We start from the raw sequence: 72,089 nt of genomic DNA on the forward strand, positions 1-72,089 counted from the left end.
CAGACCTTCGGGTCCATAGTTATTAGCTAGATGGCTTCTTCTCTCTTTTTGGATCTCAATACAATGTTCTCCCCCTCTCTCGTGGAGATCTATTCGATGTAATCTTCTTTTGCGGTGTGTTTGTTGAGACCGATGAATTGTGGGTTTATGATCAAGTTTATCTATGAACAATATGTGAATCTTCTGAATTCTTTTATGTATGATTGGTTATCTTTGCAAGTCTCTTCAAATTATCAGTTTGGTTTGGCCTACTAGATTGATCTTTCTTGCAATGGGAGAAGTGCTTAGCTTTGGGTTCAATCTTGCGGTGTCCTTTCCCAGTGACAGTAGGGGCAGCAAGGCATGTATTGTATTGTTGCCATCAAGGATAACAGGATGGGGTTTTTTTTATCATATTGCATGAATTTATCCCTCTACATCATGTCATCTTGCTTAAAGCGTTACTCTATTCTTATGAACTTAATACTCTAGATGCATGCTGGATAGCGGTCGATGTGTGGAGTAATAGTAGTAGATGCAGGCAGGAGTCGGTCTACTTGTCTCGGACGTGATGCCTATACATGATCATACCTAGATATTCTCATAACTATGCTCAACTCTGTCAATTGCTCAACAGTAATTTGTTCACCCACCGTAAAATACTTATGCTCTTGAGAGAAGCCACTAGTGAAACCTATGGTCCCCGGGTCTATTTTCCATCATATTAATCTTCCAACACTTAGTTATTTCCGTTGCTTTTATTTTATTTTGCATCTTTATCATAAAAAATACCAAAAATATTATCTTATCGTATCTATCAGATCTCACTCTCGTAAGTGACCGTGTAGGGATTGACAACCCCTTATCGCGTTGGTTGCGAGGATTTATTCGTTTGTGTAGGTGCGAGGGACTCGCGCGTAGCCTCCTACTGGATTGATACCTTGGTTCTCAAAAACTGAGGGAAATACTTACGCTACTTTGCTGCATCACCCTTTCCTCTTCAAGGGAAAACCAACGCAGTGCTCAAGAGGTAGCAGTGACCGTCAAAGATGGGGCATGACACGGTCTTCATTCCCGTGGTCGACATAACTAAAACTCCAGGCGGTTAAACCAAAATCACACAAAACAAGGAAGTACCTCGCTCTGATACCAATTGAAAGTGCGTTATATCGACTAGAGGGGGGTGAATAGACGATTTTTATGAATTCTTCACTGAGGAATTTGCGGGTGAGGAAATTCCTTAGCGAAGAACTACTTGCAGCGGAATAAGTACTCAAAAGTAAGCATAGCAGAACACAAGCATGCTCATCATGATGAAATGAAGACATGCATAGAGTACAGAAAGCGTAAAATAGGATAGCACAGGATGAAGACAAACAGACTAAAGAAATTGAGCTGAGGAAATTGAGAAAGTCTTCAGTCAAAGTCTTCAAACACAGATATGTACAAGCACACAACACAGTTATGAGGAAATGAAAAAGTTGAGGAAATAGGACCAGTAAGCTCGGTGAAGACAATGATTTGGTAGACCAGTTCCAACTGCTGTCTCAGTTGTACATCTGGTTGGAGTGGCTAGGTATTTAAACTTGAGGACACATAGTCCCGGACACATAGTCCTCACCGTATTCTCCTTGAGCTAAGGTCACACAGACCTCACCCAATCACTCGTGGTAAGTCTTCAGGTGACTTCCGAACCTTCACAAACTCGGTCACTCGGCGATCCGCAATTCCTCTTGGATGCTCTAGACCATGACGCCTAACCTTCTGGAAGAAGCACAATCTTCAAAGGTAACAAGCGTCGGATCCACGCAGGATTAATGTCTTCAGTGATGCTCTATCACTTTGGGTTTGTAGGTGTTTGGGTTTGGGTTTTCCTCACTCGATGATTTTCGCTCAAAGTCCTCGGAGGATGGGATGCTCTCAAATGACAAGTGTCAGTTTCTCTCGGAGCAGCCAACCAGCTAGTGGTTGTAGGGGGAGGCTATTTATAGCCTAGGGAGCAGCCCGACATGATAAGACATAAATGCCCTTCAATAATATGACCGTTAGGTGGGTAGATATTTTGGGACAGCTGGCGCGTAGCACAGCAACGGTCGGAAATTTGAGTATCAAATTCCTCAGCGCTATCATGTTCCTCACTGTGTAGGCAATCCGCACTGGTGAATTCCTAACTCCTCGGTCAGAACAAATTCCTCACAGACCAGAAGAACTTCGTCTCTGTCATTGAAGAATATGACTGAACTGTATGAGATTTCCAATGGCTTCACTCGAAGGGATTGGTAGGTGTAGGATTTTGAGTTGAGCATCACATGGAAATTTTTCCTTAGTATTTCCTCGACCCCCTTTAACAGTACGGTGTTTCCTATGACTCAAGAAAGAGAAAATGAAACTATGAAAACAAAAGTCTTCACGCTTCATGTTCCTCAAATGAATACCAAGTCTTCAAGGTCACACCAATTTTTCACTTTCAAAGTCTTCAGAAAGTCTTCAGAAATCCAAAGTCTTCAGTCGAAGAACTTCATTTTTACGGGTCGACTTTCTCTGTAAATATCAAACTCTTCATAGACTTATAGACCTGTGTACACTCATAAACACATTAGTCCCTTAACCTATAAGTCATCAATACACCAAAATCACTAAGGGGCACTAGATGCACTTACAACTTTCGAACCAGAATCATCATCTTCTACACCATGCCTTATGGCAAAAGATGCAAAGGTAACTGAATGCTATCTATCCGAATCCAGTGATGATGAATCTGGTGATGATTTTGGATCCAGCTATGTCAAACTTGCTTCCCTTGCCACTAAACAACAAAGAGCTTTGGAAAAAGTTCAATACATGCTAAATAAGAGCGATGATATGTTGGGTGAAGAAATGGATCAGTCGAAAGCTTTGGCTGAGAGTCTTCAGAGACTTCAGACTAGGTTTGACACCCTTCAAGGTCATCATAACACTCTCTTATCTGATCATGAGAAGCTTTGTTATGAATTTCTTCAAAGGAAGCAAGATCTTGAAAAGCTAAGAGTGAGTTATGAAGATCTTCAGAAGGAGTGCGATTCATTACTTGCTCAACAAATCAGCGTTTCTCAGGAAGAATTTGTTCCTCCATGCTTGAAATGCATTGAACGTGAACCTGCTAATTCTTCACCTGAATGTTTAAATGCTTCTAATGCTACAAATTCTTCAACTGTCTCTGCTATCACTAATTCCTCATCTGAGGACATTGCTAGTATCACTGATGATGCATGGCTGAAGGAATTGTACATGACAGGCATGTACAAAAGCCTCAAAGGGCATCAGACTCTTTGTGATGTGCTTAAAAAGAAGATCCTCAACAGGAACCCTAGAAAAGAGGGTATTGCCTTTGAGAGGAAACTCAATGCTGATGGTACATATTGGAAGCCTGAGCAGTACCCCAAAACCTCATGGGTTGCTGCAAAGGGACCTCCAGTTGATCCATCCAATTTATCTGGCTTTACATGTGAATCTCCTCATTCTTCTGATGAGTCATTTGACTCCAACTATAAACTATTCAAAAATCAGAATGGTGAAGTATTTGCTAGATATGTTGGCACTAACTGCAGGAATGGTTCCCCTATGAAGAAAATCTGGGTTCCCAAAAGGTGCCTTGAAAGTATTCAGGTGAATGTCCTCATGACACCACCTGTGAAGAATAGGAACCCCAGATCAAATTCTTCACATGGATCCAAGTCCTCATACGGACCAAATTCCTCACATGGATCAAATTCCTCAAAAGGATCAAAGTCCTCATATGAATATCATCGTGCTAACAACTCTGTTTCGCAGGGAAGAGCTAAGGGCTATGAATATGAGCATTATTCTTCTAACCATTATGTTCATAAGTCCTCGAAGAATTTCCCTGCTTATCCTAACTCCTCTTATGTGAAACGAAATGGGCTGACTTCTATGCCACCTTTCAAGTATGGAGCTCGCAGAGTGATGAACTCTTTGCCACCCCTTCAGATGTGGGTGGTGAAGAAAAAGAACTAATCTCTTCTGCAGGGTCAGGTCTCCAGATGTGCGAAAACGTCTGAAGAATTTGCTGGAGACCTGAAAATTGCCTGATAGGACGCAGGCTAATCATGAAGAAATGAACTCTCATTTCTCACGTCCTCATATTGCTTTATCTGTTATATTACTTGATGAAATTGATCTGATGAATTGTGATGTCATATTCTTCACTGATGAAGTATATGAGTTCGTAAGCTGCACTAATTCATCTGCAGGATGATCAACCCAAAGCCAATGAGTGAGTCCTCGATAGTGGATGTACAAATCACATGACTGGTGACAAGAATCTATTGATGGATGTTCCCTTATCTCCATCACATCTGAAGCATATCATCTTCGCTGAAAAGGCAAAAGTTAGGTATTGGGTCTAGGTAAGGTTGCGATCTCAAAGGATCGACACATGGACAAAGTCATGCTTGTCGAGTCCTTAGGATACAACCTCATGTCTGTCTCAATGCTTTGTGATCTTGATATGGTTGTTGTTTTTGGCAAGTATCGTTGTGTTGTGATCATGGAAGCTGACAATTCCAAAGTCTTCGAAGGCTTTAGGAGAGGAGACTTGTATATTGTTGATTTCTCTACAGGACCACAACCAGCCGTATGCCTACTAGCAAAAGCTTCAGAAGGCTGGCTTTGGTATCGACGACTTGGTCATGCAGGCATGAGGAATTTGCACACGCTTGCAAAGAAGAAGCATGTCATTGGCATTGAGAATGTCAAATTCCTCAAGGATCACTTGTGCGGAGCCTGTGAAGCTGGAAAGATGACCAAGGCTAAGCATCTAGCGAAGACAATCATGAATACCGCTCGCCCATTTGAATTGCTTCACATGGATCTCTTTGGTCCTAACCATTATTCTGCATTTTCAAATGATGCATCTCAATAAGGCTTTGTTATTGTTGATGATTACTCTCTTTACACATGGGTACACATTGTTACTTACAAACATGAAGTGCAGGAAGTCTTCAAACGATTTTCCTCGAGGGCTTCAACCAACTTTGGTGTGAAGATCAAGCACATCAGAAGTGACAATGGAACTGAGTTCAAGAATTCTGGTCTTGATGACTATCTTGATGAACTTGGTATTACTCATGAGTTATATGCTCCTTATACTCCTCAGTAGAATGGCGTCGTGGAGCGCAAGAACAGGACTCTTGCTGAGATGGCTCGCACTATGCTTGATGAATACAGAATGCCTCGTCGTTTCTGGATTGATGCAATTGATACTGCGTGCCACATCATCAATAGAGTATATCTTCACAAATTCTTCAAGAAGACTGCCTATGAACTCCTCACTGACAAGAAACCCAATGTGAGTTATTTCAAAGTCTTCGGTGCTAAATGTTGGATTAGAGATCCTCATCACAACTCAAAATTTGCACCGAAAGGACATGAAGGTTTTATGCTTCGTTACGGAAAGGACTCGCACACCTACAGAGTCTAATGGCTCGCAAAGAGAGCACCTACCTTCTGTGATAGATGAACCAGCACCTGAGGAAACTATCAAGTTCAAGGCTACTGAGGATGTCATTCTGATACGTCTCCAACGTATCTATAATTTTTGATTGTTCCATGCTATTATATTATCCATCTTGGATGTTTTATGGGATTTACTATGCACTTTTATATTACTTTTGGGACTAACCTATTGACCCAGAGCCCAGTGTCAGTTTATGTTTTTTCCCTTGTTTCAGTGTTTCGCAGAAAAGGAATATCAAACGGAGTCCAAACGGAATGAAACCTTCGGAAAAGTTATTTTTGGAAAGAAAGCAATACGGGAGAGTTGGAGTGCACGTCAGGGAATCAACGAGGAAGGCACGAGGCAGGGGGTGCGCCCACCGCCCTGGGTGCGCCCTCCACCCACGTGGGCCCCTCGCGGCTCCCCTGACGTATTTCTTCCTCCTATATATATACCAATATACCCTAAACCATCGGGGAACAGAAGAGATCAGGAGTTCCGCCGCCGCAAGCCTCTGTAGCCACCAAAAACCAATTGGGACCCTGTTCCGGCACCCTGCCGGAGGGGGGATCCCTCACCGGTGGCCATTTTCATCATCCCGGCGCTCTCCATGACAAGGAAGGAGTAGTTCACCCTCGGAGCTGAGGGTATGTACCAGTAGCTATGTGTTTGATCTCTCTCCCTCGTGTTCTTGATTTGGCACGATCTTGATGTATCGCGAGCTTTGCTATTATAGTTGGATCTTATGATGTTTCTCCCCCTCTACTCTCTTGTAATGGATTGAGTTTTCCCTTTGAAGTTATCTTATCGGATTGAGTCTTTAATGATTTGAGAACACTTGATGTATGTCTTGCGTGGGATAACCGTGGCGACAATGGGTTATTCTATTGATTCACTTGATGTATGTTTTGGTGATCAACTTGCGGGTTCCGCCCATGAACCTATGCATAGGGGTTGGCACACGTTTTCATATTGACTCTCCGGTAGAAACTTTGGGGCGCTCTTTGAGGTTCTATGTGTTGGTTGAATAGATGAATATGAGATTGTGTGATGCATATCGTATAATCATACCCACGGATACTTGAGGTGACATTCGAGTATCTAGGTGACATTAGGGTTTTGGTTGATGTGTGTCTTAAGGTGTTATTTTACTACGAACTCTAGGGCTGTTTGTGACACTCATAGGAATAGCCCAATGGATTGATCGGAAAGAATAACTTTGAGGTGGTTTCGTACCCTACCATAATCTCTTCGTTTGTTCTCCGCTATTAGTGACTTTGGAGTGACTCTTTGTTGCATGTTGAGGGATAGTTATATGATCCAATTATGTTATTATTGTTGAGAGAACTTGCACTAGTGAAAGTATGAACCCTAGGCCTTGTTTCCTAGCATTGCAATACCATTTACGCTCACTTTTATCATTAGTTACCTTGCTGTTTTTATATTTTCAGATTACAAAAACCTATATCTACCATCCATATTGCACTTGTATCACCATCTCTTCGCCAAACTATTGCACCTATACAATTTACCATTGTATTGGGTGTGTTGGGGACACAGGAGACTCTTTGTTATTTGGTTGCAGGGTTGCTTGAGAGAGACCATCTTCATCCTACACCTCCCATAGATTGATAAACCTTAGGTCATCCACTTGAGGGAAATTTGCTACTGTCCTACAAACCTCTGCACTTGGAGGCCCAACAACGTCTACAAGAAGAAGGTTGTGTAGTAGACATCAAGCTCTTTTCTGGCGCCGTTGCCGGGGAGGTGAGTGCTTGAAGGTATATCTTTAGATCTTGCAATCGAATCTTTTAGTTTCTTGTTTTATCACTAGTTTAGTTTATAAAAGAAAACTACAAAAAAAGGAATTGAGTTTGTCGCATACGCTTCATCTTTTTAATATCTTTCGTGAGTATGACGGAAAGGAAAATTGTGCCAAAGTACTAGAAGAAGAATTACATAGAATGCTTGGCATAAAATATGTGAATGATGAGCATGATTGTAATGTTGTTAGTATGAACTCCTTGAATATCCATAGTACTAATGATGATTGCACTAGTCATGATGAAAATATCTCTTATAAGCATGTCGATTTTTGTGGAGTGTATTGGGTTTGCAAGTACACACCAAATAGGGAAGATAGATATTGCAAGAGGCATAAGCATTTAGAAACTAAATTGTTGCAAGAAAGGCTAGATGTTTGTGCTGAAAATTTATTTTTTCTTAGCCGTACTTGTGAACTTTGCAATTAACATGATCATTTCAGTACCCAATGCAAATTGTTTCATGATCGTATCGTGTCCAAAAATTGTGATGACTTGATTTCCCTTGCACATCATAATGAACTTAGTTTGCTCTTGGGTTATGAAGAAATGAAACGTATAACTAAGGTCATTCCAGAATTTGCCCTTGATAGAGTTCTTCATTTTGATCTAGAGGAAATTTATATGTATTGCACGGTGAATTGCATTGAAAATCCTTATATTGCCAACTACATAAAGAAAAGAAAAGAAATATAAGATGAAGAGAATACTAAAGAAAGGGAAGAGACTTCCCAATATCCTCCTATTATTTCTTATGATGAATCAGGTAACGAGGAGGAGCCTTCTATTCAACCAATCTCATTAATAAAGAGCTCCAAAAAGAGGATTGAACCCACACATGGTGTGGTGAAGAAGAAGAAAAGAAAAGGTAAGAGAGGTAAAAAGATATCTCTCCCAAATAATGTTGCTCCTATTATTATTGTGCCCCATGAAAATGAATCAAAAATAATTATGGAAGATGATGCACTTGATGATGATCTTGTTATGCCTATTGCTTGTTGTGATGATTATGATTGGGAAGATAATGATACTTCTTATGATCTTGAAAATCTTTTTGGGACTTGCTTGGAAGAATATGATAATTGCTATACTATTGGTGCTATCCATACTATTAATGATGAGAGTGATTATGCTTATGATATGAAAAGGCCCAAGCTTGGGGATGCTATGTTTGATGAAGATGGTGTTTTTGAGAATATATTTGCTGAAATTAATGTTTGTCCCAAGCTTGGGGATGCTACGTTTAATGAAGATGATATTTTTAGCCTCCCAAGTTTTGATATGCAAAGTTGTTATGATGATAGCATGCCTTCTCCCTGTGATGATTATATTAATGAAAGTGGGTTTGGAAGAGTGTCAACTTTAGGAAGTAATGATCCCACTATTTTGGAGGATGTTGAATCTTATAATATTTACGAAAGTGGATTTGGAGAGGTCATGACTTTATTTAGTGATGAATCCACTATTTCGGAAGAGGTTTCAATTGATTATGATGAGGACAAAGTTGCTACTTATGATGATTATTGTGATGAAACTTATGCTATAAAGAGTAGTGATGATTATATTTATAAAACTTGTCATGATTATGATTACCCTTTTTCTGAACATTACTGATTTAATGTGGAAACAATTTATAGTATTCAAGTCTCTTATGATACTCCCACTATTCCGAATGAGAAGAATTTTACTTATGTGGAGAGTAGTAAAATTTCTATGCAAGTAGATCATGAAAAGAATGTTTTAGGTGCTGGTTATATTGTTGAATTCATTCATGATGCTACTAAAAATTATTATGAGGGAGGAACATATACTTGTAGGAATTGCAATAATATCAAGTTTCCTCTCTATGTGCTTAAAATCTTGAAGTTATGCTTGTTTTACCTTCCTATGCAAGTTGATTCTTGTTCCCATAAGTTGTTTGCTCACAAAATCCCTATGCATAGGAAGTGGGTTAGACTTAAATGTGCCAGTCATATTCTTCATGATGCTCTCTTTATGTTTCAATTCTTATCTTTTATGTGAGCATCATTGAAATCATCATGCCTAGCTAGGGGCGTTAAACGTTAGTGCTTGTTGGGAGGCAATCCAATTTTATTTTAGTTTCTTGCTTTTTGGTTCTGTTTAGGAATAAATAATACATCTAGCTTCTGTTTAGATGTGGTTTTATGTTTTAGTTAGTGTTTGTGCCAAGTTAAACCTATAGGATCTTGTTGGATGATAGTTATTCGATCTTGCTGAAAATTCCAGAAACTTTCTGTTCACAAAAACAATTGTTTAAAATCACCAGAACGTGATAAAATACTGATTCCAATTGCAGCAGATCAATAATCAAATTATCTAGGTCTTCCTATTTTGGTAGATTTTTCTGAGTTCCATAAGTTTGCGTTAGTTACAGATTACTACAGACTGTTCTATTTTTGACAGATTCTGTTTTTCGTGTGTTGTTTGCTTATTTTGATGACTCTATGGCTAGTAAAATAGTTTATAAACCATAAAGAAGTTGGAATACAGTAGGTTTAACACTAATATAAATAAATAATGAGTTCATTACAGTACCTTGAAGTGGTGTTTTCTTTTCTTTCGCTAACGGAGCTTACGAGTTTTCTGTTGAGTTTTGTGTTGTGAAGTTTTCAAGTTTTGGGTAAGGATTCGATGGACTATGGAATAAGGAGTGGCAAGAACCTAAGCTTGGGGATGCCCAAGGCATCCCAAGGTAATATTCAAGGACAACCAAGAGCCTAAGCTTGGGGATGCCCCGGATGGCATCCCCTCTTTCGTCTCCATTCATCGGTAACTTTACTTGGAGCTATATTTTTATTCACCACATGATATGTGTTTTGCTTGGAGCGTCATTTTATTTTCTTTAGATTTGCTTGCTGTTTGAATAAAATACTAAGATCTGAAATTATTAAATGGGAGAGTCTTCACATAGCTAAATAATTATTCAACTACTCATTGATCTTCACTTATATCTTTCGGAGTAGTTTGTCATTTGCTCTAGTGTTTCACTTATATCGTTTTAGAGCACGGCGGTGGTTATATTTTTAAGAAATAGATGAACTCTCTTGCTTCACTTATATTATTTTGAGAGTCCTAAATAGCATGGTAATTTGCTTTGGCTATGAATTTAGTCCTAATATGATGGGCATCCAAGAGGGATATAATAAAAACTATCATATAAAGTGCATTGAATACTATGAGAAGTTTGATTCCTTATGATTGTTTTGAGATATGAGGATGGTAATATTAGAGTCATGCTAGTTGAGTAGTTGTGAATTTGAGAAATACTTGTTCTAATGTTTGTGATTCCTGTAGCATGCACGTATGGTGAACCGTTATGTGATGAAGTCAGAGCATGATTTATTTATTGATTGTCCTCCTTATGAGTGGCGGTCGGGGACGAGCGATGGTCTTTTCCTACCAATCTATCCCCCTAGGAGCATGCGCGTAGTACTTTGTTTCGATAACTAATAGATTTTTGCAATAAGTATGTGAGTTCTTTATGACTAATGTTGAGTCCATGGATTATACGCACTCTCACCCTTCCACCATTGCTAGCCTCTCTAAATACCGCGCACCTTTCGCCGGTATCATACACCCATCATATATCTTCCTCAAAACAACCACCATACCTACCTATTATGGCATTTCCATAGCCATTCCGAGATATATTGCCATGCAACTTTCCACCGTTCCGTTTATTATGACACGCTCCATCATTGTCATATTGCTTTGCATGATCATGTAGTTGACATCGTATTTGTGGCAAAGCCACCGTTCATAATTCTTTCATACATGTCACTCATGAGTCATTGCAAATCCCGGTACACCGCCGGAGGCATTCATATAGAGTCATATCTTGTTCTAAGTATTGAGTTGTAATTCTTGAGTTGTAAGTAAATAAAAGTGTGATGATCATCATTATTAGAGCATTGTCCCAGTGAGGAAAGGATGATGGAGACTATGATTCCCCCACAAGTCGGGATGAGACTCCGGATGAAAAATAAAAAGAAAAAGAAAAAAGAGGCCAAAAAAAAGAGAAGGCCCAAAAAAATGAGAGAAAAAGAGAGAAGGGGCAATGCTACTATCCTTTTACCACACTTGTGCTTCAAAGTAGCACCATGATCTTCATGATAGAGAATCTCCTATGTTGTCACTTTCATATACTAGTGGGAATCTTTCATTATAGAACTTGGCTTGTATATTCCAATGATGGGCTTCCTCAAAATGCCCTAGGTCTTCGTGAGCAAGCGAGTTGGATGCACACCCACTTAGTTTCTTTTTGAGATTTCATACACTTATAGCTCTAGTGCATCCGTTGCATGGCAATCCCTACTCACTCACATTGATATCTATTGATGGGCATCTCCATAGCCCGTTGATACACCTAGTTGATGTGAGACTATCTTCTCCTTTTTTTTCTTCTCCACAACCACCATTCTATTCCACCTATAGTGCTACGTCCATGGCTCACGCTCATGTATTGCGTGAAGATTGAAAAACTTTGAGAACATCAAAAGTATGAAACAATTGCTTGGCTTGTCATCGGGGTTGTGCATGATTTAAATATTTTGTGTGATGAAGATAGAGCATAGACAGACTATATGATTTTGTAGGGATAGCTTGCTTTGGCCATGTTATTTTGAGAAGACATGATTGCTTTGTTAGTATGCTTGAAGTATTATTGTTTTCATGTCAATATTAAACTTTTGTTTTGAATCTTATGGATCTGAATATTCTTGCCACAATAAAGAAGATTACATTGATAATTATGTTAGGTAGCATTCCACATCAAAATTTCTATTTTTATCATTTACCTACTCGAGGACGAGCAGGAATTAAGCTTGGGGATGCTGATACGTCTCCAACGTATCTATAATTTTTGATTGTTCCATGCTATTATATTATCCATCTTGGATGTTTTATGGGCTTTACTATGCACTTTTATATTACTTTTGGGACTAACCTATTGACCCAGAGCCCAGTGCCATTTTCAGTTTTTTCCCTTGTTTCAGTGTTTCGCAGAAAAGGAATATCAAACAGAGTCCAAACGGAATGAAACCTTCGGAAAAGTTATTTTTGGAAAGAACGCAATACGGGAGACTTGGAGTGCACGTCAGGGAATCAACGAGGAAGGCACGAGGCAGGGGGCGCGCCCACCCCCCTGGGCGCGCCCTCCACCCTCGTGGGCCCCTTGTGGCTCCCCTGACGTATTTCTTCCTCCTATATATACCAATATACCCTAAAACCATCGGGGAACAGAAGAGATCGGTAGTTCCGCCGCCGCAAGCCTCTGTAGCCACCAAAAACCAATCGGGACCCTGTTCCGGCACCCTGCCGGAGGGGGGATCCCTCACCGGTGGCCATTTTCATCATCCCGGCGCTCTCCATGACGAGGAGGGAGTAGTTCACCCTCGGGGCTAAGGGTATGTACCAGTAGCTATGTGTTTGATCTCTCTCTCTCGTGTTCTTGATTTGGCACGATCTTGATGTATCGCGAGCTTTGCTATTATAGTTGGATCTTATGATGTTTCTCCCCCTCTACTCTCTTGTAATGGATTGAGTTTTCCCTTTGAAGTTATCTTATCGGATTGAGTCTTTAATGATTTGAGAACACTTGTTGTATGTCTTGCGTGGGATAACCGTGGTGACAATGGGTTATTCTATTGATTCACTTGATGTATGTTTTGGTGATCAACTTGCAGGTTCCGCCCATGAACCTATGCATAGGGGTTGGCACACGTTTTCATATTGACTCTCCGGTAGAAACTTTGGGGCACTCTTTGAGGTTCTGTGTGTTGGTTGAATAGATGAATCTGAGATTGTGTGATGCATATCGTATAATCATACCCACGGATACTTGAGGTGACATTGGAGTATCTAGGTGACATTAGGGTTTTGGTCGATGTGTGTCTTAAGGTGTTATTTTACTACGAACTCTAGGGCTGTTTGTGACACTCATAGGAATAACCCAATGGATTGATCGGAAATAATAACTTTGAGGTGGTTTCGTACCCTACCATAATCTCTTCATTTGTTCTCCGCTATTAGTGACTTTGGAGTGACTCTTTGTTGCATGTTGAGGGATAGTTATATGATCCAATTATGTTATTATTGTTGAGAGAATTGCACTAGTGAAAGTATGAACCCTGGGCCTTGTTTCCTAGCATTGCAATACCGTTTACGCTCACTTTTATCATTAGTTACCTTGCTGTTTTTATATTTTGAGATTACAAAAACCTATATCTACCATCCATATTGCACTTGTACCACCATCTCTTCGCCAAACTATTGCACCTATACAATTTACCATTGTATTGGGTGTGTTGGGGACACAGGAGACTCTTTGTTATTTGGTTGCAGGGTTGCTTGAGAGAGACCATCTTCATCCTACACCTCCCATAGATTGATAAACCTTAGGTCATCCACTTGAGGGAAATTTGCTACTGTCCTACAAACCTCTGCACTTGGAGGCCCAACAACGTCTACAAGAAGAAGGTTGTGTAGTAGACATCACATTCCGATCGAAGAATCTGCTGAAGAATTCATTCCAGAACCGGAACAACGTCGAGCTAATGCACCTGAAGAAAATGCTGATCAAATTCCTCGACGACAACCAGCTCATCCTCGCATTGCAAAAGAAGTGCAAGTTGAAAAGATCATCGATGACATTGAAGCACCAGGTCCTCTCACACGCTCAAGAGCTTCACATTTATCTAACTTTTGTGGGCACTTTGCTTTCGTCTCTATCACAAAGCCCACTAAGGTAGATGAAGCATTTATGGAGCCTGAGTGGATTCAAGCTATGCAAGAAGAATTACATCAATTCGAGCTCAACAACGTCTAGGAACTGGTCAAACGCCCAGATCCTCGCAAGCACAATATCATTGGCACAAAGTGGATCTACTGCAACAAGCAAGATGAAAATGGCCTTGTGGTAAGGAATAAGGCACAGCTTGTAGCTCAAGGCTACACACAGGTTGAAGGAATTGATTTCGATGAAACTTTTGCACCTGTTGCTAGACTTGAGGCTATTCGCATATTACTTGCTTATGCTAACCATCATGATATCACTCTATATCAAATGGATGTGAAAAGTGCATTCCTCAATGGTAAGCTTGAGGAAGAAGTATATGTGGCTCAACCCCCAGGTTTTGAAGATCCAAAGAATCCTGACAAAGTCTTCAGACTCAATAAGGCCCTCTATGGCCTCAAGCAGGCCCCTCGGGCGTGGTATGATACTTTGAAGGAATTCCTCATGAAGAAAGGCTTCAAACCCGGTTCACTCGACCCTACTCTTTTCACTAAATCTTATGATGGTGAACTGTTTGTGTGCCAAATATATGTTGATGATATTATCTTTGGCTGTACTGACCAACGTTATAGTGATGAATTTGCCTATATGATGAGTGAAGTGAAGAATATCAAATGTCTATGATGGGAGAATTGAAATTCTTCTTAGGTCTTCAAATTCGTCAACAACGCAATGGCATATTCATATCTCAGGAGAAATACCTCAAGGATGTACTGAGAAAATTCGGCATGCAAGATTGCAAAGGCGTCAAAATTCCTATGTCCACAAATGGCCATCTGTGCATTGATGAAAATGGTATTGACTTCGATCATAAGGTATACCGCTCCATGATTGGTTCTTTATTGTACTTATGTGCATCTAGGCTAGATATAATGCTTAGTGTTTGCATGTGTGCCCGATTTCAAGCTACACCGAAGGAATCACACCATAAGGCTGTGAAGCATATTCTTCGATATCTAGCTCACACACCAACACTTGGATTATGGTACCCCAAGGGCTCGGCTTTTGATCTCATTGGATATTCAGACTCTGACTATGCTGGTGATCATGTGGACCGCAAGTCAACATCTGGTACATGTCATTTCCTCGGACGATCTTTGGTCTGTTGGTCCTCGAAGAAACAGAACTGCATATCACTGTCTACTGCTGAAGCTGAGTACATTGCTGCTGGTTCTTGCTGTGCTCAATTGCTGTGGATGAAGCAAACTCTCAAGGACTACGGCGTCAACGTGAAGAATGTGCCTCTCTTCTATGACAATGAGAGTGCCATCAAGATTGCTCACAACCCAGTTCAGCACTCGAAGACAAAGCACATTCAGATTCGTCATCATTTTCTTCGCGATCATGTGTTGAAGGGAGACATTTCTATTGAGCATGTGAAGACTGAAGAACAACTAGCCGATATCTTCACAAAGCCCTTGGATGAGAAGAGATTTAGCAAGTTGCAGTGTGAGCTAAATATCTTAGAATCTTCGAGTGTTCTTTGAATAGGACACTCATCCTAACACTTATGCATAAATTGATGACTTAGATGTGCAACACATGAAGAAAAGTTTTTCTTCAATCAATGAAGAATAACACTCTAAATGTGAAGAAATTAACGAAGAATTTGATTCTCAGAACCCTATGACAATTGTACGCGGTGTCTGAAATCATCATTCTTATACCGTGGGTCACGCCACCACCTAAAGCTGAAAATCTTCAATTTGAGTTTTTCCTCAGTTTTTGAAATTCCTCAGTTGTTCATTTTCTTCAACTTTGCATTGTCTTCACCTTTTCCGTCATTTTTTTATTGGCTATATATATATATATATATGAGTTTATGTCCTCTGCAGCATTCACTTATTGCTATTTCTTCAAGTTGCCTTTTCTGCTAAGTGAATGTGATCGGACCCTTCCCCCTCCCCTTCCTCACTTCTCTTTTACTCCGCTCGATCTCACTCCCGCTCGAGCTTCTCAAACCCTAGCGCCGCCGCTACTTTATAGTCGCCGGTGAGGAAGAGCTTCACTGCCACGACCTCGTCGCCGTCGTACTCGTGCCGGCCGCGGATTTCTTCACTCCGCCGCCGTCGTAGTTGTCTTCCTCCGCCAAGTTAGGGTGTGGAAGATCTGCAGACGAACTTCACATCTCCACTTCCTAGTTCATCGTGTTCTTCGTCCAGGGTAATTAAAAGTTACTTTGACTGCCCTCTTTGATTCAAATGATTTCTACAAAATCCTCAAAGGTGTTTTTCTTCAAATCTTCACACACTAAACACCTCACATGTCATCTGTTCTTGATTCATTTCTCTAAGTTATATTTTTCTTCAAGATTCCTCAATTGTGTGGATTTCTGATCTGTACAACTCTGGAACCTAAGACAAAGAACGCTTAGTGAAATTCTTCAAGAATCATCTGGTCAAATTCCTCAAACTTGTTCTTTTTACAAAACCTTCTGAGAGCGCATATGACCTCTCCAAATTCCTCGCAACTATACTTTGTTCACACGTACTCATGTCCGCTGTTGAATCACTAGGTTCTCATCAACTTAACTCATTTACAGCGTTCCTCGAAGAAAAGTTGCATACTTCTTCAGAGAATTCCATTGTTAAAATTCCTCATTTGAAGAAAATGGCTGATGGAAAGAAGCCACAAAAGGGAGGAAAGAGGCCTGAGATTAACACTGCTTTTGAAATCCCTGATGACATATATGTGAATTACTGCACTCCTGATGAGGCCAAGTTTGGAAAAGAGGACAAAAATCAGCTCAAGGTGCGCATACAGATGATAGAAAGGAGATGGGAAAGAGAGTGGAGGGAGTACATGTATGTAACTCCCAAGTACATGAAGAAATTCGCACTCAATCCTCCATGCCCAAGACCTCCATTGGCACCTGGCCAAGAAGCAGATCCCACTAGCCTCAAGCGCGGTGAGGATTATCCTGATGAATGGGCCAAGCGCCAGGCCAAGTTGGCCAGACAAGCAAGAGAAGCGGTTAGGAAATTCAACGAAGACTCAGCTGCTGCTACCACTGCTGAGGCCTCTGCTAGCAAGCCGAAGAAGGCCATGGCAAAGAAGCCTGCGCATAAGCCAGGTGCTTCACCTTCAATGCCCTCAAGGCCAAGTTCCTCAGCAATGCCCCCATGGCCAGATTCCTCAAAGCCCTCACGGCCAACTCCTCAAACTGCTCCTGCTCCTCCTAAGTCCTCAGCTCCTCCGCCAAAGTCTTCGGCTGCTCCGACCAAATCCTCTGCACCAGTGCATCTCGCCACGTGCCAAAGGACTACTAGCATATCTATTGCCTCAGGAGCCTCTGCAAGTTCCTCAGCTGCTCCAAGTTCCTCAGCTGGCCCTTCTCTGCTGAAGAAAAAGGCCGCTGCTGGACGAGGTCCTCGACCAAGTACTCACAAAAAGCAGGTCGCCTTTCACGTGCCCTCTGATGATGATGAGGCTGATGATGAAGAACTAGCCGAAATCATCAGAGACAGACAAGTCAAGGCCGCTAGAGCCAAAGGAAGCAATGTGCCACTGCTTTTGGATCCGAAGCTGATCCTAGACTTCATCGATCTCTGGCACAAGGATCCCAACACACCTTTGCCTGAGATGAACCTCACACCTGGTCAAAGTCATGTTTTGACTGCCTTCATTGAAGAAGAGAAATGGAAATTTGAGAAGGCCAGGCAGCTGAAGAAAGCTCAGTACAGGAAGGAGCGCTACCTGAAGAAAAACGTTGCCTCTATGACAACTGAAGAACTAGTGAAGATCCAGGCTGAAATCAAAGGCCTCAGCGATGACTTCAATGCTTACTATGCTGATTGGCAAGGAGCCAAGGTCAGGTTTGTAAAACTAACTGAGAAATTCACTTCAAAGGTTGTAGCTCCATCGCAACCAGAAATTCCTCAAGCCGAAGCATCTGCTCAACCAACAGAAGAGCACGCCAGCACCGCTGATGAAAATCAGGCTGCTGAAGAAAATGTGAGTTCCAGGGCTGATGACTGCATTCCAGCCGCTGAAGAAATTGCCAGGGCATCCACTAGTGGTGCGCATGAAGAAAATGAAGAAGTCAGGGCAACTGCATCAGTTGTGCCTGAAGAAACTCAACCAAATTCCTCTGCTCCTCCTGTGCCTACCCCAACTCCAATCCTTCCATCTGCATTAGATGTGAAGAAGACCAAGGCTGCAGAGCGTGCAACTGTGAAGAAAAGGAAGGCATCAACTTCATCAGATTCTTCAGCCCCGAAGAAGATGAAGCCATTGACTAGCTCATTTGACAACCCAATTGATGTTGTTCCTATCTCGACCATGCCATCAAAGGACCTTGTTCCTTTTGATGAAGATTATGTGATTCCTAGTGAATCCGATGAAGACATTCCCTCTGCTGCTTCCTCAGAGCAGATGGATGAAGAAATTGAAGCGGACGCAATCCCTTCAACTCCAATTGTCTCCTCGCCCATGCCTCAGTTTACTGCTGAAGAGGCCGGCGTTGAGGAATTGGATGAACAAAATTCTGACATGGACATTTGGAGTACTACTCCATTGATGAATGATGATTTTTGGGATAGTCAGCATCCCAACTCCCCTCTGTTCACGCCATTGCAACAAATCCCTCAGTCCCCAGCACATACTGTTCCATTGGGCTCTGAAGAAACTCACCCCACTCCGTCTGTACATGAAGAAATTCCAGCCACTAGTGCTGAAGAAACTGCTACTGCTGAATCTTTGAAGACACAAACTGCCACTGAAGAGGAACCAGAAATTCCTCAGCCTGAAGAACCTGAGATTGCGATTCCCGAGGTTGTGATGCAACTGACTGACACTCCTCAACCCAAGCCAAAGGATCCATTCTCAAGGAAGCAAAAATTCAAAACTGATGATTTCTTCGGCGAGCACGTATTCTTCACTGATTACAACCCCTATGACTCTGCTCGCATTAGGAAGAGGCGTTTCTGGACTGCCAGCCAGGCAAATTTCTATTCCTCAGTGTTGTTCAACAAAGACAAAGTCTTCGATCATGAGCACATTCCTCACGTGGATATGGAATCTCTGTCGTGCTTCGTGCCAGTCCTCAGTGTTCTTCACGACGCTGGACTGTTAAATTTCTGCACTGACATCTATGATTGGAATGAAGAACTCATTCTTCAATTCTATGCAACGCTGCACATCACCGGAGACTCTGAAGATGTGAATTCATGGGTGCTGGACTGGATGACTGAAAATACTCACTACAAGGCACCAGCTACTGAATTGCTTCGTGCTTTGCCTCTCAGTCCTCCCCTTGAAGCTGCTCGTTGCATGTACCAAGAGCTTGAGCTTACAGATCACTATATGCAAGTGCTGATGAAGCCATTGAAGCCAGGTCAGGCCCCAAGAACCAAATTCCTCGTGAAGGAATTGCTATATGTGCCTCGGACTGTCTATCGCATTCTGACGAAGACATGGAGTCCTATCAAGGGACACGACTCGAATGAAGAAGAAGTCGTTGGCATCATGAAGAATGTGCTATTCAATATCATTCATGGCGTCCCCGTCAACTTCCATGATTTCTTCATGAGGACTCTGGCCAATGTCGCAATGTCACCGTTTGAGTTGAAGCCTTATGCTCCGTGGATTATGAGTTTCATCAGAACAAGGTCTTCACTCAACTACAAAGCTGATACACTGAACCATTACAGCTACTTGCCCCCGGTTGAAGTCCTCAAACGGACATTTTCCTCAGCTGATGACAAGGGCAAGGCTTCTGCTGTTATTGATGAAGGCATTCGTCCATTGGATGGTCAATTTCGCAAAGTTGCATCCTACTCCACCAATGACGACTCTGCCACCCATGACTCTGCCGCCAACGCACCAAAGCAAAATCCTCAAGGCACAGCCCCCACGGTGATGACTGATCGTGAGCTTCTCCTTAGTCTTCACCAGAAGGTTGATCGAAATCACAAATGGGTCAAGCGTCAGTTTGGTTCAATTCTTCACAACATGACTGCTACCCACAATGCAGTGAAGAAAAACCGTTAGTACCTCCATGAAACCTTCAACCGTACCTGGGATGTTCTGTCTCACATTTATAGCGAAGAAGATCTGAAGAAAATGGGTCTCAAGGAAGATTTTGACTGGTCTGCACCTCCACCGACACCGACGAGCATGAAGACTTGGACGACACTGTGGCAGGCCCTACATCAACAATCGACCCCAACAACGCTGGCGCTCCTTCATCAACTTGATATTCTTCAGGGGCGTTAGTCCTCAGTTTCGATCCTTTTGGTCATTCGATGACAAAGGGGGAGAAATTTGAGTTAGTCTTCAAGCAGGTCTATTTTATATGGGCGTTTTTTTGCTAAGTTACAACTCTCGTTCTTCTGATGACTTTGCTGGATCGAGTTGTAAACTTAAACTCTATGGTGGCCTGATACTTTTGCTGTGGTTTTTCTGCATGCTTATTCCTCATTAATGTTTATGCACGCATGCTGAATTACATCAGTCACCATATTTCATCATGCATTTCAAATTCTTCATATTATATGTCAAATGCGTGTATGAATTACAAGATATAGGGGAGATCTCCATGATACTACTCTTCAAGTGTGCATTGCTTCAAAAGGAAATTCCTCACTATGCACATCTTCAGGGGGAGTTCTTCTATATCTTGCTATCAAACTTCTCAATATCAGTATTTACACTTCATATGTTTATCCCCGTTGAAAACTTAACCTATATTGTCATCAATCACCAAAAAGGGGAGATTGTAAGTGCATCTAATGCCCCTTAGTGATTTTGGTGTATTGAAGACTTATAGGTTAATGGACTAATGTGTTTATGAGTATACACAGGTCTATAAGTCTATGAGGAGTTTGATATTTACAGAGAAAGTCGACCCCTAAAAATGAAGTTCTTCGACTGAAGACTTTGGATTTCTGAAGACTTTCTGAAGACTTTGTAAGTGAAGAAATTGGTGTGACCTTGAAGACTTGGTATTCATTCGAGGAACATGAAGCGTGAAGACTTTTGTTTTCGTGGTTTCATTTTCTCTTTCTAGAGTCATAGGAAACACCATACTTTTAAAGGGGGTCAAGGAAATACTAAGGAAAAATTTCCATGTGATGCTCAACTCAAAATCCTACACCTACCAATCCCTTCGAGTGAAGCCATTGGAAATCTCATACAGTTCAGTCATATTCTTCAGTGACAGAGACGAAGTTCTTCTGGTCTCTGAGGAGTTTGTTCTGACTGAGGAGTTAGGAATTCGCTAGTGCGGATTGCCTACACAGCGAGGAACATGATAGCCCTAAGGAATTTGAGCCTCAAATTTCCGACCGTTGTTGTGCCTTGTGCCAGCTGTCCCAAAATATCTACCCACATAACGGTCATATCATTGAAGGGCATTTATATCTTATCATGTCGGGCTGCTCCCTAGGCTATAAATAGCCTCCCCCTACAACCACTAGCTGGTTGGCTGCTCCGAGAGAAACTGACACATGTCATTTGAGAGCATCCCATCCTCCGAGGACTTTGAGCAAAAATCATCGAGTGAGGAAAACCCAAACCCAAACACCTACAAACCCAAAGTGATTGAGCATCACTGAAGAGATTGATCATGCGTGGATCTGACGCTTGTTACCTTTGAAGATTGTGCTTCTTCCAGAAGGTTAGGCATCATGGTCTAGAGCATCCAAGAGGAATTGCGGATCGCCGAGTGACCGAGTTTGTGAAGGTTCGGAAGTCACCTGAAGACTTACCACGAGTGATTGGGCGAGGTCTGTGTGACCTTAGCTCAAGGAGAATATGGTGAGGACTGTGTGTCCGGGACTGTGTGTCCTTAGGTTTAAATACCTAGCCGCTCCAACCAGACATACAACTGAGACCGCAATTGGAACTGGTCTACCAAATCATTGTCTTCACCAAGCTTACTGGTACTATTTCCTCAACTCTTTCATTTCCTCATAACTGTGTTGTGTGCTTGTTCATATCTGTTTGAAGACTTTGACTGAAGACTTTCTCAATTTCCTCAGTTCAATTTCTTCAGTTTGTTTGTCTTCATCCTGTGTTATCCTGTGTTTACGCTTTCTGTACTCTGTGCTTGTCTTTATTTCATCATGATGACCATGCTTGTGTTCTGCTATGTTTACTTTTGAGTACTTATTCCGCTGCAAGTAGTTCTTCGCTAAGGAATTACCTCACCTGCAAATTCCTCAGTGAAGAATTCATAAAAATCGCCTATTCACCCCCCTCTAGTCGATATAACGCACTTTCACTGCATATTTTCTTGTAATGGCTGCATTAAGCCAGTAACAGAGTTGAATCGCTCAATATATGCTACCATATGGCATGTATTAGACTGTTTTGACACGGAGGAGTTGCAGGAATAATAGGTGTTGACTTAGATTCGAAACTATGAATTTTACTGATTCTTGTTTTAGCCATCTATCCCTAAAACTAGTGATTGGGGCGCCCCCTTACGGCGCCTCCCGAGTGAAAGCTCGGCGGTGCCAGGTAGGTAAGTGCCCCTTTCACTTTCTTGTCTGTGCTATGCGATGTTATTTCGTCAGATTTAGAGTACGAGTACAATCAATATGAAGCACTGGTACGTGCAATTTCATAATACTGTTGTGGTTTAGTAATAAGGAATGAGATAAAACTGAAAAATACTTAGTATCTTGTATGGCACTTGAGTAAAAGGAAACAATACAAGTACAAAGGAGTGACTTGGATGCTTGCCACATTTTCTGAACTCCCAATGAACATATTTCAAACTAACATTTCTTACTAAGTAAAAGGAACTTCCTGGGAAGCTAGCAACAACTCAATCAAAAAGGGAGGATTGAAAAAAGCAAAAATAGATGCACCTTCCTTCTCCCAACCAGGCCACCCACAAAATCCAATCAAACCACAGCCCCACCTAGAGATCAAAGGAAGGATGAGGTGGAGAGAGAGACCAGTGCATGATGGATGACGACGCTAAGCTCTTTGTAAAGTTCAGCTAGCAAAAGCATGTTCACTACAGAGCACAAATAAGAACACTGTCATGTTGTCATGTTTCAAAATTGATACTAAAATACATCACAAAAGGATGATAACCTCATAAAACTCAAGTAGTATTCATTAATCTAGGTTAGTCAACTATATTGCACAACGTTTTGGCATTTAAGTGGCATTACCTTCACAAAAATGAGACAGGATAGCTTCAAAAGCAGGTTCAATACACATGGATTAGCCAAATTTGAATTTTCAAAATGATGTTATATCCATGGTACTCTCCAACCTGCCAGAGAAATGACAAGTATTTACCGAAAAAGGCTTTCGCCCCGCTTTATATATAAAGCAAAGATCATCAACAATCTGGTACAACGCACGCCACCAGAACACACGCGCACACACCCAAGGCAAGATACATAGGCACTAAGCGCAACAACACCACCCCTAGCACTACATGAGCAACCGGGGGCCTCAACCGTGAACACGCCACTGCGAAGAGAAGAAGCTACATACGACGAACCGTGGGCTCTAAGGCGATGCCTACATGAAGGTTACACCACCGAAGCGCCGCCACCGCCCGACCCAAGGATCAGAGTTTCCCCTGGAGCAACACGACGGGCAGTGAGAGCCACGGCAACGCCTTCAAGAAGGGAACGAGCTTCGCCACCGCCGGTCCGTCCGAAGATAGAACAGGTTTTCACCCCGACTAATATTCACCGCCACCGAACATAACACCCTGACTACCACGCCGCCCGCACGGCCATGGCTACCAGGCAGCACCAAGCCACGGGCTTTGCCCAGGAGCACAGCGACACCACCACTAGGGTCGCCGCCCGGCATCCAGGACCTTGATGCCACCTCACCCGCTACCCACCGCTACCCCAGCCAAAGAGACGAGTGGAAAGGAACCGCCTTTCGCACCCCTGAGCTGTCCCCAGCGTCAAGACCCAATAGGCCGGCCAAAACTAGCCACCATCGACCCGTCCTGCCGCCGGGCACGAAATGAGCTCGGTCTTGCCGCCGGGAGCGAGACGAGTCAGGTCCTGCTGCCGGGCGCGAGACGAGCTCGGTCCTGCTGCCGGGCGCGAGACGAGTCCGGCCCTGCTGCCGGGCGTGAGACAAGCTCGGTCCTGCTGCCGGGCATAAGACGAGCGATGGGCCACAACTGGGAAAGGGCCAACCCTCCGATGAAGGTAGTGCCCGAGCGACGGGGAGAGGAATCAAAGGACGTCAAGGGCGCTCATCGATAGGCTGACGCCGAAGAAGTCCAGCCGCCGCCAAGAAACGACCCAGACCACCGCCATGGGCCACCACCACACCGTGGCAGCCCACATCCACGTCGGGACCCCAAGGGGTAGCCCCAAGCCAGCGCCACCACCCTCGCTGCCAACGGCCACCGCACGCAAGGTCGGCCGAAGCCCACACCACCGCCAGCGCTACCACCACCACCGTGCCGCCGCCACCACCTACCACTGCAGGGCGGCCGCTCGCGGCCACCCGCCTGCCTGGACACGCACCAACCACCGTCGCCGCCACGCCTTCAACTTCGTCAGACGCCAACCATGGCGGAGCCAGACGCCTGTGACCCAAGCAGCACGCTGCCCCCGCTGCGCGTCAGGCCACCGGAGCCAAATCCGCCAGATCTGGACGGGGCCGTCGCGCGCGTCACCGCCAGAGAAGCCACGCCGCGGCCGCCGCGCGTCGTAGGGGCCCCAAGCCACAGCTGCACCGCCGCCACCCAGCATGCCCGCCGCCGTGCCGCTGGGCCCCGCACAGCCCAGCGCCGTCCCGCGCCGGACACCAACGCGAGGAGAGGGAAAAGATCCCCGCCGCCACCAACGTCGGCCGGACTTTGCCCGGCGGTGCCATGCAGTGGCGGCGGGGGGAGAGGCCGACGAGGGAGGACGAGAGGCGGCGCGCTAGGGTTTCCCCCGAGGACGCTCGCGGGAGCGGCTCGGGGGGTCGGGGGGTCGTCTGCAAATTCTGACAAGTATTTAGAGGGCACAAATGAAGGAAAGAAAAAAATATTACGTACTTGTTTTCCTTCTCCAAACACCCCCCCCCTTCATTTAACTTCTGTCACGAGATCAAATTATGAAAAAAAGAAAAATAAATGACTTCATTTAACTGGTAGGTCCACAACATCACTGTCCTGAGCCACCTTTGAAATTGAATTTGCAAAATGGAAAATAAATTAAACTGTGCATAAAGAATGCAGGAAGCAAAAAAGAGAACCTTTTTGTTGTTTGGGAACAAATGATTTGAATAAACTTCAAGGAAGGCAAACAAGACATCACCTTTCCAAGGGTACTCACCATCTTCCTGCTAATCAGACTGCTGCAGCTATGTCCTCCTACGTAGTATTACACTCTCCAAGAGCGAAGGGCTGGGCGAGCAAGGAGCGATGCCACGTCGTGATTTTTACTGTGGTCGCGAGGAACTGTTTCTGGCGAGACAAAAAAAACATGGGCTTTATCAATTGTGTTCTATTTTGCGATATGGTGTTGGACGAAAGAATCAAATTATTGGTTGCAAGAAATCCCATAAGATCATCTCCAGCAGGATAGATCATTGCAACATACCAGTGATTTCCTGCCAAAATCAAGCTTCTTTTCTATGTCCCCCATTTCGTAGCAAATAACATAACCACCGTCCCCTAATTTGAGAGCGAACATGAGCAAATCACAAGAATTTAAGCTACAACAACAGGACCACTTTGCAACAACAAACAACAGTAAATAGCAGACATCTAAAATTTCGTTATAATTACAGTAAAACATCATAAACCAACAGTTATCAGCCAATCAGCTATACCTATGAAGACTCCTCTGTAAACTGTCCTTGATCCAAAAAGAAAAGCATCTGAATCTGATGTAAAACAGCCTTCCTGAAATAACATAACAATAAATAAGTAACAGACATGACATTCAGGTTGTTAGGAGAAGTATTGTACTTACGCACAATGAGTTTAAATCAAGCAATGCACACTATGCTTCTGCTTCCTCGACGCTGTTAAATAACACAATGGCATACAGTTACGGGCATTTGTCAATAATTTCAGGTCGTATTATCAATAAACAGTTTGATTGGAGCAGAGAAAACCTACCCATCCAAGCAAGGCATGCCGGCCAAGCCAAGATGCTTCGCCTCTTTAATCATGCGCGAGAATTCCGATCCCTTGTTCCGTTGAAGGGAGGTCAATGGTTGCGAACTCGTGTCATCACAATCAGCCTAAAGTGAATGAAGCAACTGGGCTTAAACAAATAGAATTGGCTGCATCATATTCCAAGAAGTGTCCATTGTGTGTAAAAGAAATGACCACAGAATTGGAACCTAGATGACGTCTATAAGTAGCCAGCTTGATTGAAGGTGTTGCCCCATCTGAAGATAAACAAGAAAACATACAAAGCACTATACATTGACCACATTACATCTAACACCTTGCAGGCACAGAAACAAATATGAGAAAATCTAGAAAAAGGGAGATATAGAGAGATGGTGGCCTGTAAAGCAGGCCGGGGGCAGGTGCGGCGTCTCTTGCGTTGCCATGGCCGCTTGAGCCATTGGTCGGCCTCCCTTCTTGGCCTCTTCCTGCTAGCCTTGGGCATGGTGGATGACTGGCAGATGAGGAGGACGATGCATACGGACGAAGATGGAGATGGAGATTACGAGCAGCACGAGGGAGAAGAGATGAAGAGGAGGCAGGTAGCGAGGCTGTGAGGGGCCAGGGTCGAACTCCTCCTCTCGCTGAGCTCCGACACCATGGCGACCAGATCCATCCCACCACCCATCTTCCTCCGCCTTGATGTCGCCCATGAAGCTCTCAACTTCGGCGCCACCGAGCTAATCGACGAGAGCCGCCGACACTGAAACAACGAACCGAGAGGAAGGAGGCAAGAGAGGATGGGGACAGCGCGCGTGGTGAATCTGGGGATGGGGACGTTTCCCTCTCTCTTCCTCTCTTAGCGACGAAGAAAACGAGCAGCGTACGGGGCCCGTCTAACGCTGCCAAGTGGACCAACTGGAACTTATATAAAGCAGAAAGCCTTGCCCAATCGATGAGCACAGTGAAATCCACGTAGCATGCCCCAGCGATCGCCCTTCCCCTGCACCTTATTGTGTGTGATAGATTGTACCTAGGTTCAGTTCTCCTTACCATTCACAATGCACTTATTGTTCCTGGTTCTAGAGAATATTGCAAGGAATTTTTGCTAGGCATGAATCAAGATATGTGAGCAACCATCTATAAAATACTGTGACACTGTCTGTATTAAACTACTAAAGAAATTATCATCTTCTAATCTCCCTATTTTGCAGATTTTGTATGCTCCCCACCCAGGTTGAGCGGCTGCATCCACCTGTTGTTATGGTAGGGGAATACCTACATGAAGAAATATAGTTATTGGTCTTCTCATAGGGATCCTAATTGTAGCACCCTAGCCTGGACTTCTCAAGGGTGAACATACTGATGGATGGAAACCAACCTAATGGTTGATGGTGTTATCATGAGGAGGCAGTGGACCAACAGTGGCGTGATTCAAATGTAAGTTCAGATAACCTCTCATATTTGATTCTTCTTTTGAACCTGAAATATAAGTCTTTGTGTTGTATCCAATCTATTGGATTAGAAAACTATCACATGATTTTGATTGCACACTGTCCAATAGACCTAACAAGATTAGGTACTCAGGGTGGTTAATGCCAATCTATTGCCACAAGCAGGGATACGAGGAGGAAGGAGGAGCACCGGGCGGGGAGCCAGAATAGATAGGCGCCGGCGTGAGGACCACCTCGTCATCCAACGAGCAAGCAGGCATCTTGTTCGGCTTCACGACGCGGTTCAGCAGCATCATGGTCGCAGAGACTAAGGCCTTCTTCGCTTCCAGGTCGGCCGCAGCCACGGCGTCGAAGACATACAAATCAAGCTCGGCTCCTCCCTCACTGTCTCCGCCTAGTTATTTGTTTTTTTCTAGCTGCCTGCAGTTTTGTTTGTTTTGTTTGTCATTGTAGGTTTGGAGTCTTCTTCTAACAATTTGTTTTGTTGTAATTCTAAGTTCTGATATACGTAGTTATCATGTTTGTCCCAGATGCGGGATCCCACTTCATGAATCAGTCAAGGTGCACTCCAATAAAAAAGAACTTGTGCTCGAAAAAATTGATGGATTATGAGCTAGCTTGCAAAATGTTGCTCTCATGATGATGACACATTGATAGCAAAATGTGCGTTTTTGACTTGTTGGTACTTGTGGATTTTTAGTCACATGTACCTCTTTTTCTACCTCGATGTTAGTGTATCCGTTTTGTACCGTCGAAGTTTTACTTGGTAGAAAATAGCAAGTAGAAGCAATGTAATTCAAATAAATGTTGGTGGTGGGTAATGATGGGATAAAATAGGCCAGAATCTTTGATTGGTCCTGCTGATGCTATCAGTCCTCCGAATATGAATATCCACGTTCTATTTATACCCCTCTTATTGTGAGGTATGCAAGAGGCAGGCAGACAAGCAGTAGTGAGTCAGAAGGACGAAGAAGAAGCACCATGGCACTTGGAGCCTTTGTGAATTGGAGGGGAAAAACCATCAACAAAGAGGTGCACGGTGGAGTCAGAGCAGCATGGTTTTTGTATGGTAATTAAGTCACTATACAGGCCGAGTCCTTATTTGCATACATGTTTACACATGCTTGCACATACAATATCTCATTGTAAGCTTCTGAGTTTAAGACATTGAATCACTTTTGTGCGTTGTTTCCGATTTGCAGTACTGACTGTGGTAACAAACGTGGTTATTGTCCCAAACGTGCTGAATATGGTTACTTATCTCCACGGAACAATGCATATGGGGGTTTCGGGCTCGGTGACTACATCTGCTAATTTCTTTGGCGCCACATCCGGGTTTGCAATGATCGGAGCTTTCCTCTCTGACTCCTACATCACTCGCGCCAAAACTATGCTCCTCATTGGTCCATTTATGTTTCTGGTAATATACATCTTCATCTGTTCAGTTATCTACATGATTTCTATTTTTCTATTGACTCAAAGGAGTTATTCTTTGCTTAACTAGAACCAGCCAATAACAGAGACGGCAATAAAACATGCGTTTCTTTATGAATTATGTTAAACATATGCGGCTTTATCAGTAGAAAGAAGTGAATATGAAATCCTAGTATCTTAAAATTATACTCTGATAAGTGCTAAAAATGACTAACATATAGTACCATAGATTTGATTTGTTTTATTATTATAATTTTCTTCATTTCAATGTGGTCTCAACAAATTTGATGGAAGTGTTGTCTGCAATTCTGATGTAAATTTCCAAAGCTGAAATTTGCTTGGGAACTTGGGATACATTTATTTTTTGAAAAAGCAAAATACAGACCTGATTTCGTTAACAAAATCAGCGAGAAAAATTGTTTGAAAAGAAGAAGAGGAAATGTCATCCAACCATTTAGCCTGGCATCGATCTACTGTAATAGACACAAACCATAAGCAACAATCAATTTTGGGTGTACGAAATTGTAAGCGGCGTGGTGAGAATGGAGTATAAATATACCTTACTAAAACAGCGATGCGCCTTTAGCATACCCGCGGTATGCTGAAACTTCAAACTGCCTTATAACTTGTCATGTTTTCATATAACTCAATTCGTGCGAAAGATACAGTACATACTTTGGCATATCCTTGACAATGAAACCCACTTATTAACACCGATAAATGAGGACTTCCTTCATGCCAACATTAATCCGTATTCAAGTAGGGAACTAAGATATGTAATGTTATTGTAGCATAATTGATCAACCATGCATTGATTTGTGCAGGGATATGGACTGCTCGCACTGCAAGCCTACCTACCCTCCCTCCATCCACCCCCTTGCAATATTGAAGCAGAGCCAAACAATTGCAAAGAGGTCCAGGGCAAGAACGCTGCCTTATTGTATGTAGGCTTGTATCTGAGTGCATTTGGTGATGGTTGTATACGGGCTTGCTTGCCATCCCTTGGAGCAGACCAATTTGACCATGAAGATCCCAAAGAGTCCCATCAGCAGTCCAGCTTCTTTAACTGGTATACCTTCGGAATCTCTTTTGGAGGTTTTGTAGGGCTGATTCTCATAGTGTGGCTCCAGGACTACAAAGGGTGGGATATCGCACTAGGGTTGTGTGCCGTCATAGTTCTGCTCGGATTGCTCGTAGTTGCTGCTGGTCTCCCTTTCTACCGCAACCAAGTACCACAAGGAAGTCCTCTGACTCGAATACTGCAGGTGGTACAAGCTACTTCCTGGCTCAAAACATAATGGTATGTTGCTTGTGTTGACTTCAATTTTGCTTCTCCCAGGTTCTTGTGGTTGCCTTCCGAAACAGGAAGATTGAAGTTGGTGAGGGGCTAGAAGAAGCGCATGAAAGCAGTACCGAGGTGGGGACAGGTTACAATCGCTCGGTCTCTCAAACAAATAGTCTGAAGTAAGACTCGGTGAATCGAACCACGTTTTTAATTACTTGCACTTATCAAGTTGCCATAGAGAGTAGCGTACCCCATAAGAGTTTTGAGAATCCATTCCCTAACTCTGTGATGCATGGTGCCAGATTTCTTGATAAAGCTTGCATCAACCGTGGTGAAAAGGGGGACTGGTTGGTCTGTAGCGTGACCAAGGTGGAGGAGACCAAGATTGTGCTCCGCATGCTTCCCATCTTCATCAGCTCCATGATTGGATACATATCGAGCATCATCCTCTTTACGTTCACGGTGCAGCAAGGTGGCTTGACCAACACGAGGCTCGGCAAGATCCACGTTTCCCCGGCGACACTCTTCGTCATCCCCATCACATTCCAGATGTTGATGCTTGCGGTCTATGACCAGTTCATCGTGCCGTTCCTGCGAAGGCGCACGGGCTACAGAGGCGGCATCACCCACTTGCAGCGCATCGGCATAGGCTTTGCCTCCATGATACTTGCCTGCGTCATCGCGGCGGTTGTCGAGAAAAAGAGGAAGGGGGCTGAGGTGCAGATGTCCCTTTTCTGGCTCGCACCTCAGTTCTTCCTGCTCGGCGTGTCGGACGTGACGTCGTTCACCGGGCTGCTCGAGTTCTTCAACAGTGAGGCGCCAGGGGGCATGAAGTCGATCGCCACAGCGCTGTTCTGGTGTGATCTGGGGCTCGCGTCGTTGATGGCCACATTCCTGGTGGATGCTGTGAACGGGGCGACAAGGCATGGTCACCGGGTAGGCTGGCTCGAGGGTGCAAGCTTGAACACTAGTCATCTTGACCTGTTCTACTGGGTTGTGGCTGTTGTCGGATTGCTCGGCTTCTTCAACTACCTGTACTGGGCGAACAAGTATGTGTACCAGAACAATCAACGCCTTGCTAGAGTTGCGCCAACGGTTGATCAGGATTCGCCTTGACATATCACATATGCATGGTATATTAGTACTTTGGAAAAGAGAAGGATGTCTGATTCACTATGTCTTGGATTAGTCAAGTCTGCTGTCACGACTCCAGATGACATATCTGCAGCGGACTGAAAGTGTAGTTCAGTTAACTGCGTTTAACTAAACCGCAACAGAAAGAGAGTGGGGTGTGTTGGGCCGAAGGCCAGGGTTGGCTAGCCCAGGTGGGCAGCTACAAATTGTACGATGACCAATGTGTGAGGCAGCGATAGAAATATCAACTAGTTTCCCTTTCCCCTTCTCCAAGCGCGCGCTCACCTAACCTGCTGCTCCTCGCCTATCTCCCTTCTCGATCCCCTTCTTACCCGGGTCATGACAATCTGGTAATCAGAGCCTGAATTTTTTTTCCCACCACCTCACCGCTGCCGCTGATCTCATACCATCTCGATCGCCGGTAAAATCCACCAGGGTCAGGTGCGAGCCGCTCCGATGAGCTCGCCCCCGAAATCCTGCTCGGGGTTCGGTCGATTTGGAGCGAGACCATGGCGCCGTCCAAACCCTCGGCGCAGACCCGCCGCGTCCTCGACGCGATGACGGAGATCATCGATAAGTTGCAGAACTTCCTCGAGACGGTCATTCGCCGCCTCAAGCGAACCAGAAGACATCCGACGAACGACATCAAGTGCAGCTCCCCTACAACGAGCAGGTATCCACCGAGCTCAAACATCACTCCAAGCAGGTCGACCTCACCCAAGCAGATGTGGATGAGGCCCGCAAGGCCGCCCCAACGGTCGACCCCACCGCTTTGCACAACACCGCCGCCATGTCGCCATCAGGCATTCTGATGACGACGGGCTCCTCCGCACCCGCACCACCACCACCGCCACCTCCCCCGCCAACCTGCCCCGCGCCACTACCCCTCTACACGAGCGGGGCAGCCCAGCTGCCGCTCGCGGCTCGTCAACCACGGCCCGCCTCTGCTACTCCAGCCATCGCCCACGGCCACGGATCGGGATCGCATGACCGATCTGTACACCAAGCCGCCCAAGCACGACTTCCCGCGGTTCGACGACGACGCTCCATGCATCTGGCTCGAGCGGTGCATGTCATACTTCGATTTGTACCGTGTGCCACCACACAGCTGGGTCACCACGACCTCTCTGTACATGGACGGACTGGCAGTGATGTGGCTGCAGGCACACAGTCAGAAACATCCAGGGCTGTCCTGGACAGTGTTCCGCGCGGCTATCGGGGAGGAATTCGGGCCAGAAGAGTTTGAGGCATGGATGCACCAATTGGTTCAGTTGCGCCAGACAGGGAGTGTGCAGGAATATCGTCAGCAATTCGAGACACTGATGTACCATCTTCTGTCCTTGGATCCAACCTTGAGCACGCAGTTTTTCATCTCCCAGTTTCTGATTGGGCTCAAGGACGAGCTACGACTCGGCGTGCGCTTACAGGCTCCTTCCAGCATCACGCGAGCCGCAGTGTTCGCGCGAATCCAGGAAGAGGGGCTAGAGAAACAACGCGCCCCGCGCCATCGGATCGTACCAGTGGGCCGTCCACCGCTGCCCCCAATGGCAGCAGCCCCCGTTCTAGCACACGCAGCAGCAGCCCCGCGCCCGGCAGCCGATGTCCTTGCCAAAGAGCGGCAACTGCCGGAGTTCCGATGAGCCAACGACCTGTGTTTCCGCTGCGGTGACAAATACTCCCGCGAGCACCAGTGCAAGCGCACGGGACAAATCCTGATGATCGAGGTGGGCGAATTCGGTGAAATTTTGTCTGACGACATAGTGCATGCGCTGCAGCTTCTGGATGCACCAGCTTCGCACAAACCTGAATGTTGCTCTCTGAGTCAACATGCAGTTTCCGGCGAGGAAGGCCCTTCCACCATTCGCCTGCGGGCACAGTGGCGATCAGATCATGCTGTTGCTGGTCGACTCGAGAAGCTCTCACAGTTTCATTAGTGAGTCCTTTGCCGTCCGACTTTCTGCACAAACTACCCCCGGTTTCAGTTCGCATGGCCAATGGACAGCGGCTCCTCTGCAACAAGAATGTGCACCAATTGGCATGGCAAGTGCCCGACCACACCTTCCACACCGATCTTCGCGTGCTGCCACTGACTCCGTACGACGGTGTTCTGGGCATCGACTGGCTTTCAGCTCACAGCCCAATGTTGTGTCACTAGCAATTGAAGACAATTCAGTTCGACACCAAGGGCAAAACAGTTCTGTTGCAAGGAGTCAAAACAACAGATCTGCCTCCCATTTCTGAATTGGATGCATACAAGTTACATCGCATGGAGGTAGCTAATGATATTTGGATAGCAGCTTTGGTTACCATTGAGAAGACTGACAAAACACAAGCTGCAACCGTCCCACCAAATATTCAGAAAGTCTTGTCTGAATACCAGGACATGTTTACTGAACCAACAACCTTGCCCCTGCGCCGTTAGTACGATCATGGAATTAATCTTAATCTGGAGCCAGGCACTAGACCCATCAACACCAAACTGTACCGCTACTCGCCGGCGCAGAAGGATGAGATCGAACGGCAAGTCCATGATATGCTCAAATCTGGTGTCATCGCGCATAACATGAGTCTGTACGCTACACCTGTCCTGCTCGTCAAGAAGAAGGACGGCAGCTGGCGCTTCTGTGTTGATTTTCAACGCCTGAATTCCGCCACGGTGTAGCGTCCAGACCTCAAATGGTCTGTGCTGCTGTGCACCAGTGTCATCCCTGAATCAGTAATGCTGACACACACAGTACAAATGGAGGATTTATAACAGAATAGCAATCACACACTTATTACATCGAATATCTCCAAAGAGATTAAGTATGATAAATATGGCTTAAGGCCATCTAAATACGATAACAGCGGAAGACTTGGAAGATAAGTGAGTCCATCAACTCCAGCGGCATCACTGAGTATAAGACCACGACCTAAGGCACCTTACTCGTCGTCTAAAAAGTCTGCAACATGAAACGTTGCAGCCCAAAAACGGGTCAGCACATGGAATATGCTGGCAATGTAACACATAGAGATTAATGAACAGTAATAATGCTATACTACATGCATATATGGCTGGTGGAAAGCTCTACGGTTAAGTTTTTGCGAAAAGCCAATTTTTCCCTACTTCAAAGGAATAAAATTTTATTTAACTATCATGGTGGTTGTGAAACATTGAGATGGTTGACAGCATCTCAATCCCAATTAAAAGTCATCATTAACCCAACAAAATTAATTAAAAGTAACATGGTGATGAGATTCAAATGATAATCCAAGGTACTAGATACTCAAATTGTCCATAACCGGGGACACGGCTAACCATGATTAGTTTGTACACTCTGCAGAGGTTTGCGCACTTTTCCCCACAAGACTCGATCGCCTCCGCTTGATTCTCGCACTGCATGATGTTTGATAAACGGATGACCGAGACACAGTCTTTCAGGAACAATCACTCTTTACTCCGGGTGGACCGGTACACCTACTTTCCCCTACATCTGCTAGCCCACCTCTTCAAGAGATCCTGTAACCTACTCAACTATGCTAGAGCCCATAATAGCTTGTGGCTGCACACGGAAGTTTCTAACATGAATAATCTTATGATCCCTTTGAGCCTGGGTGGCGGTCCTTATACAAACAGACAACACTGGATTCTCCAGGTGCCTCAATCCACCCAGATGTGAGTTTTAGTTGCCACCTTAGGTAAACCATTATTAACAATCTCACGTCTGTCATGAATATCTCTCAAAACCCAATCCACGTCTACGAGCATAGCATGGCAATATAATAGCAACGTAGAAGTAACTCCCAAGGGTTTGATAAGAGAACAGGTAATAGGTACTACCTCAACTACTTCCCAATTCCCACAATTTAATTAGATCCTAATCATGCAATTGTTTGAGGAATAGATCTAATGCAATAAAACTGGGTATGGAAAGTATGATCAAAGTGTTACTTGCCTTGCTGATGATCCGCGAAACCTAGCGATTCGAAGTAACAAGCGGCACACTCCGGGTACTCTATCGCAAACAAACAAGCAAACAATAAGTACTTATCTAATGCACAGGTAAAACTCGAATGAAAGATCCAACCAGAAAGTTCAACTTATGAACTCCGGTTTGCAAAAAGAATCATCCCGAACGAAGCAACGAAAGTCAAACGGCGAAAGAAACAAGCTTCGTTTACTAATCTGAATCTAGGTCAAATTTTACAGTAGCAAAAACTTGTTTGAGTAGGTTAAACGGAAAGAGAATATCGAGACGAAACTCTAGGCGCTTGAATCGCCTGATTCCGATAAACGAGCGAAAAGTTAAATAGAAACGAAGATTCGATCAGAAATCGAGATCTGAGATAATCGCGGAAAAATCCGACGAAAAAGAAAAACGGACGAACGGTTAAAGAACGGACGTTCGTTAACAGAGAAAATCCGACGAACGCGTTCGTTAAAACGAACGGGTCGGTGAACGCTCACAAAATAACAAAACCGAAGAAATAAACCGATCTAGGGTTTTTTTTAAACGGACAGTTTTTTTAAACAAAACCGGCAAACGACGGCGAGGTAATACCTCGTCGGGGCGGGGCTCCGGCGGGGTCTCGGCTGGCTCCGGCGAGGGCGGCGGGGTGCGGCGGGGCTCGGGGCGGCGAGGGGCGGCTCCGGTGGCGGCGAGCGGCAGGCGGGGCGGCGGCGCTAGGCGGCGGCGGTGCGGGCTCAGCGGCGGCAGCTCGGCGGGCTCGGGGTGAGAGGGAGGGCGGCGGCGGCGTGGTATTTATGAGGGGGGGGCTGGTGGCGTGGGGGAGGGGGCAAGGCGGCGGCGGCCGTGCTCGAGGCGGACTCGGGCTCGATGGCGGTGGCGGCTGCGCGAGGGAGACGGCGGGGCTGGCCCGCCGCTCGGCTGGGCCTCGGCCCGGTCGGGCACGGCGCAAATATTTTTTTTTAGCGTTCCGCCGAAAAATTCGTAGAAAAATAAATAAAAATCCAAAAAACATAAAACAAACTTTCCCCGTCTAGTTAGAATATTTAGAACAGGGTGAACTTTTTTTGACACAATTTTTTTTTGAAAACATGCTATATTTTTAATGCAATTAAAATTGCAGATAAACTCCTAATAAAATCCAATAAATGATTTTAACACTTTTCCTCCAATATTACAATTGTTTTGGAGAAGTCATATTTTCTCCTCTCATTTATTTTTTTAATGAAATATTTTTCCGGAGAGAAAATAATTAAAACCAAAATCCTCGTTTTATTATTTGATGAAAGTCAAATATGAAAATTCGAGAAAATCCCCAACTCTCTCCGAGGGTCCTTGAGTTGCTTAGGATTTATCGAGGATTTGTCAAAATGGAATAAAATATGATATGCAATGATGATCTATGTATAACATACCAAATTGAAAAATTTGGGATGTTACACACGGTGAAGAACAAGTTTCCGCTCCCTCTTGTCGATGAGCTTCGCGATGAACCTGCTGGGGGAAAATACTTCTCCAAGATCGATTTGTGCGCGGGATACCATCAGATCCGCATGCGTGAAGAGTACGAGGAGAAAATTGCTTTCAAAACTCATCACGGGCACTACCATTTTTGGGTGATGCCGTGTGGATTATGCAATGCGCCGGCAACATTCCAATGCTTGATGAACACCGTTTTCGGCGGCTACATGTGTAAGTTCATAATCATCTTCTTGGACGACATTTTGGTTTTCAGCATTGACCTGCAGGAACATGAAGAACATCTACGTCTTACTCTGAATCTTCTCCGCGAGCATCAACTATTCGCCAAGGCCATCAAGTGCTCCTTAGCGCAGACGAGCATCGAATACCTTGGGCATGTGAATGTGATCTCCCAAGACGGTGTTGCCACGGACACAAGCAAGACCAGCGCCATGCAGCCTTGGCCTATGCCCACGACGCCCACCGAGTTGTGCGGCTTCCTAGGATTGACAGACTACTACCGCAAGTTCGTTCCTCACTACGGCATCATCACCAAGCCCCTTACACAGCCCTGCTCCGCGAGCAGCTCTCCCGCGCCCAGGTGCGCGCTTCAAGAAGGAGGCCGACCGCCACCGTGCCGAGCGCGCGTTCGACGTGGGAGAACGGGTACTGCTCAAACTGCAGCCGTACGCTCAATCTTCCGTCGCCAATCACCCCTATCGGAAGCTCTCCTACAAGTTCTATGGTCCATTCATGGTGGCCGCATGGATCGGAACACTAGCATATCGCTTGCAACTACCGGCAGACAGCTGCATACACCCGGTATTCCACGTCTCCCAGCTGAAGCCCTTCACTCCTGATTACACCCCTGTTTTCTCTGAGCTGCCAAGAGTACCTCACCTTGTCACCGGCGAATCTGAGCCCGTAGCCATCTTGGAGCGTCACATGATGAAGAAAGGAGACGTGCGAGTCATCCAGTTGCAGATTCAGTGGTCCAATATGCCTCTGGCGGTCACCACCTGGGAGGATTACGACACCCTCAAGGAACACTACCCTACGGCTTGCATCTGGGATGGGGCACCTTCTCAAGGAAGGGACAATGTCACGACTGCAGATGACATATCTGCAGTGGACTGAAAGTGCAGTTCAGTTAACTGCGTTTAACCGAACCGCAATAAAAAGAGAATGGTGTGTCTTGGGCCGAAGGCCGTGTTATGTGTTGGGCCCAAGGCCAGGTTTGGCTAGCCCCAGGTGGGCACCTACAAATTGTACGATGACCAGTGTGTAAGGCAGCGATGGAAATATCAATTAGTTTCCCTTTCCCCTTCTCCGAGCTCGCTCTCACCTAACCTGCTGCTCCTCGCCTATCCCCTTCTCACCCGGGTCATGACATCTGCAAAGGAATAATGTACAAGCCTGAAGCATGGACTAGTATTCTGCTGTCATATACAGTATGTGTTGATTGTTTCCAGTTAATTTGTTGTACTCATCCTTGCTACTCTTTGCCGGAAGAAATGGCTTTCCCCTTGGTACACGGCGTGTTTCAATTCTAGGCGGCAAAGTAAAATTCATATATATTTCATATGTGAATGTAAACAGTGAGACCGAAACTGACTTATCTCATGCATATGTCCATGCCACAAAGATGTAAGTCTAAGTAGGCTTTGTGTACACTGGTAGAAAAAAGCCCTTTAGTCCCGGTTCGCAACAGCCTTTAGTCCCGGCTGTGCAACCGGGACTAAATATGCGCGACTAAAGACCCCCCCTTTAGTCGCGCCTCTTACGGACCGCGACTAAAGGCTTTAGTCCCGGTTCTTGTGGCTGACCGGGACTAAAGGCCCGTCCACGTGGGCGCCAGTGGTCCGTCGGGGCGGAGGACCTTTAGTCCCGGTTCTCGTGGCCAACCGGGACTAAAGGCCTCCTCCGCAGGTTTAGGGTTTTAGCCCCCCTAAACCTGGTTTCTTTTTAGTTTGGAGTGTTTTATTTCTTTTATATTTTTTTTTGTGTTTTATTTTAATTTTGATAAAGTTTCAGTACACATATTCTACACTACTATATACATGCATATGAAATTTCAAACAAGAAGAATTCAAGAGGAATATATAATATATATTCAATCTCGGGTGACCATATACAACTTCAAACAAGTTTCCATACACAATTAGGATGGATGACCATATACAACTTCGAACAAGTTTCAATCTCGGGTATGCATATAAATTTCTTCGTCCTCGGTATAGTGTTCTCCTTTAGGATTGATGACTTCCCTCATGAAAAATCCTGCTAATTCTTCTTGAATTGGTCGGAAGCGAGCTTCTGGACTAAGCCTCCTCCGCAAGTTATCCGTCGCGTTCCGCACGCTATCCGATGCCTTCCGCTCAGAGGTGTGTCTCCGGATGTTCTCACAAACATAGTATCCACATAGATTGGTCCCCGGTGGCTGCTTATCCACATTAACTAACCTTCTGAAATCTAGCTCATGTTTGAATTCACCGACAATTTCTTCTGAGAACCGTCTCCAAACCCTACATGGCAAAGAAAATTAAATGAACAAGGGAGTTATTAGTTACTTGATATTAGGAAATGAACGAAAGAGACCGATCGATATAGAGCTCAAATGATTGAAAATAATTACTTTTGCAGCATTTTTCTCATGTCGGCCCAACGCTTTGGATCCGAATCCATAGAGTCCATGATTAGAACTCTGGAGGTGTGAAGTTCAATATTTAGCAGAATCCAGTGGAACCTGCGGACACGTTACATGCACAGTCATGCATAACTCATCGATTAGACATACCATGCATGGAGTAAACAAAAGAGAATGGGCACAAGAGAGAAACACTCACCCAAAATGGTAAGGAAATAGAATATGACTTTTGAGTTGATGCTTTCTAAGAAACTTGTACAAGTCTTTCTCCACGTCTTCGGGGTGATGTTGTAACACATGTCCATTAACGATATGTGGGTCAATGAACCCAACATCATGGATGTTTCTTATTTTGCATTCCCAAATCTTCAATCTGCATAATAGCGTACGCAACAATATAGTTAGGACAATATATATATATATATATATATATATATATATATATAGTGCAGGCAATGAAGAACGAGATGAGGTAGAAATAAATCACTTACAGAACGTAGCAACTCAGTATAGATTTGTCGAGGTCGCGCAGATTGAACAGCTGGAACAATTCACTCATATGAACTTCTACAGAGTACCGTTTGGTGTGATGCTCATCTGTAACATCCGCATAAACATATTCTTTGTCGGCCCATGTTATGAATTGCTTGTACCAACGTAGCAGATTTCGCATTTGTGGTGGTAGACTCTTTTCCCGCGCAGGCTCGACGAGAGGCCCATTCCGCACATATTGTAATGCTATCTCACATACTGGCGCATCCTCAAGGCCTAAGAAGGCACGAAGAGTCAAACCCATCTCGGACGCTTGTTTCATGGCACTCGCTACAGTCAATCCAAGTGCTGCCGCAGCTGCTATGATCTCGGGGTCCTCTTCCAGACCGGCTTTCACTATGAGCGGGGGGATCGATTGTTTCTTCTGCATCCCGAGCTGGTCAACTTGTTTCCCGCTATTTTTACTTTCTTCTTTCTCCTCCTTCAATGTTTTTGCTTGCCTACGAAGTTCATGTCCATAGTCGTCAGGCATATTCAGCTCGGCTTGGGACGGTGTCGTCAAAAAATCCTTAGCCCACTTCTTTTGCTTCTCAGTGAATACTTGCTTGGACTCAGGCTCTTTTTTCGCCTTCATATCCGCCTTCCATTTCTCATAATCAGCAGACGCGGCCAATTTGGTTTCAGCTTCACTAAGTTCCCCAGGCCTTGGGAGGAGAGGCTTCAGTGATGGCTCCGGTACCCTTGTGGTCTTAGGTACATAAGGGTCCGGGTTAATAGTCTAGGAGCGGGTTTCCTTGCTGTCCGCCTGCTTCTGCTTCTTCGCCGGAGGTGGATTGGGGGGCGTCGTACCCGCCGGAGGAGGATTGGGGGGCGTCGTACCCGCCGGAGGTTGTGGATCGGGGGACGGCGTCGAATGGCGTGAAGGAGGTGTAGGTGAACCACCACGACCACCACCACCGCCACCACCGCCACCACCACCACCACCATCGGAGGGGGGTGGACTTGCTAGCCTTGGCGCCTCGCCTGGAAACACTATGTACTTCTTTTTCCATAGAATGAACTGGCGCGTGACATCTCCAAGTCTTCTCTCCCCTTCGGGTGTAGGTTTGTCAATCTCCAGGTCCTCAAACCCTTGGACTATGTCTTCCACCGTGACACGAGCATAGCCATATGCAATGGGGTTGTTGTGGTGGAGTGCTCCAGGTGTACAGGGTAAAGCACTGCCGCTAGCTACCTTCGTGGAAACGTTCCCCACGGGATAATGCAGATCACATTCTTTCATCTCCTTTACATCATCCACGGGGTAGTGAGGCTCCGGTGCACGAATCTCGATCATCGGTGCACTAGCACCAGGCGGGGCATCCGTGGAAGCCACGCTGCTTCTCCGCTGCTGGCTTCCGCGATCCGCTTCATGATCTTCATGCGGCCCTGCAGCCGATTTTTCTTTTACTAGTTCATGCACGGTCTGCTTCAACTCATGGAGTTCCGATGCAAACTTCGTCATAAGATCTGCATCCCGGTCCGTCTTTCTCTTACGGCTTTTGTAACAGTACGGGTCATTGTCCTGGGAAAACCCTACTTTCCACGGAACTTTGCCTTTGCCTCGTACACGTCCTCCGTGTTCATCATTCCCGAGGGCTGTTGTCAGTGCGTCTTTCTCTCTGTTGAACTTGATCAAGCCCTCTTGAGCTTGGGTCATTGCGTCAATAAGGGCTTGGGTGGGAGCAAACTGTCTCTGCCGGTGAACACACACCCCTGTCTCCGGGTCTAGCGATCCCCCATGCCCGTACCACCAGCTTTTGGCCCTTGGGTCCCATCCCTCTGTACCTAGAGGGATTCCTCGCACCCTCAGGTCCTCCTCCATCTTCTGCCACCTAGGCTCCGAAAGGCGGTATCCTCCTGGCCCCATAATATGATGGAACTTTTTCTTACTCGCATTATCCTTATTTTTTTGATATTTCCTTGAAATGCTCCGATTGCTTTTGCCTCACAAATTCTGGCCAATCATCTTTCAGTTTCTCATGTTGTCCATTGAAATCCGGAGTCTTGCCCTTGTTGACATAGTCACGGGTAAATTTTCTTGAAGTTTCGGAATGCTTCGCCCATCTTCTGAAGAGCGAACTCTTTAACTAGCCTCCTCCTCTGACGTCCACCCGGAACCTCGTTACCGAATTCATCGACTTTGTTGTATTCCGGAGGTAGAATGAAATGTTCCATAAGCTTTCTCCAGCAATCCTTTTTCGTTCTCTTGTCGACAAAACTGAAACCAAGACGTGCCTTCTTTGGCACCTTCCATTCCTGGACGGTGATCGGGACGTTGTCTCTAACAACGACTCCGCATTGGTTGATAAACTTTGAGGTGTGCTGTAGGGGCTTGCCGGTTTCACTGACAAACTCAATGGCATATGTTTCTCCTGTTTTCATCGCCTTGGATTTGCCACGCTTTGTCGTACTCGATCCGGAGGGCTAAAAAAAGAAAGAGAGTCGCGCGCGTTAATACATATGTATTCACATTTCAGTAAGTTTGTATCACGAGAGGCTCAATGTATATATACCTCGCCGGAGGTGGTTGCTACTTGCAATTCGAGATCGTCGTTTGTTGACGGTTGACCTCCGTCGACAATGTCCGTTCCTTCACCTTCTTGATCATCGACAATCTCTGTTCCACCGTCAAGGTTCAGAAAAGAAGAGACTACATCCTCTTGTTGCTCATATTCTAAGCCCGGCACATAAGGAATCTCGTTGTTGATGATGCCCATTAAATAACGTTCAGCCTCCGGATCCCTAAGCGGCTCGGCTCTATCGTCCGCCATATGTCACTCCTGCATGTAGTAAAAATTCTTTAAGTATAAAGGAATTAAAAAATAAGATTAAGGGGACATAGAGGAGGAGGAATTAAAAAATAAGATTATTGAGCACTGCCAAGTATTTTGTTTTGTTTTCTTTGTTTTTCTTTTTGGTTTTCATTTGGTTTCTTTCTTCTTCCTTTTTTCTTCTTTTTTTCTTCTTCTTCCTTTCTTCTTCCTCTTTCTTCTTTCTTTCTTCTTCTTCCTTTTTCTTTTTTCTTTCTTTCTTCTTCTTCCGTTCTTCTTCCTTTCTTCTTCTTTTTTTCTTCTTCCTTTTTCTTTCTTCTTTCTTTTGGTTTTCATTTGGTTTTCATTTTTTTCTTCTTCCTTTTTCTTTCTTCTTTTTTTCTTCTTCCTTTTTCTTTCTTCTTTCTTTCTTCTTTCTTTTTTTCTTCTTCCTTTTTCTTCTTTCTTTCTTCTTTCTTTTTTTCTTCTTCCTTTTTTTTCTTCTTTCTTTTGGTTTTCATTTGGTTTTCTTTCTTCTTTCTTTTGGGTTTTCATTTGGTTTTCATTTTTTTTCTTCTTCCTTTTTCTTTCTTCTTTTTTTTCTTCTTCCTTTTTCTTTCTTCTTTTTTTCTTCTTCCTTTTTATTTCTTCTTTCTTTCTTCTTTCTTTTTTTCTTCTTCCTTTTTTTCTTCTTCCTTTTTTCTTCTTTCTTTTTTTCTTCTTCCTTTTTCTTTCTTCTTTTTTTCTTCTTCCTTTTTCTTTCTTCTTTTTTTCTTCTTCCTTTTTCTTTCTTCTTTCTTTCTTCTTTCTTTTTTTCTTCTTCCTTTTTTTCTTCTTCCTTTTTCTTCTTTCTTTCTTCTTTCTTTTTTTCTTCTTCCTTTTTCTTTCTTCTTTTTTTCTTCTTCCTTTTTCTTCTGTTTTCTTTTGTTTTCTTTTGTTTTTCTTCTGTTTTTTTCTTCCTTTTTTCCTTTTTCCTTTTTTCTTCTGTTTTTTTCTTCTGTTTGTTTTTCTTGTGTTTTCTTTTTTCTTTCTTCTTCTTTTTTCTTTTGTTTTCTTTTTTTCTTCCTTTTTCCTTTTTTCTTCCGTTTTCTTGTTTTTCTTCTGTTTTTCTTTTGTTTTCTTCTTCCTTCTTTCTTCTTCTTCCTTTTTCCTTTTTCTTTCTTCTTCTTCTTCCTTTTTCTTCTTCCTTCTTCTTCTTCTGCCGGCGCGCGGAGGACGGCAGGCAGGGGCAGCGGGCGGCGGGCGACGGGCGGCGGGCGGCAGGGCGTCGGGCGGCGGGCGGCAGGTCGACGGGCGGCGGGCGGCGGGCAAGGGCAGGGACTGCGGCGGGCAAGGGCAGGGCACGGGCGGCGGCGGCGCTCACTGGGGACGGGGGCGGCGGCGCGCAGGGCTTCGGCGTCGGCGTCGGGGCAGGGCATCGGCGTCGGCGTCGGGGCAGGGCTTCGGCGTCGAGAGAGGAGAATGGGAAGTGGCGGAAACTGCTAAGTGCAGTATATATAGACGTACCTTTAGTCCCGGTTGGGGAGGCGGACCGCGACTAAAGGTACCCTTTAGTCGCGGTCCGCCTCCCCAACCGGGACTAAAGGGTTTTGGCGCCGCTTTCGTTCCCGCGCAGAAAGACCCTTTAGTCGCGGTTGGGGACAACAACCGCGACTAAAGGGTACCTTTTAGTCGCGGTCCGCCTCCCCAACCGGGACTAAAGGCATTGTGCTGCTACCACTGCCGCTCCCCTCGCTAGTTTAGTCCCACCTCGCTAGTTGAGAGGGGCGCGCAGTGGTTTATAAGCCCCACTGCCGCTCCCCTCTTGAGCTCCTCTTCATTGCAGGCTTACGGGCCTAATTGTCACTGCTATGCCTGATGGGCCTACTGGGCCTTCTGCGGGCCTGAATCCTGGCCCATCGATGGGTTTCTAGTCGTATTCAGGCCGTGGTGGCCCAGTAGGTGGCATATTTTTTATTTTTTGCCTGTTTTTTGTTTTCTTTTTTGCTTTATTTATTTTGTTTTGTTTCAACTTACAACAAAAAACTTATTTATTTTATTTTATTTTGTTTCTAATTACTTATTTATTTTACTTTATGATAATTATTTTTGCTATTAAAGTTTCTAACAAAAAAAGTTCTTTATGAAAATTCTTTTAGCTTTCAATGATTTTGAACAGAAAATACTTCGATAATTTTAGTTGAATCAATTTTATTTATGTTATTAAAATTTATTTTATTTTGTTTGTACTTATATATTTTATTAAAGTTTATATTATTTTGTTTCTAATTCATTTTAAAATCTTAAAAATACAATTATATATCAAAAAAATCAGAAAATAAAACTAATTCATTTTAAATTCTTAAAAATACAAATAATATATCAAAAAAATCAGAAAAATAAAACTAATTCGTTTTAAAATCTTAAAAATACAATTATATATCAAAAAAATCAGAAAAATAAAACTAATTCATTTTAATATCCCTTGAAGGTTTGACAAAAGGTTTGATACATCATTCAGTTCATCGACCAAATACAAAGTTTGGTACAATAAATTATTACACATCAATTCTTCCCTTGTGTCCCTGCTTGCTTACGATTGTGCCGTATCCATGGAGCATCCTCATCATTTAACTTAATGCTTGGGTCAGTGTTCACTTTGAAGGGCGGAATTTCACCAAACATATTATAATCTTCTGACATGTCTGTCTTGTCCTCCACTCCCACGATGTTTCTTTTCCCTGAAAGAACAATGTGGCGCTTTGGATCATCGCATGATGTACTGATCGTTTTCTTATCTTTCCGTTTCCTCGGTTTGCTACTCATGTCCTTCAAATAAAAAACCTGAGCGACATCTTTGGCAAGGACGAATGGTTCGTCAAGGTAACCAAGATTGTTGAAATCCACCATTGTCATTCCGTATTGCTCGTCCACCTTTACCCCACCTCCTGTTAGCTTGAACCATTTGCACCGGAACAAAGGGACCTTAAAGGCGGGTCCATAGTCAAGTTCCCATATCTCCTCTATGTAACCATAATATGTGACCTTTCGCCCATTCTCGGTTGCTGCATCAAAGCGGACACCACTGTTTTGGTTGGTGCTCTTTTTATCTTGGGCGATGGTGTAAAATGTATTCCCATTTATCTCGTACCCTTGGAAAATCGTTATAGTCGAAGATGGTTTCTTGGCCAACATGTACAGCTGATCTCCAACACCATTGTCATTCATTAAATGTTTTCGCAACCAACTGCCGAAAGTCTCCATGTGGGCCTTTCTAATCCAGGATTCAGGCTTCCCCGGGTTGTCCGAGCGTAAAATATTCTTGTGTTGCTCGAAGTACGGAGCCACAAAGCTGGAATTTTGCAGAACTGTGTGGTGTGCTTCAGTCATAGAATGACCGTCCATACATATCGTGGATTTCCTTCCGATCTTGCCTTTTCCACTTAGTCTCCCCTCGTGCCGCGATTGAGGAATACCAATCGGCTTAAGGTTAGGAACATAGTCAATACAGAACTCAATTACCTCCTCATTTCCATAGCCCTTGACGATGCTTCCTTCTGGCCTAGCATGGTTACGAACATATTTCTTTAATACTCCCATGAACCTCTCAAAGGGGAACATATTGTGTAGAAATACAGGACCGAGAATGGAAATCTCTTCGACTACGTACTGGCGGGCAACTCGTTATTCTTCGGAAACATATTCTTCAACATTTTCAGCAAATTTTCAAATGATGAGTCACCGACACCTTCCTGTGCCTTCCATTTTAGCAAATCCAGTGTGCAGCCCAGCTTTTTCAGACTATTATCGCATCCTGGATACAACGACTTTTTGTGATCCTCTAACATGCGATCCAAATTCTCCCTATCCTTGTCAGTTTCGCAGCGTCTCCGTGCATCAGCAATGGTCCGACCAAGATCATCAGCGGGCTCATCATGTGCCTCTTCTTCACCTTCACCTAACCCTTCCCCACCTTCAGCATCATCCTCCATGAAAGTATCACCGAAATGATCATGATAGTTGTCATCGATACCATCCCCTTCTTCATCTTCTTCCATTCTAACCCCTCTTTCTCCATGCTTGGTCCAACAATTATAGCTTGGCATGAAACCGTGCCGAAGCAGGTGCATGTGAACGTCTCTTGAGGAGGAGTAACCCTTCTGATTCTTACAGACAGCACATGGACAGATAATAAAACCTTGCTGCTTGTTCGCATTTGCCACTACGAGGAAATCTTTCAAACCCGTAGTGAACTCGCCGGAGAGTCGGGGACCGGACATCCATTGCCGATTCATCTGCATTATTATTATATAAAGTATATAATTAACCATCATGCATTTGTTAAACTAACTAGCTAGAAATAATACAAATTAAACAATGAACTACACACATGCATATTTTATCAATGACATATGAAAGGTTCAAGTTGCTAACCGCGATCGCGGAGGAAAAATAAATGAGAAAGCTCAAGTATAGCTCGGACACTTCATATCATGTTTGTTTCAGGCTCTCGGGCATTTCATCGAACACCTTGTGTGCATAGGAGGAACCAAAAGCAAACCCACCACCCCCTTCTGAAAATTGTGAAGTGAGCTGAGTGAAGTGAAGTGAGCTGAGTCCTATATATAGGGATGGGCCTTTAGTCCCGGTTGGCCTGGCCAACCGCGACTAAAGGCCTTCGGGAACCTTTAGTCCCGGTTGGCCAGGCCAACCGGGACTAAAGCCCCTCCCGTCCGCCAGCTGGATGGGCCTTTAGTCCCGGTTGGCCTGGCCAACCGCGACTAAAGGCCTTCGGGGACCTTTAGTCCCGGTTGGCCAGGCCAACCGGGACTAAAGCCCCTCCCGTCCGCCAGCTGTCGACCGAGCGCGCTGGGCCCAGATAGTTGGTCGCGGGTCTCCTCCCGAACCGCGACTAAAGACCCTTTTTGTCGCGGTTCGATTATTTTAGGGACTAATGGGGGCGTATGGAAGCCTACTTTTCTACTAGTGGTACCAATGGTGAGCAAAAATTAAGTCAGCAACATGATCCACAAACAAAAGGCAATGGGTCGGAGACCTTGACACTTCAAAAGGAAGTTGCGAAGGCACGCAGGCGGAGCCCGGGTCGGGTGGCTCCCCTAGGGTTCCCGCGCCGCACGTCGCCGCCGCCGGTAGCCCCCCTCCCCCCTCCCCCGGTCCCCACCCCCACCTCCACCCCTCCCTTCCCCGTAACCCCCGCGTTGCCTCCCCGAGCGAGGCGACCGAGGGCCTCGTCCCTGACTCCCCTCCGCGCCTCCTCCCTCCCCCCTCCCCCCGCCCCCGTCGGCGGGCGCCGCTGGCCCTGCCCGCGGTGCTGGCGGCGGCGGGCCAGCCCTTCCCCGCGCGCGATCTCCCCTGCTCGGGCTGTGGTGGCTGGCGGCGGTGTTCTTCGGCCGGCGTTGGTGTGGCTCGGCGGCGGTGTTGCTGCGTGCCACGATGCTCTAGACGCGACGGTGCGGGCGTTGGCCGTGGGGCGGCGCGGTGGCGCTGGTGGCTGCCGGCGCCCGTCCAGCCCAGATCTGGGCCCTTTTGGGCCCCATCTGGGTTGGGGCGGGCCGGTGGCTCGGCGTCTGGCGGCGGCGCTTCCTGGTGGTGGAGAGGTGTCGGCGGTTTGCGGGTGGTGAGGTCTTCGTCGATCGGCGAGCTGCAGCGTGATGGCAGGACTGTCCGAGTCCAAGTGGACCTGGCCGGGCCGTCGGGGCCCAGCAAGTCCTCGTCGCCGCGTCCGGTCGGCTACACTGCGGCGGTGGAGGCAGTGCCCTCCTTCCGGTCGAGTTTTTCTTGCTCCCGTGGCCGGTGTCATCTTTCCCTCTCCAAGTCTCGTGTTGGCAGCTCTAGTGAGGCGGCGAGGGGTGTCCGGTAACCATGGTGGCACAAGCTGGTGTGAGGCTGATGGGATGGTGCATTTCGAAGTGCCTGGGGTAGTGGTGGTGGTCGTGGATCAGGAGAAATCCTTGTCGGCTTGTCCGGCACCGACGCGGTGATGCCCGAGGGCGTCGTCGGTCCTTCTTGAGGGGCGTCGGGTGTATCCCTTCCCCATCATCCCCCGTGTACCGGGGGAAACCCTAGAACTTGTCCGGGCAACAATGGCGAAGCCGTCTCATCCCTTCTTGAAGGTGTTGTTTGGTGCACGGCGCTTCGAGATGCTGGGGGCGTGGTGGTACTTCTTTATAAGGTGCAGCGGTTGCTGGGCGTCCTTTCTCCGTTGATCTGCAAGTGTCGGCATTTATTTCTCTTTTTTTTTTTTTTGTCTTTCTTTTTGGGTTTTTCTGTGTTGTGGCTCCAGCAGACTGGATGTATCGGACGTTTGCTTTATATATAAAGCGGGGAAAACCCTTTATCGTAAAAGGCAATGGGTTAACTAAAGCAATAGGCATTCACATAACCAAAGGAATGTGTGCGGCTGAACTAGTACTCTTCGCATGTGCCTAAGTTCGATTGGCGATCACAAACGATGTCTAATGCTGGAAATGTACGCTCGTACAACAAAGAAAGAGCAAGAACAACGAAATGGAAGGAGGTGAATGTGATCAGTTGGAACCTGCTCTCTTCAGCTTCTCAAGATCGATATCCAGTCCAGGTCGTGCTCTTGGTCGTTGACCTCAGTGGGGACGGGCCGTCGTTGTGTGGTGAGAGGACCGCTCCTCCTGGCAGGCTCGCACCTGCAGGGGAAGGTGAGAGTGCTGTGGATGTAGGGCAGCGCCACCGCTCGAGGGCCGCCGAGCTCATCGCCGCGCCATGAACCGTCTCCGTCTCCTGCCTATCACCATCCATCGCTATTGCCACCGCCGATACGGTTCGCGCTGTGAGAGAGGGGTGGAATCGTGGAAAAGGTGTTCACCCGCCATCGCTATTGCCACCGCCTCTCTGTCTCTGTCACTCTCGTTCGTGGCGGCGGCGAGCCCTGAATCGCCCGCCTCTGGCGAGTCCCCTCTGCTCGCAGCGACGGTTCCCACGAACGTGACCACATGGGCCTGGCCGGCACGGCACGCCACGGCCCTTTTAAGCAAGGCCTGACCACCTGAATCGGAAAACCCTATTTGCCATGGAGCAGTGGCGGTGGTGTGTAGAGATCAAGATGGCGCTTTTTTTTGGAGCTTCAGCGATCAAACTCAGGTTTATTTCAGATCTGACCATATTGGAAACTCAGGTAAATATTTCAGACTTTTGAATAAAACTTGACGAGAGTGTCTAAAAAAAACTAGACCTTTTTATGTCTAAAAAAACTAGATTTTTTCTTTTAGACAATGGAGCAACTAGATTAGAGGTACACCGCCCGCAAGGGTCACTCTGGTTGGCGAGGCGCGCCGCCGTGTGTCGCATGCTGGGTACTCCCTCAGGATTTTTTTTATGTATGTGTTTTTGGATTTTTCGGCTTTTCAAGTTTTGCCCGGTTTTCTTTAGATTTTGGAGAGAAAATTTTGAAAAAACATCTTACGTGAAGAAGCCTGTTTTTTTGCTTTCACGGGATTTGCTTCCCTGAGGAAAAGGAAAAAAACCATGTTTTTTTTTCTTTCATGAAAGACACATATTTGCCTCTCGTGAAGGTAGTGTTTCCCGGAAAAGGAAAAAAACGTGTTTTTTTTTTCTTCCATAAGAGGCACAACTGAACCTTTCGGAAAAGGAAAAAAAATGGTTTTTTCTTTGCTTCCATAGAAGGCACATATTTGCTTCACATATTTGGCATAGTTCTGCCTCTCATAAAGGGAAAAATGTTTTTTTTGCTTTCTCGAGAAGCACATATTTGCTCCTCATGGAGGCATAAATTTGCTTCCGCGAGAGCATTGTGCGTCTCGGAAGATTTTTTTTTAAACGTGCTTGTAGCTCTTTTTTTTCTTTGGTTTTTTTGCGAAAAATATTTATCGAAACCTATTAACATGGGATCTAGTTTCGAAAGATCTCGACGGAGAAATCTAACTGTGAAAATAATTCGTATTTGGATGCACGTTTAAGAGATAAAACGTTTTGAATAAACGAATCTATGAAAAAAGTATGAAAACTCCCAAGTTGCGGCAAGTTGTCGATGTATCGCACACCCTTGATGGTACATGGCCCGCCCTAGTTGCTTTTCTTCGTGCGATCATTTTTTTGGGAAACTTCTGGATGCTTCCTAATAGGTTTGGAGAACCTTCTAGAAGGTTTTTGAACTGTTTTTTTGTTTTCCCTTTTAGGTTTTTCATTGTTCTTTTTATTTTTTAAGTTTTTTCTAAATTCTTTTTCCTTTTCCTTTTTTTTGTTTTTTCGTGTCTTCTTTTCATCTCTTTTTCGAAAACAATCAAAGTTGAAAAATGTTCAAAGTCTTCAAAAATTTGCTTCTCTCAAAAATGTTCAGATTTTTTAAAATTTGTTCGTGTTTTGCAAAAATTATATGAAGATTTCAGAAGATGTTCGGGTTTCAATTTTTTGTTCACGTGTTCAAGAAATGCTCTCATTTTCAATTTTTTGGGGATTTTCAAAATAGTTCCCTAGTTCAAAAATTGTTCTCAAAATTGAAAAAAAAATTGTGCTTTAAAAAATTGTTCCCGTTTTCAAATTGTGTTCACAAATTCAATTTTTTTTATGTTTTCACAAAAATTTCAGGAGTTTCAATATTTGTCCGTGATTTCAGAAAATCCTTCATAAGTTCAGAAAACTACTCAAATTTTGGAAAAATGTTCAAGACATTTTCAAATGTTGTTAAGTCTGATACTGCCATTAGTTCTTTAAGAGTTGTGTTGTATATCCATTCCCAAAGTTCTTTGGTCATAGTGGCTAGCAGTGAGCGCGCATGAGTAGGCAATCACGGGTTTGATTCCCAACGATCGCGCACTATCGGTTTTGCAATTTTCACCCTCGCATTCATGGCGCACCGCAATGGGTTGGCCTAGTCCGATGCACCCTGTGTGATGGAGCATGTATTTGCCGCAAATGCGGCCAATAGGAACTCCATTATAAATTGTGGCCCGGCATGGCATGGCTGTGAGTCGGTTTGTGTTGCTTTTCTGCCTTCCGTGCCTTTCGTTTTTACAAATTCAGACAATAAATAAATTAATAAAATACAAAAATATAAAGAATAAGAAAATACAAGGAAAAACTAAAAAATAAAGAAAATCTAAAAATAAAAAAAATGTATAGAAAAGACCTAATTACAAGCTGGACGGGCTGCGTGTTTCGCCATGTTGGGCCAGGCCTAGGCCGTGCCGTGTCAGCTCGCAATTAAAAGGTTCGTGCAGTGCCCGACCTTAAGACCCTTATTCCGAGATGGGCCTTTTTCCGTGACAGGCTGAAGGCCTTCCCAACCCTTTTAATCGCGTGTTGCGTCGGGCACGTGTCATGCCAAAAATCCGTGCCCGCAGGCCGACCTGCACGACACGACCCATATAGCCAGATTTGGGTTCCGATATTTCTCGCGGATATTTTTAATGAAGTCACCCGGATGGTATCTTAGATTTGGTATTTTTAGACTTGATTAATTTCAAGGAAAACAAAAACAAGTATGACAGACAGATAACTGGACACAAAACGACCAAACATTAAAAATCATACTAGCCTTCTTCTTCCTTCGATTGTACGCCCCCCCCCCCCCCGGCCCACCCTGGTCCAAAGATTAAAAATTACACTAGATCAACAGTAAAGAAAGAGACACCTGCAAACGCCCTCGTCATACCAGGGCTTTGAAGACCACAATAGTCACTCGTTCCTTGAGGCGAGATCTATAAATCACTCAAGTAATGGTTGAAGCATCACCCCATGAAGTACAACCAATAGCCAGCCAATAGCTCTCCTTGAAAGACACAGCAACTGTCAAGATGTACTATAGCCTAGGGTTTCCTCACCTTGTTGGTTGCCGGACCAAGTAGGTTGGTCCGAGGCCTCCTAGGTCGGTTCTGCCATGGGCCATCAGCCCGGTCCATCCCTGAAAGAGATGACTTTGGAAGCCTTGCCATAAGAGAAGGACGTCGGAGCTGTGGAGAACTCCCTTTAGCCGATATCAGTATTCTGCTGCTACAAGCCTGCACCAGTATTCTACTGCCATATATGTGCTTATAGTTTCCACTTTCCAGTAGATTGATTGGACTAATCCTTGCTACCTTGAACTATGAACTTTTTAAGGGACCAATATGTCTCTCAGTATACACACGTGAATGTCCAGAGGATTTGGTTTAACATGAGACTTATGGCCCTAAGACTGGGATGACAACAAATACTTTTGGAATGCATGTTCAAAGAATAATCATCTCGTAGCGACGATAACGAAGCATAATGAAGACTGTAATTTCTAGTTTCATTTTCATCTGTTTGAGTCATAGAGCAAGCCGTACTATTAAGGGGGTCTAGGTGAAAGTTGAGATTTAAGTCTCCGATTATTGCTCAACCCAATCCTATCTCTTCGAGTGAAAACTTGAAAATCTCTTTGTACGCTATGATTTTCTTTCTGAATCCGAGACGATGTTTTCAGGGAATCCAAAGAAGAATCAGGTGCAGTTGAGTCAACTTGACTTGTTTCACAATCAAGTTGTATGTCGTGTTTGAAATCTGACCATTAAGCCACATGTCGATGGCCCGTTAGGTGGCAATGCCCCTATTGGTCATTTCACACCTTGGGATTGCTCCAACTATAAATAGCCACCAAAGAATTGACAAGAGTTTGTCATAGCAACTTATCCTCCCGAAAGAAATTGAAAGAATCCCAAGAGAGGAAAAAACAGAACCTAAAATTTGCTAAGTGATTGAGCATCACTCAAGAACTAGTCGAAACTTAACTTAACCTATTACTTTTGTGGACTGTGCATCCACTAGACGGTTAGGTGTCAGTTCTGAGCCTCTAAGAGTAATTGTCGAAGGACGAAGAACAAGTCCGTTAAGATCTCGAAGATCTACCACAAAGATCTAGCACGGGTGATTCGGCATAGTATAAGAGGATATCATTTTTATTATAAGAAGATGGAATTTTTTACCATGGTCGAGTCTGCAAGCGGCCGAACGAAGTGTGTGTTGTTAATGGGCCGACCCAACAGACCTCGCACGTGAGGGGCGACTCATAATACTGGCGTATAACGCGCTGACTAGGAGGTCCCCGATCACACCGCGTGAGCGCAGGCTCAAAAAACATGAACTTGAACATTGCGTCACACAGTCTAGAATTTAGATGTGATATACTCCATCAGTTCCAAAATACTTGTCATGGTTTTAGTTCAAATTTGACAAGTATTCCGAAGAGGAGGTTATTAGCAAATCCATTTCTCTAAAAAAATCTACGAATCATGAAAATGCTACTTTTAACACCTGAACTTTTCAATTACACAGAATCAACGTACCAGTCATGAAATCATATGCTACTTTTCCTGCAAAAGACAAAAGAAAATATATGCTACTTAAATAGTAAGACCTTCAGAAAACATCAAGAGTTAGAGCAAAACACATGCCTTACTGCGCTGCATACAGCGAGCGTGTTTGCGACGGTGCGTAGCCGCCCTGTCCCGGGTTTACTCGTGAAGGAAATATGGCCTAGAAGCAATAATAAAGTTGTTATTTATATTTCCTCATATCATGATAATGTTTATTATTTATGCTAGAATTGTATTAGCCGTAAACTTAGTACATGTGTGTATACATAGACAAAACAGAGTGTCTCTAGTATGCCTCTACTTGCCTAGCTCGTTAATCAAAGATGGTTATGTTTCCTGACCATAGACATGTGTTGTCATTTGATGAACGGGATCACATCATTAGAGAATGATGTGATGGACAAGACCCATCCATTAGCATAGCATAATGATCGTTTAGTTTTATTGCTATTGCTTTCATCATGACTTATACATGTTCCTCTGACTATGAGATTATGCATCTCCCGAATACCGTAGGAACACCTTGTGTGCTATCAAACGTCACAACGTAACTGGGTGATTATAAAGATGCTCTACAGATGTCTCCGAAGGTGTTTGTTGGGTTGGCATAGATCGAGATTAGGATTTGTCACTCCGTGTATCGGAGAGGTATCTCTGGGCCCTCTCGGTAATGCACATCACTATAAGCCTTGCAAGCAATGTGACTAATGAGTTAGTCACGGGATGATGCATTACTGAACGAGTAAAAAGACTTGCCGGTAAAGAGATTGAACTAGGTATGATGATACCGACGATCGAATCTCGGGCAAGTAACATACCGATGACAAAGGGAACAACGTATGTTGTTATGCGGTTTGACCGATAAAGATCTTCGTAGGATATGTAGGAGCCAATATGAGCATCCAGGTTCCGCTATTGGTTATTTACCGGAGATGTGTCTTGGTCATGTCTACATAGTTCTTGAACCTGTAGGGTCCGCACGCTTAACGTTCGATGACGATTTGTATTATGAGTTATGTGATTTGATGACCGAAGTTTGTTCGGAGTCCCGGATGAGATCACGGACATAATGAGGAGTCTCAAAATGGTCGAGAGGCAAAGATTCATATATAGGACGATGGTATTTGGACACCGGAAGTGTTCTGGGTGATACCGGGTCACCGGAAGGGGTTCCGGGCAACCCCTGGCAAAGATATGGGCTTAATGGGCCAACTAAGGGAACACACCAGCCCACAAGGGGCTGGTGCGCCCCCTATAGGGCCAGCCACGTGGGGAGAAAGGGAAGGGAGAGGAGGAAAAGGAAAGTATGAAGTAGGACTCCTACTTCCTTCCCCTCCCCCTCCTTCCTTTCCCCCTTGTCCAAATATGGTAGGGGGGCCGAATTGGACTAGGGGCCCAAGTAGGATTCCTCCTACTTGGGCGCGCCCTAGGCTGCCTCCCTCCCTCTCCCTCCTTTATATACGTTGCGAGGGCACCCCTAGAACACATATCAATTGTTCCTAGCCGTGTGCGGCGCCCCCCTCCACAGTTAACACCTCGGTCATATCGTCGTAGTGCTTAGGCGAAACCCTGTGCCGGTAACTTCATCATCACCCTCGCCACGCCGTCGTGCTGATGGACCTCTCCCTCGTCCTCAACTGGATCAAGAGCTCGAGGGACGTCATTGTGCTGAACGCGTGTGATGTCTACTACACAACCTTCTTCTTGTAGACGTTGTTGGGCCTCCAAGTGCAGAGGTTTGTAGGACAGTAGCAAATTTCCCTCAAGTGGATGACCTAAGGTTTATCAATCCGTGGGAGGCGTAGGATGAAGATAGTCTCTCTCAAACAACTCTGCAACCAAATAAAAAAGAGTCTCTTGTGTCCCCAACACACCCAATACAATGGTAAATTGTATAGGTGCACTAGTTCGGCGAAGAGATGGTGATACAAGTGCAATATGGATGGTAGATATAGGTTTTTGTAATCTAAAAATATAAAAACAGCAAGGTAACTGATGATAAAAGTGAGCACAAATGGTATTGCAATGCTAGGAAACAAGGCCTAGGGTTCATACTTTCACTAGTGCAAGTTCTCTCAACAATAATAACATAATTGGATCATATAACTATCCCTCAACATGCAACAAAGAGTCACTCCAAAGTCACTAATAGTGGAGAACAAACAAAGAGATTATGGTAGGGTACGGAACCACCTCAAAGTTATTCTTTCTGATCGATCTATTCAAGAGTCCGTAGTAAAATAACACGAAGCTATTCTTTCCGTTCGATCTATCATAGAGTTCATACTAGAATAACACCTTAAGACACAAATCAACCAAAACCCTAATGTCACCTAGATACTCCAATGTCACCTCAAGTATCCGTGGGTATGATTATACGATATGCATCACACAATCTCAGATTCATCTATTCAAAACAACACAAAGTACTTCTAATAGTGCCCCAAAGTTTCTACCGGAGAGTCAAGACGAAAACGTGTGCCAACCCCTATGCATAAGTTCACAAACGGAACCCGCAAGTTGATCACCAAAACATACATCAAGTGAATCACGTGATATCCCATTGTCACCACAGATAAGCACATGCAAGACATACATCAAGTGTTCTCAAATCCTTAAAGACTCAATCCGATAAGATAACTTCAAAGGGAAAACTCAATCCATTACAAGAGAGTAGAGGGGGAGAAACATCATAAGATCCAACTATAATAGCAAAGCTCGCAATACATCAAGATCGTACCACCTCAAGAACATGAGAGAGAGAGAGAGTTCAAACACATAGCTACTGGTACATACCCTCAGCCCCGAGGGTGAACTACTCCCTCCTCGTCATGGAGAGCGCCGGGGTGATGAAGATGGCCACCGGTGAGGGATCCCCCCTCCGACAGGGTGCCGGAACAGGGTCCCGATTGGTTTTTGGTGGCTACAGAGGCTTGCAGCGGTGGAACTCCCGATCTATTCTGTTCCTCAATGTATTTAGGGTATATGGATATATATAGGCAAAAGAAGTCGGTAAGGGGAGCCACGAGGGGCCCACGAGGGTGGGGGCGCGCCCAGGGGGCAGGCGCGCCTCCCTGCCTCGTGGCCACCTCGAAGCTCCCCTGACTTCAACTCCAAGTCTCCTGGATCACGTTCGTTCCAAAAATCACGCTCCTGAAGGTTTCATTCCGTTTGGACTCCGTTTGATATTCCTTTTCTACGAAACACTGAAACAAGGGAAAAAACAGAAACTGGCACTGGGCTCTTGGTTAATAGGTTAGTCCCAAAAATAATATAAAAGTGTATAATAAAGCCCATAAACATCCAAAACAGATAATATAATAGCATGAATACTTCATAAATTATAGATACGTTGGAGACGTATCAGCATCCCCAAGCTTAATTCTTGCTCGTCCTCGAGTAGGTAAATGATAAAAGAGATAATTTATGAAGTGTGAATGCTAGCAGGTGCACAAGCTTGATCAATGATAATTTCAATCACCTTTTCTAGCATCATCATATGTCATAACAGTAGCTCATCTCATAAATTTTTTCATGATCAAGTAACAAACTATTCACATGTTAAAGTATAGATCATAAACTTTCTTGAAAACTAACAAACCGTGTTATTAGTCATCAAACAATTAAAATTCATCTTATTTTCAGGAAGGGTCTATGTCAGAGCTTTGATTCAGCAAACTTCACATACTCAACTATCATTTAGTCTTTCACAATTGCTAACACTCACGCGATATTTATGGGTTCAAAGTTTTAATCAGACGCAGAGAAAGATAGCGGCTTATAGATTCGCCTCCCAACCTTTTACCTCAAGGGTAATGTCAACAATAATAGCTCATGATGCCTTACATCCAATTGGATATATATATCAGAATCTTTCCAACACAATGTGCTTGCCAAAGGATAAAATGTAAAAAGGAAAGGTGAAGATCACCATGACTCTTGCATAAGGTAAAAGACAAGAATAAAAGATAGGCCCTTTGCAGAGGGAAGCAGAGTTTGCCATGCGCTTTTATAGTTGGATGCATAAAATCTTAATGCGAGGGAACGTCCCTTTATATTTCCACTTGTGATAGGGACCTTTATTATGCAGTCCGTCGCTTTTATTGCTTCCATATCACAAGATCGTATAAAGCTTATTTTCTCCACACTAAAAGATCATACATATTTAGAGAGCATTTTTTATTGCATGCACCGATGACAACTTACTTGAAGGATCTTACTCAATCCATAGGTAGGTATGGTGGACTCTCATGGCAATACTGGTTTAAGGGATGTTTGGAAGCACAAGTAGTATCTCTACTTGGTGCAAAGAATTTGGCTAGCATGAGGGGGAAAGGCAAGCTCAACGTGTTGGGCGATCGATGACAATATACTTTATTTAGGATATAAGAAAACATAACCCATTACGTTGTCTTCCTTGTCCAACATCAACCTTTTAGCATGTCATATTTTAATGAGTGCTCACAATTACAAAAGATGTCCAAGATAGTATATTTATATGTGAAATCTCTCTTCCCTCAATATTCTTTCATGAATTGTTCAAGTGACCAATACAATGTTTGCTAACCTTCAATAAATTTACCACCTCTACTTTTTATATGTGAAGTAATTACTCCCCATGGGATAAGCATAGGAAACATGTATAATTTCATATTTATGATATTCAATTTATTCAACCATTTACTCATAGGATATAAGTGAAGCACGTGAATGAATAACAAACTACTCCGAAAGATATAAGTGAAGATCAATGAGTAGTTAAATAATTATTTAGCTATGTGAAGACTCTCCCATTTAATAATTTCAGAACTTGATACTATATTCAAACAGAAAGCAAAAGAAAATAAAATGACATTCTAAGAATAGCACTCATCATGTGAAGAAGCAAAAACTTAGGCTCAACCGATACTAACCGATAATTGTTGAAGAAGAAAGGCGGGATGCCTACCGGGGCATCCCCAAGCTTAGATGCTTGAGACTTCTTGAAATATTATCTTGGGGTGCCTTGGGCATCCCAAAGCTTGAGCTTTTGTGTCTCCTTAATTCCTCTTATATGACGGTCTCCCGAAATCTCAAAAGCTTTATCCACACAAAACTCAACAAGGACTCGTGAGATAAGTTAGTATAAACCAATGCAAAAACCTTATCATACTCTACTGTAGCAAATCACTAAAATTATTATTAAACATTGCATACTAAATGCCTCTGCATATTTAATAGTCCTATCCTCAAATAAAATCATTAAAGAAGCAAACATATGCAAACAATGCAAACATAACAGCAATCTGCCTAAACCGGACAGTCTGTAAAGAATGTAGCAAGATCCATACTTCCCTAGCTCCAAAAATTATGAAAGAAAATTACCACTGTAGTAAATTTATCAGAGCTTATTATGCAAAAGGTTTCAACATTTTATCACATTCTGAATTTTCTAGGGAATTTTTGCAACAACGGTAAACTTTCTGTTTTGAAACAGTAACATGTATACTTGCAAAATAAGCATGGTAAAGGCTATCCTTGACATTTTTATTGAAAATAGAGATGCAAAACATTATTATAAATAACAGAAAGCAAATACAAACAAAATAAAATGACGCTCCAAGCAAAACACATATCATGTGGTGAATAAAAATATAGCTCCAAGTAAAGTTACCGATGAACGAAGATGAAAGAGGGGATGCCATCCGGGGCATCCCCAAGCTTAGGCTTTTGGTTGTCCTTGAATATTACCTTGGTGTGCCTTGGGCATACCCAATCTTAGGCTCTTGCCACTCCCTATTCCATAGTCCATCGAATCTTTACCCAAAACTTGAAAACTTCACAACACAAAACATAACAGAAAACTCGCAAGCTCCGTTAGTATAAGAAAATAAATCACCACTTAGGTACTGTTGTGAACTCATTCTAAATTCATATTAGTGTAATATCTACTGTATTCCAACTTCTCTATGGTTAATACCGTCCGATAATACTCATAGATTCATCAAAATAAGCAAAAAACACAATGAAAACAGAATCTGTCAAAAACAGAACAGTCTGTAGAGTGTCAAACGTATACTTCTGGAACTCAGAAAAATCTACCAAAATAGGACGACCTAGATAAATTGTTTATTGATCTACTGCAATTGGAATCCATATTTTATCACGTTCTGGTGATTTTGAACAATTGTTTTCGTGAACAGAAAGTTTCTGGAATTTTCAGCAAGATCAAATAACTATCATCCAAGAAGATCCTATAGGTTTAACTTGGCACTTTATTGAAACAAAAGCTATAAAACATGATTACTATAGTAGCTTAATCATGTGGACACAGAAAAACAGTAAAGGTAAATATTGGGTTGCCTCCCAACAAGCGCTTTTCTTTAATGCCTTTTTAGCTAGGCATGATGATTTCAATGATGCTCGTATAAAAGATAAGAATTGAAACATAAAGAGAGCATCACGAAACACATGGCAAGCACATTTAAGTCTAACCCACTTCCTATGCATAGGGATTTTGTGAGCAAACAACTTATGGGAACAATAATCAACTAGCATAGGAAGGCAAAACAGGCATAACTTCAAAACTTTAAGCACATAGAGAGGAAACTTGGTATTATTGCAATTCCTACAAGCATATGTTCCTCCCTCATAATAATTTTCAGTAGCGTCATGAATGAATTCAACCATATAACCAGCACATAAAGCATTCTTTTCATGATCTACTTCCATAGAAATTTTCCTACTCTCCACGTAAGCAAATTTATTCTCATCAATAGTAGTGGGAGCAAACTCAACAAAATAACTATCATGTGATTGAAAATTAAGATCAAGATGACAAGTTTCATGGTTATCATTATTCTTTATAGCATACGTGTCATCACAATAATCATCATAGATAGGAGGCATGCTTTCATCATAATAAATTTGCTCATCAAAACTTGGGGGACAAAAAATATCATCTTCATCAAACATAGCTTCCCCAAGCTTGTGGCTTTGCATATCATTAGCATCATGGGTATTCAAAGAATTCATACTAACAACATTGCAATCATGCTTATCATTCAAAGATTTAGTGCCAAACATTCTAATGCATTCTTCTTCTAGCACTTGAGCACAATTATCAGAATCCTTATTTTCACGAAAGACATTAAAAAGATGAAGCATATGAGGCACTCTCAATTCCATTTTTTTTGTAGTTTCCTTTTATACACTAAACTAGTGATAAAAGAAGAAACTAAAAGATTCGATTGCAAAATCTAAAGATATACCTTCAAGCACTCACCTCCCTGGCAACGGCGCCAGAAAAGAGCTTGATCTCTACTACACAACCTTCTTCTTGTAGACGTTGTTGGGCCTCCAAGTGCAGAGGTTTGTAGGACAGTAGCAAATTTCCCTCAAGTGGATGACCTAAGGTTTATCAATCCGTGGGAGGCGTAGGATGAAGATGGTCTCTCTCAAGCAACCCTGCAACCAAATAACAAAGAGTCTGTTGTGTCCCCAACACACCCAATACAATGGTAAATTGTATAGGTGCACTAGTTCGGCGAAGAGATGGTGATACAAGTGCAATATGGATGGTAGATATATGTTTTTGTAATCTGAAAATATAAAAACAGCAAGGTAAGTAATGATAAAAGTGAGCACAAACGGTATTGCAATGCTAGGAAACAAGGCCTAGGGTTCATACTTTCACTAGTGCAAGTTCTCTCAACAATAATAACATAATTGGATCATATAACTATCCCTCAACATGCAACAAAGAGTCACTCCAAAGTCACTAATAGTGGAGAACAAACAAAGAGATTATGGTAGGGTATGAAACCACCTCAAAGTTATTCTTTCTGATCGATCTATTGAAGAGTCCGTAGTAAAATAACATGAAGCTATTCTTTCCATTCGATCTATCATAGAGTTCGTACTAGAATAACACCTTAAGACACAAATCAACCAAAACCCTAATGTCACCTAGATACTCCAATGTCACCTCAAGTATCCGTGGGTATGATTATACGATACGCATCACACAATCTCAAATTCATCTATTCAAAACAACACAAAGTACTTCAAAGAGTGCCCCAAAGTTTCTACCAGAGAGTCAAGATGAAAACGTGTGCCAACCCCTATGCATAAGTTCACAAACGGAACCCGCAAGTTGATCACCAAAACATACATCAAGTGAATCACGTGATATCCCATTGTCACCACAGATAAGCACATGCAAGACATACATCAAGTTTTCTCAAATCCTTAACGACTCAATGCGATAAGATAACTTCAAAGGGAAAACTCAATCCATTACAAGAGAGTAGAGGGGGAGAAACATCATAAGATCCAACTATAATAGCAAAGCTCACGATACATCAAGATCGTACAACCTCAAGAACACGAGAGAGAGAGAGAGAGATCAAACACATAGCTACTGGTATATACCCTCAGCCCCGAGGGTGAACTACTCCCTCCTCGTCATGGAGAGCGCCGGGATGATGAAGATGGCCACCGGTGAGGGATCCCCCTCCGGCAGGGTGCCGGAACAGGGAACTCCCGATCTATTCTGTTCCACGGTGTTTTAGGGTATATGGATATATATATATATATATATATATATATATATATATATATATATATATATATAGGCTAAAGAAGTTGGTAAGGGGAGCCACGAGGGGCCCACGATGGTGGGGGCGCGCCCAGGGGGCAGGCGCGCCTCCCTGCCTCGTGGCCACCTCGAAGCTTCCTTGACTTCAACTCCAAGTCTCCTGGATCACGTTCATTCCAAAAATCACGCTCCCGAAGGTTTCATTCCGTTTGGACTCCGTTTGATATTCCTTTTCTACGGAACACTGAAACAAGGGAAAAACAGAAACTGGCACTCGGCTCTGGGTTAATAGGTTAGTCCCAAAAATAATATAAAAGTGTATAATAAAGCCCATAAACATCCAAAACAGATAATATAATAGCATGAATACTTCATAAATTATAGATACGTTGGAGACGTATCAGCGTGCTTAACACGGAGGTGCCGTACGTTCGGTACTTGGATCAGTTGAATTGTGAAAACGTTCGACTACATCAACCGCGTTACTAAACACTTCCGCTTTCGGCCTACGAGGGTACGTGGACACACTCTCCCCGCTCGTTGCTATGCTTCTCCTAGATAGATCTTGCGTGATCGTAGGAATTTTTTTGAATACTACGTTCCCCAACAGTGGCATCAGAGCCAGGCCTATGCGTAGATGTTATATGCACGAGTAGAACATAGAGTTGTGGGCGATAATAGTCATACTGCTTACTAGCAACGTCTTACTTTGATTCGGCGGTATTGTTGGATGAAGTGGCCCGGACTGACATTACATGACCACGTTCATGAGACTGGTTCTACCGACGTGCTTTGCACACAGGTGGCTGGCGGGTGTCTGTTTCTCCAACTTTAGTTGAATCGAGTTTGACTATGCCCGGTCCTTGTTGAAGGTTAAAACAGCACACTTGAGGAAAAATCGTTGTGGTTTTGATGCGTAGGTAAGAACGGTTCTTGCTAGAAGCCTGTAGCAGCCACGTAAAACTTGCAACAACAAAGTAGAGGACATCTAACTTGTTTTTGCAGGGCATGTTGTGATGTGATTTGGTCAAGACATGATGAGATATAAATTGTTGTATGAGATGATCATGTTTTGTTAAAGTTATCGGCAACTGGCAGGAGCCTTATGGTTGTCTCTTTATTTCATAAGATGCAAGCGCCATATTTAATTGCTTTACTTTATCGCTATGTGATAGCAATAGTTGCAAAAGCAATAGTTGGCAAGACGACCATGTGATGACACATTGATAAAGATCAAGATGATGGAGATCATGGTGTCATGCCGGTGACGATAGAGATCATGACGGTACTTTGGAGATGGAGATCAAAGGCACAAGATGATGATGGCCATATCATGTCACATATTTTGATTGCATGTGATGTTTATCTTTTATGCATCTTATTTTACTTAGTACGACGGTAGCATTATGAGATCACCCCTTACTAAAATTTCAAGGTATAAGTGTTCTCCCTGAGTATGCACCATTGCGACAGTTCTTCGTGCTGAGACACCACGTGATGATCGGGTGTGATAAGATCTACGTTCACATACAACGGATGCAAGCCAGTTTTTGCTAATGCAGATATGGCCTCGGAACACTGAGATCGAAAGGTCGAACGTGAATCATATAGTAGATATGATCAACATAGTGATGTTCACCATTGAAAGCTACTGCATCTCACGTGATGATCGGACATGGTTTAGTTGATATGGATCACGTGATCATTTAGATGACTAGAGAGATGTCTATCTAAGTGGGAGTTCTTAAGTAATATGATTAATTGAACTTAAATTTATCATGAAGTTAGTCCTGATAGTATTTGCATATCTATGTTGTAGATCAATTGCTCGCGTATAGCTTCCCCATTTTATTTATGATATGTTCCTAGAGAAAACTAAGTTGAAAGTTGATAGTAGCAATGATGCGGACTAGGTCCGTGATCTGAGGTCCTCATTGCTGCATAGAAGAATTATGTTCTTGATGCATCGCTAGGTGACAGAACTATTGCAGGAGCAAATGCAGACGTTATGAACGTTTGACAAGCTCGGTATGATGACTACTTGATAGTTTAGTGCACCATGCTTTACGGCTTAGAACCGGGACTTCAAAAATGTTTTGAAATGCCATGGAGCATATGAGATGTTCCAAGAGTTGAAATTGGTATTTCAGACTCATGCCCGAGTCGAGAGGTATGAGACCTCTGACAAGTATTTTTGCCTACAAGATGGAGGAGAATAGCTCAACCAGTGAGCATGTGCTCAGAATGTCTGAGTACTACAATCGCTTGAATCAAGTGGGAGTTAATCTTCCAGATAAGATAGTGATTGACAAAGTTCTCTAGTCACTATCACCAAGTTACTGGAACTTTGTGATGAACTATAATATGCAAGGGATGACGAAAACGATTCCTCGAGCTCTTCGCGATGCTGAAATCGGCGAAGGTAGAAAGGGCAAGACCACTAGTTTGTGATGAACTATAAAAGCATCAAGTGTTGATGGTTAACAAGACCACTAGTTTCAAGTAAAAGGGCAAGGGAAAGAAAGGGAACTTCAAGAAGAATGACAAGCAAGTTGCCACTCCCATGAAGAAGCCCAAAGCTAGACCCAAGCCTGAAACTGAGTGCTTCTACTGCAAAGGAAATGGTCACTGGAAGCGGAACTGCCCCAAATACTTGGAGGATAAGAAGGATGGCAAAGTAACAAAAGTATATATGATATAGATGTTATTGATGTGTACTTCACTAGTATTCATAGTAGCCCCTGGGTATTTGATACTGGTTCAGTTGCTATGATTAGTAACTTGAAACATGAGTTATAAAATGAGCAGAGACTAGTTGAGGGCAAGGTGACGATGTGTGTTTGAAGTGATTCCAAGGTTGATAAGATCACCATTGCACACTCCCTTTACCTTAGGGATTAGTGTTGAACCTAAAATAAACGTTATTTGGTGTTTGCATTGAGCATAATATGATTGGATCATGTTTATTGCAATACGGTTATTCATTTAAGTCAAAGAATAATTGTTATTCTGTTTACATGAATAAAACCTTCTGTGGTCATACACCCAAGGTGAATGATTTATTGAATCTCGATTGTAGTGATACACATATTCATAATATTAAAGCCAAAAGATGCAAGGTTAATAAATATAGTGCAACTTATTTGTCGCACTGCCATTTAGGTCATATTGGTGTAAAGCGCATGAAGAAACTCCATGCTGGTGGGCTTTTGGAATCACTTGATTATGAATCACTTGATGCTTGCGAACCATGCCTCATGGGCAAGATGACTAAGACTCCGTTCTCCGGAACAATGGAGCGAGCCACTGACTTATTGGAAATAATACATACTGATGTATGCGGTCCGATGAGTATTGAGGCTCGCGGCGGGCATCATTATTTTCTGACCTTCACAGATGATTTGAGCAGATATGGGTATATCTACTTAATGAAACACAAGTCTGAAACATTTGAAAAGTTTAAAGAATTTCAGAGTGAAGTTGAGAATCATTGTAATAAGAAAATAAAGTTTCTACGATCTGATCGCGGAGGCGAATATTTGAGTTACGAGTTTGACCTTCATTTGAAACAATGTGGAATAGTTTCGCAACTCACGCCACTTGGAACACCATAGCGTAATGGTGTGTCCGAACGTAGAAATCATACTTTATTAGATATGGTGTGATCTATGATGTCTCTTACCGATTTGCCACTATCGTTTTGGAGTTATGCATTAGAGACAGCTGGATTCACGTTAAATAGGGCACCGTCTAAAAATCCGTTGAGACGACACCATATGAACTATGGTTTAGCAAGAAACCTAAGCTGTCGTTTCTTAAAGTTTGGGGTTGCGATGCTTACACTACTGCAGGATGCTGCTAACGCGACACTACGATCAGAGACCCGTTCACGAAATTGTGTGCGATGCACTAATCGCAAACGGGGATGTAAAAAAACCGTCAAAAAAAGGTGCAAAATGTTTGCGATGGATGATGCATCAAACACGGTTCAGATTTTAGTTGCGTGTGTGATGCAGGGCATACGGTTCAGTTCAATGAACTATTTCTGATGATGAGGAACAAAAGAAACGGGCAGCCAGATGAAGGTGTGTACGATATACATCATACGGTTCACTCGGATGAACTGTTTGTGATTAGGCAACACAAAAGAAACGGTCAGCCAGATGAAGGTGTGTGCGATATACGGCATGCGGTTCACTTGGATGAACTGTTTGCTTTGAGCCAAGAGAACAAAAACGGTTCAATATAACAAGATGTGTGTGATACGCGGCAAACAGGCCTGTAATCAGAAATGTGTGCGAAGATCCATAATAACACAGATGATTGCTGCTAATAAGCCGTGTGTGTTGTGGGCAAACGCTTGGTGGTATACAATTGTCAGCGATTGATTAAATCATCACCGACGGGTTCCCCAGGAGGGTTCGTGTGCATGTCATTGCACACAGAACAGCAGCACATGTACTTATACCTTATAAGGACTTGATTCCATAAACAGATTGAACATCGAATTACATATGTGGCTAGTACACACATGACCTTTGCACACACGAAAGTATGTTCCAAAATGCCTAGGAAACTTAAATAATGTATAAAAAGGCAAAACGAACCATGAATAATTTCATATTTTTAGGACAACACTACTATATATAGTTGCATGTTGCCTCTGTAAAATAAATCAGGGCGGGAAGAGACAACGTATGTCGTTTCGCACACATAGGTGACAAGGTCCCTCTCGGAACCATGAGCCTTTTTGAGAGAAGCTCTGGTTTGTAAGAAGTTTGTACCAAAACTTGTCACAAATTGGACTAATAGTAACATTGATGTTCTTTCTCTATGTTGTGAATGCTTATAATATTTATGTCTTAATGAAAGAAATGGCAAGCCATTGGCCCAGTATGAAAGAAAATATGGGTCAAAACCGAGTTGAAAAGGGAAACAATATCTAACTCCAGCTTACAAACAGTACAAAAGCACGAGGATTAATTGCTCATCAGGTTTAGACAAAATCCAGATTGAACCGGACAATGACATCTAACTCAACCAAAGTTTTCGGCAGTCACAATCAAATGGATCGGTCTGATCCATAAAATCAAGATCCCCGGCCAGAAATTCTACTGGTACATGATGACAAGCTGTTGTAAATAGAAGCCAAGCACGATCAGAAGCCCTTAGGTCCACCTGAAACTTCTTTTTATGTTGTTCAACACTTGCAGCCGTAAGAAATTTCTTGTCGAAAAACTTAATCCTCACGGACAATAGTGCCCTCGCATTCAACATGAAGAATGGGGAAAAGCTAGTGTTTGCATTGTTGGATGCATATCCTTCCAGTGTTACTGTCTTCAAACGAATGTCATGAGATCTGAGAAAATCCCGGTGCTTCTTGAACCATCGATTGGTTATACCTTTTTCTCCATGTGTTAGTGCCTAAATAGAGATGAAGATTGAAAACAGTTAATGTCTAAAAAGATTATGTTGAAAGAGTGATAGCTCAACGATTAATTATAGTACATTATATATGGGCTTTCAATGTGCGTGAAATCATCACCTTTATATACAAATTCTCCAGACATGGAAAGCATTGCAGCAAGCCAATAATCGTGTTCAGATCAAAACACCACATACTGATATGTAAGGTCTTGACAGAATCCACCACCACTGATAGGACGGACAAGCTCTTCATTGAGGATAGAACATAATATTAGTACCAAAAGTGTACTCCAAGATGATACTTAACTTATGCGCACAAATGAAAACGGCAGATTACAAAAGTTTACGTGAATAATATACAATACCTCAATAGGTGTGGAGCCAAACACCATTTTGAACCATCTAAAGGGATCACGAATTGCACCCAAGGTCTCCAGTTTGGGCGTAGAGACTATAGTTATTTGCGAAGGTACTATACCGGAATCAAGGAGCAACCTTTGAAGTGAAGGGGCATCTTCAATGATGAGATCATGTCCAAAAAAACAAATTCCCATGCTTACAAGGTGGGGCAACTTTATTTTGAGACAACGGATATGAATTTCCATTGCAAAAACAAGCAGCAAGCGCTCCAGGGCAGGGCAACTAGAGTGGATGATACTGTGCAGTGCGGCCTCCGACAGATCAACCACCACAAGTGCAAGTTTTTTTAGCAGTGGGAGTCAAAGCATTTGTAACAGATTGTCTGCTAGATGGCATCGGGCAAAGGTGGCGGTGTGGAGAGAGGAGGAAAACCATGTGATGGACATCGGTGGTGAGGGCACAGATACATCGGTTCGTGGTATGTTACATACATAGTCATGGTAGAACTCAAGCTGCTGGAGTTTATTGAATTGACGAGATGTCAGCCAGGCGGCCACCGTGCAGGGTATATCTAGCAGGTAGCATGCTGGGATGCAGATGTGTTGAACGGAGCCCACGTGGGAGGAGATGATGGCTCCGGGGAGTTCAGAATCATCATCGACAGATAGCTGACGACAGTTGAGATTAAGAGGCGCGGTGCGCCACAGAGTGCGCCACCGAGTTGCGAGGACTTGTGTGCGGCAGCCATCCTTGGTGGTGAGAAGGGAGATGATCTCCCAAGGATTCCGTCCGGGAGATCGTTGATGCGGTCCGCTGGAGATTCTACTGGTTCCTCAGGTCCAGGGGGCGTTTCTGGCCGCACAGCCGGGTCCAAGATCTACATCCGGCCGCGACGCTGGTCGGAGCCTCATCTGTGTTCATACCAATCTGAAAGAAAAAATGGCATAACATGTAGGACATTCGAAATCAATTCCCAAGATCAGGAAGAGAAAAGGCACAAACATATATGTAGGTGACTAACCGGTTTTCCGTCGGAGTCGCAGTTGTTGCCGGAGTTGCTGTTGATCTCCGGCTCCAGCTGGGGGTGGGGGGGGGGCACGATGGCGCCGACGAATTCAAGGTCGTGCTGCTGCCCGCGCGAGACCTCGTCGGCAGCAACGGAAACCTCTATGGCCAGCTTGACGCGTTCTGCGGGTGCTTCACCAGCCCCGGCGTCGCCACTCCCTCCGATGGTGCGCTTCGGCGGCATCATCATACACTCCGGAGTCCAGACGTCGGTGACCAGACCGGGGGTGTGGCCGCCTATTATGGCCGGCGGCTCGGGTGCGCAATTAATACGGACCAGTGGGAGCGAGGCAGGCTGCGGTCAAAAGTTGTCTCGCCTCCCGGTGAGCCTACGCGGCGGACGTCCGCCATTCCTACCATCATTTCAAACAGCTACTCGCACGCCTCCCTGTTGATACACACACCTGCATGCACGCCTCTCAGTATGCCTGCGCAGCGGACTGCTCGCATGCGTCCCGTCACCTCACGCCTACTCGCACGACACACGGGGCGTGTGGCAGCACGTATATTTTTGGTCTATTTTCTGTCGCTTTACTGCTTCACAGAATCGTTTACGTTGAAGAGATGCACAAATATTGCGGTGAACATCTAAATGTTTCAGCGTGCTTCCCGGTGAACCTGCGCACCGGACGAGTTTTGGATTTACTAGAATTTAAAACCAGGCATCTAAATGTTTTGCCGGCAATCAACAGTGCCCTGATGTTTGAAATTCATTCTCATTTCTTGCATGGGACCTAAGCATGCACATAAGGACACATATTTGATTTTTCAACCAATTTATAGTCACTGGAGCATGCGCATGTAGTTCAAATTTGAATTATGCACATAAATGCATTGAAAATTCAGCTAATGCATAAAAATGTCCAAACGAACCCCGAAAAATCACAAAAATTGACAAGACACTGCTGTTGTTCTATGTTGGCATGAGAAAAATTTTTGAAAGCAATAAGAGGCAATGGATATCGTTTCGTCCACAAAGGTGGGACGTTCCCTACAGAAAACAATCATGCTTGTTGTGAGAAGCTCCGGTTTTGTGAGAAGCATATACCCAAACCTACCCCAAATGGGACAAATTTTGTACCACGTCATGTTGATACCGCTCCATGATAGCATGCCAAGTTTCATGAATTTCAGAGGAGTTTTGGATTTACTAGAATTTAAAAACCAGGCATCTCAATGTTTTGCCAGCAATCAACGGTGCCCTGGTGTTTGAAATTCATTCCCATTTCTTGCATGGGACCTAAGCATGCACCCACGGACACAATTTTGATTTTTCAACCAATTTATATGCACTGGAGCATGCGCATGTAATTCAAATTTGAATTATCCACAGAAATGCATTGAAAACTTAGTTAATTCATAAAAATGTCCAAACGAACCCCGAAAAATCACAAAAATTGACACAACACTCCTGTTGTTCTATGTTGGCACGAGAAAAAAATTTGAAAGCAATAAGAGGCAATGGAAATCGTTTCGGCCACAAGGGTGGGACGTTCCCTACCGAAAACCATCATGCTTGTTGTGAGAAGCATATACCCAAACCTGCCCCAAATGGGACTAAATTTGTACCACGGCATGTTGATGCCGCTCCATGATAGCAAGCCAAGTTTCATGAATTTCAGACGAGTTTTGGATTTACTAGAATTTAAAACCCTGGCATCTCAATGTTTTGCCAGCAATCAACAGTGCCCTGGTGTTTGAAATTCATTCCCATTTCTTGCATGGGACATAAGCATGCACCCACGGACACAGCTTTGATTTTTCAAACATTTTATCTGCACTGGAGCATGCGCATGTTGTTCAAATTTGAATTATGCACATAAATGCACTGAAAACTTATTTAATGCATAAAAATGTCCAAACGAACCCCGAAAAATCACAAAAATTCACACAACACTCCTATTTTTCTATGTTGGCACGAGAAAAAAACTTGAAAGCAATAAGTGGCAATGGATATCATTTCGTCCCCAAAGGTGGGATGTTCCCTACCAAAAACCATCATGCTTGTTGTGAGAAGCTCCGGTTTGTGAGAAGCATATACCCAAACCTGCCCCAAATGGGACAAAATTTATACCACGGCATGTTGGTGCCGCTCCATGATAGCATGCCAAGTTTCATGAATTTCAGACGAGTTTTGGATTTACTAGAATTTAAAAACCAGGCATCCCAATGTTTTGCCGGCAATCAACGGTGCCCTGGTGTTTGAAATTCATTCTCATTTCTTGCATGGGACCTAAGCATGCACCAAAGACACAACTTTGATTTTTCAACCAATTTATATGCACTGGAGCATGCGCATGTAGTTCAAATTTGAATTATGCACATAAATGCATTGAAAACTCAGTTAATGCATAAAAATGTCCAAACGAACCCCGAAAAATCACAAAAATTGACACAACACTCCTATTGTTCTATGTTGGCACGAGAATTGTTTTTGAAAGCAATAAGAGGCAATGGATATTGTTTCGTCCACAAAGGTGGGACATTCCCTACAGAAAACCTTCATGCTTGTTGTGAGAATCTTCGGTTT

At 43.9% G+C, this 72,089-nt stretch overlaps 2 protein-coding genes across 2 annotated transcripts; both read left to right on the plus strand.

Annotated features, from left to right (window-relative positions):
• Window positions 1-28,486: 28,486 nt before the first annotated feature.
• On the plus strand, window positions 28,487-31,736 carry LOC109777964 (protein NRT1/ PTR FAMILY 4.5-like). The gene is made up of 5 exons (XM_020336528.4): window positions 28,487-28,682; window positions 28,816-29,033; window positions 29,872-30,312; window positions 30,387-30,511; window positions 30,635-31,736. Exons 1-5 carry the CDS (start codon window positions 28,595-28,597, stop codon window positions 31,446-31,448), a joined length of 1,686 nt encoding a protein of 561 aa, XP_020192117.1. The 5' UTR covers window positions 28,487-28,594; the 3' UTR covers window positions 31,449-31,736.
• A 5,365-nt stretch (window positions 31,737-37,101) lies between these two features.
• On the plus strand, window positions 37,102-38,011 carry LOC141022568 (uncharacterized). The gene is made up of 2 exons (XM_073498832.1): window positions 37,102-37,400; window positions 37,444-38,011. Exons 1-2 carry the CDS (start codon window positions 37,102-37,104, stop codon window positions 38,009-38,011), a joined length of 867 nt encoding a protein of 288 aa, XP_073354933.1.
• Window positions 38,012-72,089: the final 34,078 nt, after the last annotated feature.

Source organism: Aegilops tauschii, chromosome 5, assembly GCF_002575655.3.
Source record: "Aegilops tauschii subsp. strangulata cultivar AL8/78 chromosome 5, Aet v6.0, whole genome shotgun sequence".
In the NCBI taxonomy this organism is placed as follows: Eukaryota; Viridiplantae; Streptophyta; class Magnoliopsida; order Poales; family Poaceae; genus Aegilops; species Aegilops tauschii.

Bases quoted from the DNA above. Each gene is read 5' to 3' on its own strand.
- LOC109777964 (XM_020336528.4), top strand. From the start codon at position 28,595: ATGGCACTTGGAGCCTTTGTGAATTGGAGGGGAAAAACCATCAACAAA. The intron at 29,034-29,871 runs GTAATATACATC...TGATTTGTGCAG, and splicing joins TTGGTCCATTTATGTTTCTG to GGATATGGACTGCTCGCACT. The intron at 30,313-30,386 runs GTGGTACAAGCT...TGCTTCTCCCAG, and splicing joins CTCTGACTCGAATACTGCAG to GTTCTTGTGGTTGCCTTCCG.
- LOC141022568 (XM_073498832.1), top strand. From the start codon at position 37,102: ATGTGTAAGTTCATAATCATCTTCTTGGACGACATTTTGGTTTTCAGC. The intron at 37,401-37,443 runs GTTCGTTCCTCA...CCCCTTACACAG, and splicing joins TTGACAGACTACTACCGCAA to CCCTGCTCCGCGAGCAGCTC.